The sequence below is a fragment of the Asparagus officinalis genome, chromosome 7 (assembly GCF_001876935.1).
Source record: "Asparagus officinalis chromosome 7, Aspof.V1, whole genome shotgun sequence".
NCBI lineage: Eukaryota > Viridiplantae > Streptophyta > Magnoliopsida > Asparagales > Asparagaceae > Asparagus > Asparagus officinalis.
This window is the reverse complement of record NC_033800.1, coordinates 17,898,536-17,968,396: the sequence shown is the minus strand read 5'-3', so window position 1 is coordinate 17,968,396 and position 69,861 is coordinate 17,898,536. Positions and strand designations below refer to the sequence as shown.

The following is a 69,861-nucleotide window of genomic DNA, read 5'->3' as shown; positions in this document are numbered from 1 at the left end:
GGAACCGCTTCCACGGGCAGCTGGAACGTCGTGATTGTGTTTTCCTTCGTAGGTTGTGATCACCGCCCTCAGATCGTGTGACGCCCTTTCTACGTGTTTTCGCACTGGACAACCCATGGTTGTACATTTGTAATAGCTCCTGAAATTCAAAAATATATTTATTGGTGAATAAATATGCACTATATGATATATAAGTGTAATATGCACATTGAATTTGTCGCTAAGATTTGAATTCAATGCAGGTCGATTTGTGTTGTTTGCTCACCTTGGATTTGGATTTCCCTTCACCACTTTTTGCCCATATTTTCTCCAACGGTATCCATCATCAAGAATATCGATATCACTAGTCGTCTGCACGACAACCCTAGGCTCTCTCACTGTTCGATTTCCTGTCACGGATATCCCCTCATTCTCCCCTTCTTTCTTACTGTAAAATAACCAAAACATCGAAAAATTTAGTTACAATTCAAATTATCACGACATCAAACAAATGTGAGCCAAACAGTTGCAGCAACTGACTTACAATCTCTTAGCATCGGTCTCATCATCATCAACTTCTTCTCCACAATCGTCACCAAACGAAACTGACGAATTATCCGGAGTAGCGACGGACTCAATTGGTGTACCCGATCGTGCGCCAAACGAGTGGTCCGATACTTCTGACTGAGCCTGAGCCTGAGCCTGAGCCTGAGCCTGAGCCTGCACTAATTGAGACCCACTTGAGTTCCTCCTAGTTGACTGAGGCTTTGGGTGATTGTGAGACCCCTTGTACACAATTTCAGTTATTTGCCCATCCAAAGATCTTTCCACTTTTTTCTTTGTTGGACAATTTGGGAAAGTGCACTTGTAGTAACTCCTAGGATTCTCACTTCCTTTTACTTGCTTTTGTCCATACTTCCTCCAGTTATATCCATCATCTGACTTCCTTTGTTCTCTTAGAGTTTGAGTAGGAGCTTGAGATGTTTGTAACTCAGTTGAGCTTGTTCTAAGTATACCCATTTGCTCATTTTCTTTATAGCTCCATGGTTGATGCTGGTGATTGTTATCTTTGAAGGCTTCTTGCTGTGAAATTGATATGAGCGTTAGCAATTGAGCAAGTGAAAGAGCATAAATAAATGGATGTCTTGATGTTGGGTTGAGATAATTACTGAAGAGGGCATGAAGCTTTGAGGCTTGGTGTTGGTGTGGAAAGAGAAATCAGAATAAGCCCTTTGTTCCTCTTTGATATCTTGATGATAATTTGTAGGATTTTGCTTTGAATTGTAGGATCGTGCAGGGATTGTTCCTGTTGTTGGAGATGGCAAGATCTGCTTAAGATAATAGACTAAGTGAGTAAATCTGTACAAGGAGCAGAGGATTAATTCATAATATGGAATGATTTTGCATTGAATAACTTGGGAGCTCAATGAATTCATGATTGGATATGCTTGAACTATTCCATTAAGAAAATTTGGTAAGTTTCTGTGAAAATCATTAATCAGAGGTGTTGACATAGAGAAACAATTTGAGTAAATCTAAGGGATTCATGTTTATCCAATTCTTGTTCAAACGGTTCAGACACCAAACATAAGATAATTAATTAATCATTGAGGGATTAAAAAAAAACATGGACAATTCAATGGTTTGTTGATTGGATATGGTTCTTAAGTTCAACTATTACTGAGAAATAACCTCAAAAATCAATAACTCAATTGCCCCTACAAACATCTCCAATACATACAAGGGAAACATGGGTATTTCAGTGAGATCTTGATTCAATATGCTTCTTTAAATTCAATTATACCCATAGAAACATCTCTAACAGAGAGAGAGAGAAAAAGAAGAAAACTAAGTTAATTTTTTGAGTTAATCATCCAATAAAAAGGCTCAACATTTGAGTTACTTCCATCAACTAGCCAAACAGAGACCTTTCACCAAAAACCCAAATAGCCAAAAAAAAAAAGCCTAATCAAACAAAGAACTCATAAAAATGATCACGCTTGCTAAATTCAAGTAATTAAACCAATCAAATAATTGGTTAATTCACTAGACTCATCATAAATCAACCGAAACCCATCATTTGCTTACATTGTAAGAAGAGAGGAGCACAGGGGAGTCCAGGAGCTCAGCTGGGCTAAGCCCGGCAGGGATGGCAAAATATGAAGAAGGCGATATCGGCGATATCGGCAAAGATGGAGGAGTTATTGACTTAAACTTTGGAACCCCAATCCCCCTGTTACAGCTATGATCATCGTCTCCTCCTCCATTGAGAAGCTCAGAGAATGAAGTAGGAAACGAAGAGGAGAAAGAGAAAGAGCTGGGCCTTGAATTTGCTGAGGTCTCTAAACTCCCTGTTGAAGAAGCCATTAGAGAAGAAAGAGGAGGAGAAAAAAATTTGAAGGGGCTTGGTCAAGAAAACAGAGGGGGGGCTATTGGGTTTTATTTAGTTTGAACGGAGGGTGAAAGTTCTGAGAAATGAGAAGAGGGTTTGTTGGACTGAGGAATAGTCAGAGCTCGTGGGTTTGACTGGGATTGGAGGCGGCTTAGATCTTTTAGGGAGAGGGGAGAGAGATGTGAAGGAGGTTGTGGCCATGACTACTTTAGTTTTGTGCTGTTTTGTCTCTTGTAATATTTGTGATGAAATATGATTACATATATTGACTTCATGTTTTTCTCTTGTAATATTTGTGATGAAATATGATTACATATATTGACTTCATGTTTTTTTTACTAGGGAAAGTACACTGGTGCCCTTGTTTGAATTGGTCTATGGGAGATGATCTGAGGTTTTGGAGAATTTTATTCATGTGTTAGCGTAGTTTAATACTAAAAAGTCTATGACAAATGATGAATCTAAATAGAAAGTTTGATTGTTTTGGGCAATTTAATTTTTAACTTCTATTTAAAGCTTATTAACTGGTGACTGGGATTGATTATTCACGGACGAATAATATAGAAGTTCAAGTTAAACTGAAGTTCAACGTGAAGCTAAAATGTTAAGAGAATGATTAAGATCTGATTAATATACATATGATGGAGATTAATCATCTTTTTTTTTCTCTTTCAAGATTTGTGATGAAATACCGTACCCTCGCTTGATGTATTTTTACCAACGAAAGTGCACATGTCGTCTTGGTTGAATTGGTCTTTGAGGATGCTTTGAGGCGTTAAAGAATTTCATGTACATTAAAAAAAAGTTAAGAGAAAAAATAAAATCTTGTTTAGTTAATTTGAGGATGCTTTGAGATGAAGTTAATTCCTAATAGCTTAATTATTTAGTTAATTTGATTCGGAAAAAAAATCTTGTTTAAGGTTTATAAACTTTTAGTTAAGTATGGTTATTTCCTAACAAATAATATTAAAACTCAAGATGCGATCCGAGCGAAAGTGAGGTTCAATGTCAAAAGGTATTAGAAGAATGACTAAAGTTTAATTAATTAGTGAATATTGGAAGATCCTATGATGATATTAGTTCGTTCTCATAACTTTAATTTGTAATTTTTTTGTCTCTTGTAGAATTTGTAATGAAATGTTTTGTTCATTGACTTGATGTGTTTTCAATAGGGGAGGTACATTTTTGCCCTTGCTGAATTGGTCTTTTGGGGATGATTTTGGGTTTAATATAAAGTTGATGAATGGATGCAAAAAAAAGGAGAAGTACATGATTACATTAGTGATTTTACGGATCTTTGGAGTGCGTGAGCTACAAATCAGACAATAATCTCTTTCACTAAAGCGCGAAAAGTTTTGATGAAAGGTTACAGTTCTATGTTTTAAGTTACAATTCTATGCTAACATTAACATGGGCTAGCCATATATACAGCTCAAAAATACTCAAGATCATGTATCACGTCATGTTTGGAAATTCTATGAATAAGTAGTCTTAATTAAAAAGAAATTTAGTTAATGTCAATAATCATGATTTTTCAAAATATGGTGTAGATGATCTTCATTGTGGAGCTAAATATGCTATACATGGACTTTCGTTAAATGTCACGCTTTCACACCAAGGCAAGTAGAATAGTGATAACAAAACTATTACTGTTAAAACTACTCACACATTATATATATAGAAGAGAAAAGTATGAACTCCTTTTCAATTTTTTTTCTTATATATAGCAGACTGGGAGTAGTTTAGGAGAGAGTACCATAGTTTTATTCGTACAAATATAATTGAACTCGTTACCCATTTGAATATTAAAACTTTAATTTAACATAGGCCCCTAATTTCTGATAAAATACCAACTTTTTATTTGGCTTCACAAGACAATTGTTGGAATCAACGAATCTTGGTCCACAACTATCGTCTCAATCCAACCCCCCTCCGATAATTGTATTTAAACTGTTAAACTCGTGCGGCTAATTAACACGTAATTCTAAATTAATTAGTGGAGCCCATGATGTTTACATGCTTGCTTACCTTCAGCATCCGTCACAGATCAATTTTTTTTCTGGACAACCTTGAAGGGTAGTATCGTCATTCTACGTCGATTCCTTGCATGGCAAGGCTGCGTGGCTAAGGACGACGATGATGAGCTGTATCACACCGTTATCTCTCTGCGTTGCGGAAAAGACCCTTCGCCCTCTTGTCCAAGTATCATAAATTATTTTGGATGTATAAAACAGGTAGGGGTGTCCATTCGAACCGGTCCGGTTTGGAAAACCGGGTCTGACCTGGATAAAACTGGAGCCCGGACCAAGGCCCAATTGCCCCGGACCGGGTCCAGGCCCGGGTCGGCCCGTTCTTTTAAATATGTTTAAAACTCTAATTTTACATAAAAAAATTACACAAAATTTTAATAAAAAACAATAATATTATTAATCACTTGAAATTACAGAAATTACAAATACAAAAAATTATAAAAAAGACAGATGATAAAAATAACTTCTTTATTAATAATCAGTAAATCATTTATAAGTATAAATTTATTTTAGAATTCGTCGCATCACAATATATGAGTACATCCCAACTAGGTTGGCACCTACTTACCTATATTATTATCATTTGTAATTATTTTTAAAATAATTCATTACAAAATTTAACTAAAAAATAAAAATTATAATTTGATGAATATTATTTAATCTTTATATCTATTTGCTAGTCACAATTCTTCAAATTTATCTTCAATTCCAATCAACCGATCAATCCCTTGCATTCTCTTCTCATACCTCCACCAATCTTGTAAGCACATCACCGCCTATACAGTATATGAATCTAACGATGTCATGTGATCGTCGATCAAACGTCCTGCTGTGCTGAAGGCGGATTCCGAAGCAACCATCAAAACCTGCACTGTTAGTAAATCACGAACCATGGTGGAAAGTATATGATATGAAACTGATCCATATACTCTCCACCATTACAAAATATCTAAATTATTATTTTGACATTTAACTAAAGAAGCAGATAAATATTCATCTATTTCAGAAACCTCCAATGATCATCCAAGTCCAAATCCACCAGTTAGTTCAGCTACCATTGCATACCTATCAAAACTTACACTTTTACCTCGACTTGAGCTCGAAGAAGTCGAACCTGTAGACTGCTGTGTAGCTACACCATGTTTAGCTCCATACTCATCATATAAGATTTGAAAATAATTTCTAATAGTATTATGATGAGAAGTAGCAGTAATGATGGATCCATCATCTAAGTCTATAATCTGATTACCATACAAGGATTGTAACAAACTTCGAATGCCAATATCCTTCAATTGCGTCTGGCCTCTGTTGTGTTTATCTAAACGTTGTTTGAGGTGGTTGGTGTCGCTCTTATGATGAGCTTGGAAAATCTTGCTGCACAATGCACATTTAGCCTTCTAGGTGAGGATACTACAATGTTCATCCTTGGTAACGTCTATCTTCTCATAAAAATTCCACACATCGGATCTTAGTCTTTTAAGAGCTCTTGGTGTAGAATCGTCGCCACCGGATCCAATATCGGTAGGATCGGTAGGAGTAGACCCGGTAGGAGGACTCATTTTAAAATCGGGAGATAGGTTTTGCCCTTCATAATCAGATCCGGACGCCATTTGATTGAAGAATTAGAGAGTATAAGATATTATTAGAGAGTATAAGAGAGTATACTAGTGTATAAGAGAGTATAAGAGAGAAGTGACTGAGTTTTGGTGTGAGGAAAATAAATAATCCCCACCCCCCCCGTTTTAAGGGTCAAAACAGTCAAATAAACAAGCCAATTTGAGCTGTTATGGCTGGCATAAACGGTCACAAATGTGACCGTTTTGGCATAAACGGTCACATTTGTGACCGTTTATGCCGGGTTGGACCGGCCTGACCCAGCCACAACGATCACATTTGTGCCGAGCTGGGCCGAGCTAGCCTGACCCGACCCGGCTTTTGCCTGCAACGGTCACCTTAGGTGACCCTTAGGTGATCGTTGCGCCCGGGCCGGGCCCTGTTGGCAGGTCATTTGGACAACCCTAAAATAGGTTCTTGCTCAAGAAGAAGGACATTTTTATTATAAAAAAGGTGAGATTATAAACATACATAAAATTAATGAGACTTGAAGCATATATGCTTGACAAGATAGCAACAAATAATCCCTTTTAATTCGAAAAGAAATAAAAATTATAATCAGAAGAGGCTCTCGTATGACCGATCTTCATATCGCCGGCCCATCTCGCAATAATATACGGAAATTACCAATAGTGATCTTAAATGCTAAGATTATTTTCTCAAAACTAAATCCTCAAAAGTACCAATAATTCAACAAGTTCCAACACAAGTCAATCAAAATATTCAGAGAAGATGATCAACTACGGATTCATATTATCTGCATTCTTGATTGCAGAGAATTCTTATAATTGATTATGTTGACTAGTAGTTTTCAATAGTTCAATAATTAAAATTTTCTTTTTCACGTAATTGATATAAAGAATATCATTCATGGGATCCACGGAGTTATCGAGAAGTTATATATGATTATGGAGTTGTAGAGGTTCCTACGATCACGAGTGACCACTCAGTTGTAGGTCAAATTTTAGCAAAACACTGAGTTAGAAGTCATTTAGTTTTTACAAGCTAAACTTTGGTCATGAAATCAATTCTGGTTCGTATCATCTCTCTCCCTCCCCAGAACCCTAATATGAGGAAAAAAAAAAAAGAGAGGAACTACCCCCAGTTGATTTTGGTTCATATCAATTCTGCTGCGATCTTTCCTCTACAGAGCGTCGACAATTACTCAAAGCTATCACTATGGGTAAAGAAAACATTCATATCAACATTGTGGTCATTGGGTCACGGAGATCCATGGTGGAACTACCCCAGTCGATTCTGACAATTTAGTTTTACCCGAGCGAGACCCTCTAAATGATAGAGGTTGACGAGCTTGGGTAGCTATACAAATTTCGTCATTCATCTGTTTATGACAAGGTTGGTTGGTTGAATGAGATTGATACATTCGCCTTCTCGTTCGGCTATCAACTTGAGGTTCACTCTTCTGACAAGCCTGAGTTTGGTCTGCTTGAACACCCTCTTGAGTTGGTCGAACTCCACATTGAGAACGAGCTTTATTTCCTGATCCTAGTTGGGTGCGGGGATGAAGTTCGTTATTTTGACATACCTTAGCCAATCGACCCTCAACAGACATATTGGCCTCAGTTGGTCTCCTTTTGGTCAATAGTGGAAACCGTCCTATAAGACCAAGGCTTGAGCCTTTCGGCGAGTTTGATTCTTTCGTCGACGTTGTCGTGCACGTCTCAAAAGTGGATCAACAACAGATCCTGCCTCAGTCAAGACTGGGCGAGGTTAAACAATAGTAGTTAGAGTTTGGCTAGGTTGATCAGTAGAGGCCAAAATTCGGCTAGGTTGTTTGACAACCACTTCTTAGCCTGACTGCTAGTTTTCGGAGCCTCCTCTTTGGGAGGTAAAGATTTCTCCTCAAGACTAACTTGAGTTGAATCATCAGAAGCCACATGGACTAAAGTCTCATAAGATACTCTACGACACTTTCGTTCCTTCATGGGACTCGAAGTTCCAGAGGAGAGGAACTCCTCATACTTAGATTGGTCGAACTCGATAACAAGAGTTTCGACCTCGGTTCCCTCTGTGATCTGATCTAATTGCATCACCACCAGCTTGTTAGAAAGAACGGCTTCTCCCAATGTGGTCGCCATCTTCTGTAGGGTCAAAAATTAAAGTTGATTAATGTTTTCGTCAAAAGTCGTTTCCATTGATGATTCCATTAAACTTCAGTCGTTTATAATAAAATACAATGAAAAATAAGAAAATTACAATCTTTGAGAAAATAACACAAAAAATCGTTTATCGACTTTTGCTTTGTGGGACTTTGCCTGTGCCGGGAGTGCTTTGGCTCGTGGGCCACCAATTCACAGATCGTGAGGGGGTTTAGAGGTTCCTTCTTCGTTTATCGAAGTAGGAACTTGAAGTGAATATCTTATCGATGTAAGATTTTTACTCTTCCAAAGATCAAGTCAGAGCTTAGATCTCTAGGAATCACTGAGGGTTATCTATGCAAAATGAAGACTCTTTCTCTCTTGCTCAAAATCACCAAAAGCTCAAGTCTCTATGCTCAAATCTGCCCTCTGTCTTTTGTTTCATGTCTAGAGAGGTATTTATAGGGATAGGAGTGCACAACAGTGGAAATGGAGGCGAAATAACTGATAGAGTGTATGCTCTTTGGGCACGTCAGTCTACGCTGCCGCGGCTATTGGCGCGTCAGTGTAGGCTGGCGCGGCCAAAGAGAAGGTTTCTGCCACGTTCCAACATGTTTAAAACCGTTCTCCCATGTCTTTTAACCATTTTTTTTTGTGGTTTAACTGCTTATCCACGTCAGTACACGTTCTCTTTCTGATATGCTGCCACGTGGACCTCCAAGAGATGTTAAAAATTATCAAGAATTCACCTAAAAGGCTACTGTACTATTTGCGCGTCACCCCTTGCTGTCGCGCCTTTGGCGCATCACCATAGGCTGTCGCGCCTTTGGCGCGTCACTATAGGCTGCCGCGCCTATACGTGTCGCCTGTCAGTGTATTTTGTCGCATGCATGCACATTATTCTCTTCTCAGTCTTGAGTTGTATTTGGACATCTATGAGCATTTTTAACGCCTACAGATACCCCCTCCAAAGTATCTCAGACTCGTTCTTTTATAGAAGAGTCTGGGACACTTTGGATAAGATATGTTTTACTTACAATCCCTTCAGTATTTAGTTGAAGAGGTTGCGTAGAATGGTCTGTGAATGACTTTAATTCCTGACTTCTTCATCTTTTAGTCTATTCAGTGCTTTGTAGAATAGCTAAAATTCTTCCGGTTCTGCAATTCCTGACTTCTTCATCTTTTAGTCTATTCAGTGCTTTGTAGAATAGCTAAAATTCTTCCGGTTCTGCGTTTATCACTTGACCGATCTTTTAGTCTATTCAGTGCTTTGTAGAATAGCTAAAATTCTTCCGGTTCTGCGTTTATCACTTGACCATTGTCGAAGTTTTGAACTAAAGCTGGCGAAGGAATAGTTTATACTCATATACCTTATTGGAGTGTTCGGGAAATAGTTTAACCTCATATACCCGTTGGGAGGTTTAAGGAGATGTAGTTTATACTCATATACTCATCAGAGTTTGTTTGTAGAAAAATTCGATGTAAAAGAAATGAAAGAAAAATTAATTTGTATTCTCTCAAAATCGATTGCAATTTGGATTCCGATTACAAAAGAGAAGAGAATGATCTGGATTCTCCCATTTGTTTAATTCTGGGTTCTTCACGGTGGCGATGGAGTGCCTCCCTCGAATGCTTGCGTCGAGTTTACTCTCCGTTGACGATCTGAACGTCTTGATTCACTAGAACGTGGTCTTCTCCTCACGATTTGACGTTGTGGAGGACTTGCATGGCAAGTTTAAAACTCTGCCCGAGTTTAGAAGAACTTGCAGAGCAAGTTGGAAACTCTGGACAAGTTGATAACTCAGATCGAGTTTAACTCTGAACGAGTTTGAACTCTTAAAAAAGAGTTGATTTGAACCGAAAGTTCGGTTAATCAGCCAAGGGAATGCTCCAAGGACTTTGTTACTGCAGAAAGCTCCAAGATGCCCGATCAAGGATCTCCAAAAAGTCAGCCAAAAAGAGGATCTGAACTCAGTTGAGTTTCCTACTATTTATAGGGGATTTAGGGGTGTAACCGCCCCCTTAAATCTCTTCTTAATGAGGGTTTAATAGGGTGTAACTGCCCCCCATAAATCTCTCCATGATAGGGTAGTGATCCCCTCAAATCGTGGGGAGAAAACGGTTTTGGAATCGTTCAAATCGTGCTTGAACGAGTCAAACGCTGAAAACAGCGTTCTGGGCCCGAACTCTGCGTTTTAGACCTGAAACACAAAGTTGGGCCTGTTTTAGGCTGAAAACGCACAGGTCGCGATGCGTAGAGATGAACTCTGCGTTTTGGACCTGGGACGCAGAGTTGGGTTCTGTATGAACTGTGCGTTTTGGACCTGGGACGCAGAATTGGGCGCTGCATGAACTGTGCGTCTTGGACCTGGGACGCAGAGTTGGGCTCTGCATGAACTGTGCGTTTTTGTCGTTGGACGCAGAATTGAACTTTGTGTTTCAAGTCCACGAAATTTGCGTTTCGAGTTTGGAACGCAGCCATGACCTCTGCGTTTTGAATCTCAAATGTGGTCACGACCTTTGTGTTTTGAGCATGACCTCTGCGTTTTGAGTTTAGAACGCGGGCATGACCTCTGCGTTTTGAGTTTGGAACGCGGGCATGACCTCTGCGTTTTGAATCTTGGATGCAGAACTGAGCCTCTGGCGGGCTCGGTGAACTTCAGCCTAAGTCCAATGTTCAGACGAAGTCCAGTCTTGCAGACGGACTTCAGAACATAACTTGCTGCGAAGAACAAGTCATAACTTTCAAACCGTAAGTCGGAATTGGACGAATTATATATGAAAATCGGCTATCTCGATGAGACGGAGCCGACCAAACCGACCCCATAGGGTTCGGTTTGCTACGTCGGTTTTGCCAAATTCCTTACGGTTTGAGAGATATCTACGTTTTGATTTAAAGAGACCGTCGATTTATAGTCTCTTTTGCTAGAGCGTTGCAAAGATCGTCACCTTGTAACCTTCGTCTTGGCTCCTTAAAAATATGAGAGTCATCAGATTGTAACCCCCGATGTTGATTGTGAAGGCTGTTGAATTAGAGCTTTCATTAGTTGTTGTGAAAGTCTTCAAATTGTAACCTTCTGGAAGTCGTCAGATTATAACTTCTATCATCGGTGTTTGATGGGGATTAGCTATCTGTTGTGATTTTTAGACAGCCTACAGAGTTTTCGGGAAATAGGTTAACCTTGTATACCCGTTGGGAGGTAATCAGGTTATTCTTAAGAATATTCTGGGTGATATTCTCCAGAAACTTCCTGTTGAGGGTAGGAAAACAGTTTAGACTCGTGTACCTATTGGAGTATCATGGTCTCTTTTTTGTTGGTAGAGATGAACCCGATGATGGAGAGGAAGAACTTTATATTCTATCTCCTGGTCTCTTTTTTATTGGTAGAGATGAACCCGAAATCGGAGAGAAAGAATTTTATATTCTATCTCCCGTTGCAAAAGAAACTCAAAGTGGGATCTCCACATTAAGAATCTGAAATGGCGAAACTAAGAGTGGGATCTCCACTCCGAGAATCAAGAGGATTTAGATAATCCTAACTGTTTAAAGGTTTGATTATCCAATCTAAGAGAAGATTTCTCGTTTATCGAGATGGAATTTCAAATTTGGTCTTAATTGTTTAAAGGTTTAACCAAATGGGGATTTGAGACAATCCTAACTGTTTAAAGGTTTGATCGTTCAATTTATAGACCTCTCGTTCATGGAAGGAATCGAGAGGGGATTTTTGGTTTTGGTCCTACCTGTTAAAGGTTTGACCAAATGAGAGTTTAAGACGATCCTAACTGTTTAAAGGTTTGATCGTTCAATTTGTGGATCTCTCGTTCATGGAAGGAATCGAGAGGGGATTTTGGCTTTGGTCCTAACTGTTTAAAGGTTTGACCAAATGAGAGTTTGAGACGATCCTAACTGTTTAAAGGTTTGATCGTTCAATTTGTGGATCTCCCGTTCATGGAAGGAATCGAGAGGGGATTTTGGCTTTGGTCCTAACTGTTTAAAGGTTTGACCAAATGAGAGTTTGAGACGATCCTAACTATTTAAAGGTTTGATCGTTCAATTTGTGGATCTCTCGTTCATGGAAGGAATCGAGAGGGGATTTTGACTTTGATCCTAACTGTTTAAAGGTTTGACCAAAAGGGATTTGAGACGATCCTAACTGTTTAAAAGTTTGATCCTTTATTTGAGTGGACCTCTCGTTCATGGGAGGAATCGAGAGGGGATTTTAGCTTTGGTCCTGACTGTTTAAAGGTTTGACCAAATGGGGATTGCCAACTGTCATGGATTGAAATTTTGGGTGTTGTGTCAGAGCTCAACAGTGGGAGTGTTAAAGGCTCGGACACAGCTAGAGTTTGGGTGGATTTAACCACAAAGCATTTTGGTGGGCCCATTATCAGTTGATTTGATCGGTGATGAATTTTATGGTGGAGGACTGTGAATCATCAAGCACTCCACAACTAGACTGTAGGAGTTTCGTGAGGACAGACTGACCCGATGAGGTCATTGAATCTCATCTCAACGAAAGAATACTTGGAAAGTCACAGTGGGAGGTTCTTAATCATTTTTATCATGATTAAGAGTGGATTATTCAGATGATTGGTTTTCACCTTGAATAATCAATTAGTTTTGAGTTATCCTTAAGAATACCATATATAGTATTCTCCAGGAACTTCCCGTTAAATAGGTTACCCTGAATGTACTAGGGATAGTACTTTTTTAGGAACTTCTCGTTTGTGAGTAATGTTGCTGTTCTTGATACAGAATTAGGTCTTGGTTCTTATCTTCGTATTCAGCCATGATAACCTCGTATCCACCCCCAGCTTTTAGGTGAACCTGAGTCTAATCACATTTAGTTACATTATTGGAGCGTGCAATTTAAGGAAGTAATTTTTAACCTCTTATATTGGTCGGAGGTTCGGGAAACAGTTTATACTCGTATACCCTTTGGAGTGCATGGAGAAGCAGTTTATACTCGTATACTCTTCGGAGTTACATGGAGGAGCAGTTTATACTCATATACTCTTTGGAGTTAGGGAAAACAGTTTATACTCGTGTACCCAATGGAGTATCATGGAGAAGCAGTTTATACTCATGAACTCATTGGAATTAGGGAAAATAGTTTATACTCATGTACCCAATGGAGTATGAGTCGTCTTTATTTGGCTTGTTTCGCCGTTATGACGTCGGAGTCAATTAAGGCTTGGATTTTATTTTTGAGTCCAAAGCAAACCTTAGTAGGATGAAGGACCCTTCTGTGGTATGCACAGTAGTTTGGATCTGTAATCCTCTTAGCTCCCTCCTGATCTTTAATAGGTGATAGCTCAATCTTGTCGTTGGCGAGGAGGTATTTCAAAATGGCTGGAGCTTCATCATCTTTGAAAGAATACTCCTTTTGGAACCTCGGATCAAGAGTCGCGTTCACAGCAATTGCAGATGTCGTCGGTTGGCTTCTCTCAGCTTTCTTTCTTTTAAGAAAGTGTTCAGCTTGTTCACCGCGTATTTTCAAATCTTTCCAAGTTTTGGATGATACGACCCCAGGGCTTCCAGGACATCGATGGAGAGATTATTATGGCATGTTTGTAGGATGAATTCCTCTGTAACAGGATCTCTGTAATTTATTGCCTTGTTACGGAAGCGCTTGACAAAATTATCGACCGACTCTCCGTCTCTTTGCTTCTCATCAAGAAGGGTTCTGATTGACACTTCGGTGTCATCATCGAAGAAATTACTGAGGAACAAACTTTCCATGTCATCCCAGCAGTTGACGCTCCCAGACTTGAGACATCGGTACCAATCGAAGGCGGGCCCACGAAGGGTGCCAACGAATGATCGGACCATTAAAGCCTCGTTTTCAGAGATCATGCCCAAATGAGACTTGAAATAAATTAAGTATTGAGTGGGCTAACATTTCCCATAAAACGGAGTGAAGTTAATCAGATTGAATTTCGGGGGGGTAAGGAGTTGAATCCCACTCCCTTGGATACGGGCACGGAATACTCGTTTTCTTCACTTCTTGAGCCGTCATCAAAGCATTGACTTTGTTTTCAAGCTCCTTCATTTTCTTGTCCTCATCTTCATCTCTCTTTGAGTGATGTTGAGCAGAAATAATTGGGCATCTTCATCTCTCTTTGAGTGATGTTGAGCAGAAATAATTGGGCCACCCCCAGTGTTATTAAGAGGTGTAATTGAACCACCCCTAATATTGTTGTTAGGAGGATCCGTTGAACCACCCCCAGTATTATTGTCATTAGGAGGTGTATCAGCCATAATGACTTCATCTACTTCTGGATCGCTGTCATCTATAACATTCTGAGTGTGGCGGCTGGATTCAGCTTGCTGACTGGACTTAGGAGGTTGAGGCCGTTGAGCTTGTAATTCACTCATTTGTTGGATAGCCAACTCCATCTTCATCTTCATTTCAGCTTTAATTTCTTCACGTTGCTTGGCTAGAGCTTCTTGAAGCATTTGAGCAAATTGATCAAGAGTAATTGTGAACACTTCTCTGGCTTGCCCCGTGCTAGATATTGTATCATCCGAAACAATCACAGAACAAGTGTCCGAAAGTTCATCCTCTGAGGACATTCCTTCATACATTTTCTTGTAATCCCTACGTCTTATAGCTCTTAACTGGAGTCGAGACATCCGTTGAGCAATTCTTGAATTGGCTTTTTCTTCCAGGGAAAAGTCGGGATTTGATTCACTTGAATGCCGCTTAGATTTTTCTTTATCAGCCATGTTGATGGTGACTTCAGGGAATTCGTCATCTTGGACAGCTGATCTTCTCTTATGGAAATGTCTCGACTTGGACTTTGATATTTTGGTGAAAAGTTTCGGGAGCACTGAGGCTCTTTGCGGGATGACTCCTCGTTTGGAGTAGCCACATTCTGATAGTACTGCTCTAATGAGTCACGCACAGGAACAATAAGATCTCATTTCTCGAACAATTCTCTTTTGAAATTTATTCACACCTCCAGCTTGATAGTACGATTCATCGGTATGATTGCCGAAAACAATTCTCTTTTGAAATTTATTCACACCTCCAGCTTGATAGTACGATTCATCGGTATGATTGCCGAAAAATCCTATCGTCTGTTGGTATGACCCCCCAGGTATAACGATGTCTTTTGACGAACACATTTTCTTCTTGGGGTGTAAAGCCTTGTTAGCATTCTTAGGACAATTTATTATTGCCTTCGAGTGATCCAAGGTTATGTCAGAAGTCACACGTTTAAAACCACCCCCTTGCGGGTGCGGAGTCTTAACGGGCTCCTGAGTTTCATTACAAACCCCCAAGCGGGTGGAAATTAAAATTTTCCCAACTTGAAATTGCTTTGGGTTGGTGGGAGGACGTGTACGACCCCCAGCCTGACAAGTCATTTGGATTTTGTTCACCGGACCCAAGCGTTCTTTGACCGGAGCTTTGCCTTGATCTTCGTGCAAAGTACAAAAGCGATCCGCCATTGTGATTTTGAGATTTAATAGGTCAGGATTGACATAAGGCTCCACTGACGGTATAGCAGATGTATTTATAGCAGATAGATGAGAAACAAACATCGATGGAGCCGAAGGGCAGACTTTGGAAGCTTCTCTTTGGGCGCGGCAGGGATGATTGCTGCGGTTGAAGGGTGTGCCGCGGCAATGTTCACTACCGCGGTTAAAAGTTGTGCCGCGACAGTAGATGCTGCCGCGATGCTGCCGCGGTTGAAGGTTGTGCCGCGGCAGTGGACACTGCTGTGGTTAAATGTTGGATCTTGCTGATCCAATTTTTGTACGAGTTGGGATTTGGGGACCCACACTTGGCTGGTTCTTGGTGATTTTTTAGACATCATTTCCTTCTTCTCTTCTCGCCTTTGTTGTAAAAGAGCAAGGGCATGAGCGGTGTTTGCACGACGCTTTTGTATGCGTTCTTTGAGGGTCGAACGAGCCCTTTTGACGAGAGTCCATTCCTCCATCGTGAGTTATGCAGAAACATGATTGGTTTGTCGTTGAGGTAATTAGACCACTCGATGCTTCCTCAACTCTAGGTCCGCGTAGCAGCGAACCCCGTCGGTTTGTTCCAATGCCTTAGCCATTTGACGAGCGAGACGTTGGTGTTGCCTCTGACGAGCCCTCTTCATCAGTGTTGGCGAACTTCGATCGAACGATTCCTTATTTAGGGAGGAATCATTATGAGCAAAGCTTCCGGCTTTGGGGGTCGCCGGGATAATGTTACGAGGGGAGGCCTCGGCAACAATTGGGTGAGAGTCTTCACCTTGGGCCTTCTTTGGCATGTAAGCCTTCTTCAATGGTGAGATCCTCTTGTACTTGCCAGATAATGGAGATCTTGAAGAGGATGATGAGAGATATTCCTCAAACTTGGTTTGGTCGAACTCGTACTGGACCGTTGATTCAATCAATATCTTGATCGGCTGCGACACGACGGTCTCGGTAGCAAGACCGTTGGCTCCTACTTTGGTCGCCAGTTTGTTTTCGTCAAAAGTCATTTTCATTGATGATTCTATTAAACTCCAGTCATTTACAATGAAATACAATGAAAAATAAGAAAATTACAACCTTTGAGAAAATAACACAAAAAATTATTTATCGACTTTTGCTTTGTGAGACTTTGCTTGTGCCGGAAGTGCTTTGGCTCGTGGACCACCAATTCACAGATCGTGAGGGGGTTTAGAGGTTCCTTCTTCGTTTATCGAAGTAGGAACTTGAAGTGAATATCTTATCGATGTAAGATTTTCACTCTTCCAAAGATCAAGTCAAAGCTTAGATCTCTAGGAATCACTGAGGGCTATCTATGCAAAATGAAGACTCTTTCTCTCTTGCTCAAAATCACCAAAAGCTCAAGTCTTTATGCTCCAATCTGCCCTCTGTCTTTTGTTTCGTGTCTAGGGAGGTATTTATAGGGATAGGAGTGCACAACAGTGAAAATGGAGGCGAAATAACTAATAGAGTGTATGCTCTTTGGGCACGTCAGTCTATACTGCCGCGGCTATTGGCGCATCAGTGTAGGCTGGCGCGGCCAAAGAGAAGGTTTCTGCCATGTTCCAACATGTTTAAAACCGTTCTCCCACGACTTTTAACCACTTTTTTCGTGGTTTAACTGCTTATCCACGTCAGTACACGTTTTCTTTCTGATATGTTACCACTTGGACCTCCAAGAGATGTTAAAAACTGTCAACAATTCACCTAAAAGGCTACTGTACTATTTGCGCGTCACCCCTTGCTGCCGCGCCTTTGGCGCGTCACCATAGGCTGCCGCGCCTTTGGCGTGCCACCATATGCTGTTGCGCCTATACGTGTCGCCTATCAGTGTATTTTGTCACATGCATACACATTGTTCTCTTCTCAGTCTTGAGTTGTAATTGGACATCTATGAGCATTTTTGACGCCTACAATTAATTCTTATTTTAAGAATGAGTTCTATCACCTGGTAAGAACCTTTTACAATCACTCACTCTCTCGATTACAGAGGAAGAGAAGATAGATTTGACTTCTCTTTTATTTAAGATGAGTTCTAGGTGGTGAGAGGATGCTTCACTCGATGCTTGAGTCGAGATTGCTTCCCGTTGACGATTAGAAACAGATCACGAACACTCCTATTAGTTGCTAAATGATTTCCAATGTGGGATTTTGCCAAAAAGTCCTAAAAAGTCCCTTCTTTATAGCTGCTTGTGGTGTGTTGGAGATGCACATTACAATCTACAGTTGCTTTGTCGACGATAGAGGCAGAATATATGACGATTACGGAGGCTGTCAAGGAGAGATTTGGCTACGAGGACTTTTGGAGGACCTTGGTCTTTCGTAGCGGTCTGTCACCATTCATTGTGATAACATGAGTACTATCTATTTAGCGAAGAATCAAGTTTTCCATGCAAGGACGAAGCACATTGATGTTCGTTATCACTTCGTTCGAGATGTTCTTGAAGATGAGAATGTAGAGCTCGTGAAGATCCACATAAAAGACAATCGAGCAGGTATGCTCACGAAGGTGGTCCCGAGCAACAAGTTCGATCATTGTAAACGTTTATTGTAGATTTGTACTTGTTAAGACCTTTCGAGGCCATTTGGATGAACTACGAACGGCTTGACCCCTTGGGAGAGGGGGTACGTAGGCAACCATATTGGTGCGGCTGAATTTGGAGAGACGACACATTGAAGCTCGTGTTGGCATCGTCTTAGTTTTGGGAACACTTCGCTAAGGTGGAGAATTGTTAAAAATCTTTTAATTTTTTTAGATGAATAGTAACTCAGTGCTACAGTGTTATCGGTCGACCAATGAATAGTACCGATCGACTGATGAAAACCTCTGAAATTATGAAAAGTTTCTGCTCAGTCAACTGTGAACAATATTAGTCGACTGATAAGTATCAGTCGACCGATAAGGTCATGTGCATATTTCGTGCAAGTTATCAGTCGACCGATGAATAATATCGGTCGACCGATGAACAATATCGGTCGACATGTTTTCTAGGGTTTTTTGAAGAGAGGTGATTAACATAGATTATTTAATTGTTTGAGCACTTTAAGAGGGAGGTTATTGTGAGGGAGTTAGAGATCATTGGTTAGGGTTATTTTGAGTGTTTGTGAGAGTTGTAACCCGTTGTTTTTCTCATCCATGTAATAAAATCTCCCCATCCTCTCCCTGTGGATGTAGCCAATTGCTGAACCACGTAAATCCCTGTGTTTGTGTTTGATTTTGGTCGTTCTCTTTGTGAACGTGCTCGTTGGTATTCTCTTGTCAGTTGCTTACCAACTCGTGTGATTTGTGCACGCTTCCACCGTCACGTAATAGTTGATGGATTAGATACGCATCAGATGTGATACACACTATATTCGTATCTGCTTACTATTTATGGATACAGATATAGATATGATTTATCTTGATAAGTAAAACACATATCCATATCTGCTAAAACCTGTTAGAAACATGATGCAAGCCTGGAGGGGTGAATAGAATTGCTACAAATTTGTTCAGATAAACAAAGAATATGCAACGGAAAATAAGATATGAAAAAGTTAGAGTAACCAACATAGTAACACACGAGATTTTTATAGAGGTTTGGATCTAAATCCTACATACATTCTTCCTTCTCGTAAAAAGCCTTCTTCAGTACAATCGGAATTATCCCTGAATCATAATCCAATTCAATAGGCTTTACAAACATGACCCTGGAATCTACTCGAAACTAGTCGAGATATCCAACTCCTCACAATGACCAGAAGAAACCTAGCCTTAGTTAGATACACTCAATTACCATGGCTTGAGTAGGCCAACCCTCAATTACCTCAGCTGGAGTATGTCGTCAAACTCACAAATTTGAAATACAAAACCAACCCCAAATATTATTAAAGCATAATTAAAAATATCTTATAGCCCTTTAAATAAATCGCTCTAAAAAACATTGATGTTAAAAATCCGTGAAGACGCAATATTGTAGATGAACACAAAGGGTACTCCTCCTCACTGAAACAGTCTCTCGATGTTGAGTGCAATGAGAAAAAGTTAAACGAGGCTTATGGAATGAAATTCTAGCTCTCAATCTCTCACAAATTCTAGAATTTGATCTCTGATCTCTCAAACTTAAGTAAATATCCTCTCTATTTCTTATTGTTAATCTCTTCTCTTATCCCTCCTTAAATAGACCTCGATTACTTTGGAAAGATGTCTTCTAATCAGTGTTGAAATAGGAGGTCAAATATGTGATCACGGCTGACATTGAATCTGAAAATCTGTTAAAATGCGTCCAAACCATTAATGGTTAAACACGATCATCAATAATTAATGCTAATCATTGATGGTTCTCTATAGTCCACCAATTGTTCAAATTTTGATTTCTGAAATTTATAGATTATTGGCTGTAGTCTATCGATTGTTGAATGGATTATCGATGGTTGACTGTAGTCCATCAATAGTTTGATTTATTATTATTGAAAAATACAGATTGTTTATTGTAGTCCATCAATGACCTGTTAGACCCTAGAGGGGGGGGGGTGATTAGGGTCTTATGCTAATCTAATCCGATTTAAATGCCAATTAAAATTAATTAACAAGTTATCCTAGCAAGTATGAAATGCAACAATATATATGAACTAGGATAAGCAATATACAATATGATATATCCTAGCAAAGAGGTATATAGTGAAATATATGCAAGGATATATAAACTAACACAAGGGGTAAACAATCTAAACAAGATAGTGGATGATATAGATAATGAGCTAATGACAATGGCGATATAAGATATGAGCATAAATATGAATGAACGCCAAAGCACACTCAAACAAGCAATATGATCACGGAGTTCGGACCTTCCGTCCTACGTCTCCGCTCCCCACTCCCGGGGAGAAATCCACTAACACAATCCGGTTTGGAAGCCGGAACTTCTTCTACACACTCGGTTTTCTAGCTAACCAAAAACTCTACAACTCACACTCTTGCAATCACACTCTACACCCACTAAGTGTTGGACCTAGCCGTGTCTCCCTCAAGTGCTCGGTTACAACCTCTCCCTAGGCACGTCAACCGACGCCACTCCTCTTTGGACGATCCCCGACTCTCACCACACACTCCTTACTCGGTGTACAAGTGTGTTACAAAGTCAATCTCTCAATAAGCACAATATAACAAATGATTATTCTTAACTATGGATGAGAACTCAATTAAGCACAACTCAAAGTTACAATCTCTCACCACCCAACTATACTATGTATGAAAGATACAATAAGCTCAATGTGGGTGTGTGTAACAATGAGTAAAATAAAATCTAACTCAAATAGCAAACTAGCAATAGTAAGAATATGAAAATCAATAACGAAATTGCTAGAGAAAAGAGTTAGAAAACTTCTCTATAAACACAAAGAAGAGGATGAAGAGGATTGAGAATGAATCCCTCAATCTGCAGTGAAAACTTCCTCCTTTGTAAACAGAAACCCAATCTTTTAAACAAACAGTAAAACCCTAAACCCTTGTTTAAAAACTTTGTTTAAAACTCTTCTTGATTACCTGAAAAGAGATCAGCAATTGGGTATTTATACCCACTCAAGATCTCAACAAAAACACTAAACAAAATGACAAAACAGTCCCAGACAAATCAGCTCAGAAATAGCCGTTAGTGTCTAACGGATCTATTGGCGGTCGACCGACAGAACGTTCGGTCGACGAAATCATTCGGTCGACCGACGGAAATTTTGGTCGACCGCTATCCAGGTCGAAAACAAAAGAAAACAAGCAGAGACTTCGTCGGTAGACCGGTGCGGTCGACCGATGGAGCTTTCGGTCGACCGGACCGGTCGACCGACAGACTCTCTGTCGCCCAGTGACGAAAGAACAACTGAGCGATCGACCGGATCGGTCGACCGAAAACTTATATATATAAAAAATGACAGACTCTCTGTCGCCCAGTGAAGAAAGATCAAATGATCGGTCGACCGGTGCGGTCGACCGAAATCTGACACATGAAAAACCTGTTTTGCTGATTTTAAAACACTGTTTAAAAATATCAAATAAATTCCAAAAAATGTAAAACTTTGGGGAATGATTGTAGACATGATAATAAACATGCTACAACGACTGGTTTCGAAAAAGGACTTCCCAAATGAAAAATATCATCATTTTGCAAAATAGTCCAAAACACGAAAATGTAAACATGTGAATTTTGACATTTTGGCTAAACCAACTTTTGAAACTTTACAAAATGATTTTATAGACTTGAAGAAAGATGTAAACTATTGTTATGAAGTCTATAAATAATGAATGTAGTATTTTATCAAAATACACATATAATGCACTAAAACGTGATTTCATTTAACTAACTAAAATTGATATTGATGAAATCATATATATGCATATGAGTATGAAACAAAAATATGTTTTCTAATTATATTCAATTGTTTCATAGTAAAACTTGAAAACTATCAAACCAAAACATATATGTATATATATAACTATATATATACAAAAACCAAAACGTGTATGTGTGTATATGATTGAGCTTAAAGTACTAACACACATAATATAAATTCCTAAACTAAATTACCCAAGCAATGATCTTGATCTTCAATAAGCTTGACTTGGTAATCTCGCGGATGAAGCTTGAACTTGGATCTTGAACTTTGAATAGCAAGGCTTCACCGACATTCCGCCAACCTCCTTTGGATATGATCGTTGAAGCTCTATTCCATCCATCCTCCAACAACGTTGTTTGTCTACAAAACATAGGAATGCACAAACACTAGACAAACAACATTAGTAGTAAATTGTTTGTAAATCATCATCAAAACAAGAAGGCCAACAATCTCCCCCTTTTTGATGATGACAAACAATTTACAAAAAGGAATATATACATGAAGGAAACGAACATATACAAGATAATATATCATGCATCAGTGTTGAAAATAACGCGTTTCGTAACGCAAAATAACGCATAACGTAACGTAACGCAAGCTTAACGTTACATAACGTTTGAATATAACGCAAGGACAAAATAACGTACGTTATTTTCCTTATAACGTAGGTTATGTAACGTAACACTGTAACGTTTAGTAACTTAGGTTATTTTATCAACGGTTTAGATTGCTTTAAAAAAAAAGAACGGCTGTGATTTGATTTACTTACTTGTTAACAAAACCCTAGAGGGCCTAAACTAACCCGTCGCCTCCATTTCTCTTGAACACCAGCGAATCCCCCTTCTGATCTCCCGTCGCCTCCATTTCAGCACGCGATCGAAGCCTTTCCGCAGGCATTCGAAGCTCTCCCGCAGGCGTTCGAAGCGAAATTGTTTTCATAAAAGTTTAAAATGCATTTTTCAAAACCAAGAAAGAGAAAAATAAAAACACTAAAATTCTTGGTTTAAAAATTATTTTGGCACCCAAGCATTCTTGGTGCCGGATTGTTTAGGGACATGACCCCTATCAATAAAGCTCAAAGCCCTAGGGTTATGAACCCTCTTAGGCGCATGTGGTGCACGAACACGGTCATAGCAAAAATTACTCAAATGACCCTTCCGATTGCAATAAGTACAATGGAAAGGAAGCATTTGCTTATGTTGACCAAACGGTTGTGCACGGGAAACTTTAGAAACATTTGCAAACATGGATGGTCTTTTAAAATTATTTTGCAAATGCGAAACCTTATCAAAACAAAACTTTCCTAAGTGGCCATATCTACCACAAACATCACATTTAAACTTTTGTGGTCTTTTAAAATCATTTGGCAAAAGTGAGGTCTTTTTCAAATCATAGCAAAATTTTGCCAAATGGCCAAAACGTCCACAAAGATCACATTTGAACACATTAGCATGTTTATGATGTGCATGATAAGCATATGCATGTGTATGTGATGAAGAAGCTACATGAGATGCACAATGAGCATTAGCATTGTTATGTTTGTATGCATCATAGCAAAATCTAGCAAGATGGCCTTTACGACCGCAAATTGTGCATTTGTAGACTTTGCTATATATGTGTGCATGATGAGTAGATGATTTTGACTTAGACTTGACACACATATTCACAAGCTTCTTATGGTTGTTAATGCATGTATTAAGAGTTGAATCTAAAGAAGAAATACGGTTTTTAACATTGTTCAACTCATCATTAGGCATATTAGCATTAACTTTAGAAGTAGAACATAAATAATTATTTATAAAAGAAGCAGTATTATTTTTTATGTTCTCTACTTCTAACATGGCATTATCTTTTTCATGAGATAAGCTAGTTATAGATGTGGTTAATTTTTTATTTTCCAAAATTAACATGTCATTGTTTTCTTTAAGCATGGTATTTTCTTTTGCAATGACATCCAATTTTGACACTAGCTCCTCATGATTGGATTCTAAATTATCATGCTTGTTTTTTAAATCAATAAAATCATTATGCAACTTAGTGTAGGCATGCATTAACCTATCATATGCACAAGCAAGTTCATCATTAGATAAATCATTTATAGATTCGAACTCGCAAACCTCACTAGGGCTATCGCCTAGTGAACGTGTGCATGACGCTCCACATGAACTTGAAGCCGGATCCGCCAAAACTTGTTGGATCGCCTCCAAGTCCCCTTGATGTGCTTCAATTAATTTCCATAATGTGTAAGCACTATCAACATTTCGAACTTGCAAACCTCACTAGGGCTATCGCCTAGTGGCCGTGTGCATGTTGCTCCGTATGAACTTGAAGTTAGATTCTCCAAAGCTTGTTGGATCGCCTCCAAGTCCCCTTGATGTGCTTCTATAAATTTCCAAACTTTGTAAGCACTATCAAAATGAACAAACTTGTTAGACATAGATGAATTAAAAGCATTTTGTAAATATTCTAACAAAATATTGTTCATTGTAAACATACGATGATCATTCTTATTCCACTTGGATTTCTCCAAAGTGGGCACAATATAAGCATCATCTATAATTTCCCATAAATCAAAGTGTTTAGATTGAACAAAAAGTTTAAATCTAACATACCATTGGGCATAGGGGAAATTATCTAATCTAGGAGCAATATTGATGGCATAACCTAAACCATGCATATCCATAATATAAAAGGCAAGCAAGATACAAATAAAGCTCAAAATTAGATTAGCACAACAAGCTAACTTGGATCTTTAACTCAAGGCGATTAGACCTTAAATCAAAGAGCACCAAGCTCTGATACCAATTGTTAGACCCTAGAGGGGGGGGGGTGATTAGGGTCTTATGCTAATCTAATCCGATTAAATACCAATTAAAACTAAATAATAAGTTATCCTAGCAAGTATGAAATACAACAAGAATATAAGCTAGGATAAGCAATATACAATATGATATATCCTAGCAAAGAGATCATTCGGTCGAAAACACTTCTTGATTGCTTATCCGATTAAATACCAATTAAAACTAATTAATAAGTTTTTCTTTTGTTTAAAAACTTTGTTTAAAACACTTCTTGATTGCTTGAAAAGAGATCAGCAATTGGGTATTTATACCCTCTCAAAACTCAGCCAAAACTCCCAAAACAAAAGACCAAAAACACCCCAGCAACGGTAACAAAAATAGCCGTTGGAAGCAGTCAGAACGAGCGGCGGTCGACCGATGAAATCATTCGGTCGACCGACGAAATCATTCGGTCGACCGACGGAAATTTCGGTCGACCGCTGTCCAGGTCGAAAACAAAAGAAAACAGGCAGAGACTTCGTCGGTCGATCGGTACGGTCGACCGATGGAGCTTTCGGTCGACCGGACCGGTCGACCGACAGACTCTCTGTCGCCCAGTGAACATATGAACTCAGGTTCGGTCGACCGGTGCGGTCGACCGAAAACAGATATGACAGGTTCTGAAAAACTGTTATCTGATTTTAAAACACTGTTTAAAAATATCAAATAAATTCTAAAAAATGTAAAACTTTGGGGAATGATTGTAGACATGATAATAAACATGCTACAATGACTGGTTTCGAAAAAGGACTTCCCAAATGAAAAATATCATCATTTAGCAAAATAGTCCAAAACACGAAAATGTAAACATGTGAATTTTGACATTTTGGCTAAACCAACTCTTGAAACTTTACAAAATGATATTATAGACTTAGTGAAACATGTATGAACTGATATTGAAGTCTATAAACTAATAAAACAATATTTTCACAAAATTGCATATTCTATGCAATGTTTTTAAAAACACAATAGAAAATATGAAATATATAATTTCATATATATAATCATAAAAACTCAAAACACATGTATGTATATATATAACTATATATATGCATAGAAACCAAAACTTATGTATATATATATTATATATATATATAAGAAGAAACCAATAAAATGTGTGTGTATAGATATTGAGCTTAACGTATTAAACACACATAATATAAATCCTAAATTAAATTACCCAAGCAATCTTGATCTTCAATTAAGCTTGACTTGGTACACTTGCGGATGAAGCTTGAACTTGATCTTTAACTTGAATTGTATGTTGCTTCACTCCACAATTCCGCCAACCTCCATTTGATATCGTCGTTGAAGCGCTATTCCATCCATCCTCCAACTACGTTGTTTGTCTACAATAAATATGAAAACACAAATACTAGACAAACAACATTAGTGGTAAATTGTTTGTTAAACATCATCAAAACAAGAAGGCCAACATGACCTATGGACCATTGATGGTTACCTTGTGACTATCGATGTTTAATGGCTGAAATCAACTATTCGTATTGATTTTTGCATCGTTTTGAGCTGAAACTTTTTCATACCTATTTATTCCTAAAATATGTCATCTCACAAACTTATTAATACCAAATGAGAGCATGTTATTGATCAAACAAGAGATATTGCATGAACATTGTTCTTCCTAAATAAAGTTCTAACAAAACCTGACATGAATAAGGATATAAATGCTGATATATGCAGATATGCATGTAAATACAAAATAGATGAGAGAAAACCAAATAATATTGAAAGATAGAGATCTTTTGATACGAGAGAGTTCATTAATATATTTGTTATATCTCAAAAACTAAGATTATATCTTTTACTCATTAAAATAAGTCACAAATCCATTAATTTAAGAATTAAAACAATTGCAACTGTATACAGTGGTAGATCTGGAAATTTTTTCTTAAAAGGTGTACAACAAGTGTAAATGGGCTTTTACTTTCCAATTCGGGCCTGTTTGTTTCACCAATTTTATGGAATATGAATGGTATTTGGACCTGATAGTGGCGTTTTCATAATTAATAGATTCCAAATGAATCCTAATCCTGAGTTTGGTTCAATTTTTTTTTTATAGAATTGCTAATCTATAAAGTGACTCAAACAATGTATATTTCAGAAAACCCAAATCCGTTCCATTTGAAAGGAATTGGGCGAGATTTCTGACACCTCTCCTTTTTCTTATTCCGATTCTTAATCTACGAAACCCTAGATCTGTTGATCCGTGGTTTCCCCGCTGTTCTTCTCCCGCCACAACGTTCTCTTCTTTGCGCCTCTTCTTCGTGCCTCTTCTCTCGCCGCTCATCATGGCTTGTGCGTGGTCGTGTCTGGAACTCGAAACACTAGCTCTGGTTGAGCCATGATTTTTTATAGATTTATATGTCAAATCGGCTTCTCCCTCTAATCTGATCCCGCCTCTTGTTGAGCCTTGATTTCTTTGATTTGTTTTCCAACTTCTTGTTGGTGGGTTCCTTGGCTTTGGTTGTTGGTGATCCCTTCTCGAACTTGTGTTGGTTCGAGTGGGTTTGTTGGCTACGATGTTGATCCCGGCTTTGGTCGGTTTGTTGCTTGGACGTCAACATTTTTTCCCCTCTACAGCTCAAGGTATACGATTTTCCCCCTCTTTTTTGTTCGCGTTAATTCATTATTTGGGAATTTTAACAAAGAATAGGGTTATATTTACTAAATTTCAGTTAGTTGTGTGAAATAGAATGCAATTGTTCGCATCAATATTGTTCTATTTAGTTAGTTGTGTGATAAATTTCAGTTATGATTACTAAATTTAAGTTAGTTGTGTGGAAATTTCAGTTATATTTACTAAATTTCAGTTAGTTGTGTGATAATTCATTATTTGAGAATTTTAACAAAGAATAGTGTTATGTTTACTAAATTTCAGTTAGTTGTGTAAAATAGAATGCATGATATTTGTGTGAATGTGTTGTTCTTGATAATTGTGTTTATTACAAAAGAATGTGAAGCATGATATTTGTGTGAATGTGTTGTTCTTGATAATTGTGTTTATTACAAAAGAATGTGAATGCATGAAAAAGAATAGGGTTATGTTGTTGTTCTTGATAATTGTGTTTATTACAAAAGAATGTGAATGCATGAAAAAGAATAGGGTTATGTTTACTAAAGAATGGGGTTGAATTCATTACATGAAAGGAACCGGGTAGTAGAATGTGTTGTTATTGATAATTGTGTGAAATCGAATGCAACACAAGTTAAAATAAAATTTAGTATAATTAGATTTCTTGCGATACAATGAATAAATATTTGTATCAATTATCTAATTAATCTTTAACTAAAATAAGTAGGCAAGATAAGTTGTAAATGTATACTAATTTTAAAACGGATGTAGATGGATATGGAAGATGAAGAAGAATTGAAGAGGATGTGTGCTAATACAGCTGTTTCCGCCGTGGTCACTTTGGTAACATGTATTTTGAGAATGTGTGCTAAGCGCAAGACAATATCAACTTGTACGAAGCAAAAAAAGATCAGAAAAATATATTGTAGAGAGGCTCACTTCAGACGTGTATTAGAGGGCTATCAAGATACAAGACACGTTCAAGTTGAAGTAATGAAAGCAAACGGTTGAAGTAATGAAAGCAAACGGTTTATTAAAAGATACAAGACACGTTCAAGTTAAAATATACAAGATCTTATATTAGAATGAGACCGAGGGCCTTTTTTAAACTTGTTGAAGTAATGAAAGCAAACAGTTTATTAAAAGATACAAGACACGTTCAAGTTGAAGAACAGCTTGATATATTCCTAAGTATTGTGGGGCATAAAACTAAAAATAGAATAATAAGAACTTAGTTCATAAGATCAGGGGAAACAGTTAGCAGGTATTTTAATAAAGTCCTGCAAACAATGAATGAATTACGTGATCGGTACATGAAGCAAGCCCCAAAAGTAGTTCCCGTGGAGATTGCAAACAACTCAAATTATTTTCCTTACTTTAAGGTAAATTAAATACATACATCTTAATAAATTTTCAAATAAATTACTTTTTATTGAACTATGTATAATTTATAATTTTTTATAGGACTGCATTGATTTGATAGATGGCACACACGTCAACGCGGTGTTACCTAGTGACCTAGTTGCACGGTTTAGAGGGCGAAAAGGGGTAACCCAAAACAACTTAGCAGCCTGCACCCCTAATAAACTATTTACTTATGTCTTGGCTGGCTGGCAGGGAGCAACAAATGATTATAGGATATTACAAGACGCTCTGTCAAGATCACAGCCTTACGGGCTCCGAGTTTATGATGGTATTCATTCTCACTTATGCACATTTTGAATAATATACTAAATACTTGGCAATAATTGAGATTTTAAAATACTATTCAATTAATGTAGGTAAATATTACCCATGTGACGCTGGATACACCACAATTCCAGGCTTCATATCCATATATCACGATGTACGATATCATTTAAAAGAGCACACCGGTAGGACACCAAAGAATAGGAAAGAGTTGTTTAATTTAAGACATTCATCTTTAAGATCAAAAATTGAATGCATATTTGGTATATTGAAGAATCAGTTTAAAATTCTAACGGCGAAGCCGAATTATCCATTTCCCACTCAAGTGGACATTGTACTAGCGTGTACTGTGTTGCATAATTTTATTACCTTAGAGGATCCGGATGATGATATTTTAAATGAAAATGTTGAAATTGATGAAGATACTGGGGAAGAAACAAATGAAGACGATTCAAATATGGTAGATTATACTCAAAGTAGGACACAAAGAGAGGACCAAGATGTAAGAAATGAATGGAAGGAGATGTGAGATCAAATTGCTTGGGCAATGTGGGTGGATTATTGTGCAAAGTATAATGGTGGTAACACAATGGAGAGTGGTTTAACTTAGTGTGTTATTTGTTCTATGGCTATGTAATAACTTGGTAAATTTTAAAATACTGTTCTCATCGATATTGTTTAATGTTTCTTTGCTTGTACCAAAACATTACTATTTTTATCGGTTGCTCTTTTGTTATGTTGTTTGAGAAATATCGTCGTTTCATATATTCCTTGATAAATGCATGCATATCCCATATTGTTTTATATTTCTTTATTATTAATATGGCTAAGCAGTAGACCTCCTGCTGGCTATGACTTTGGGTTTATTGCTCCAAAGTCACACGTGGTTGCTGTGGGTTATTGGCTGTTATTTGGAGCTTGTGTAGCTCCTTGCTCTTTGGGTTTGTGGTTGTTATTTAGAGCTTGTGTAGCTCCAATTGTTTGGGTTTGTTGCTGTTTTGTTCTGAGCTTGTGTAGCTCCTATGAATTGGGTTTGCTGCTGTTTTGTTTGGAGCTTGTGTAGCTCATTGCTTTTGGGTTTGTTGCTGTTTTGTTTGGAGCTTGTGTAGCTCCTTAATACATCAGGGTTTGTTGCTGTTTTGTTCTGAGCTTGTGTAGCTCATTGCCTTTGGGTTATATGAGGAAACTGTTTTGACCTTGTGTAGCTCTTTGCCTTTGGGTTTGTTGTTGTTTTCACAGGAGCTTGTGTAGCTCATTGACTTTGGATTTGTGGCTGAGTTAAGGAGCTTGTGTAGCACCTTAACTTGGGTTTGTTGCTGTTTTGTTTGGAGCTTGTGTAGCTCATTGCCTTTGGGTTTGTTGCTATTTTCGCTGAAGCTTGTGTGGCTTTGTTGCCTTTGGGTTTGTTGTTGTTTTGTTTTTGAGCTTGTGTAGCTAGCCGCTGCTATGTGGGAGCTATTTTGTTTTTTCTTACCTGTGGGTTTGTTGCTGTTTTGTTTTGAGCTTGTGTAGCTCCTTACAGTTGATATTTGGTAATGATGATGATTAGCGTTTACTGAGAATGCAATCTAACTTACATTGTTTATTATATTCAGATGAGGCAAAAGGTGATGAGATTGTAGCCTACATTGAATTGACAATGTCTAGGTGAGGCAATTCATCCTTATAATGCAATCTGTAATAAATATGTAAGTTATAGGTGGGGTAATCAATTATGACAAGTTGATCTATTACTGAGCCATACAATATCAATTAGAATTTATACTCAATTCCAAAAACAGGTTTCATTATAACCTCAATAGTTTTTGCAAGTACAAGTACATGACATGAAGTTTATAATAATTAAAATAATATAAAAAAATTGCTAATAAAATTGCTGAAATTTTCCAAGCTAGTAGTTGATTTTCAACAAGTCTCAATTCTTTCTTCAGCCTCTTTGATTGCAAAATATATTTATCTCCGTACCTATTTTCTTTGATATATTGGCTTCCTTGGTTGCTTATGTCTCCTCTTTCATCAGCCCATTCGGAAAAATTGTATTTTTTATTTGGGAATTTTGTACACCCCCAATAACACCTTCCCTTATTTTTACCATTCTTGCACACTTTCATCGGTGTTCGGAGATTGCAATCGCAATAAACTTCATAATTTTGGTAGCACTCTTCTGATATCATATTGATGTGTGGGATGCAAATTGCAGACAATGGGAATTTATAAATTGCTGAGAAATGAGAATGCATGAATTAATTTGAGGCACCAAGTTGAATTTATAGCCACTATGACCTTGAACTAGCTGTTGCTACAATGTTATGTCTTTGAATTTTGAAGATGGTGGAAATAGCCATTGCTACAGTGTTTTTTCTTTGAATTCTAAAGTTGATGGAACTAGCCGTTGCTACAGTGATTTTGTGATGATGAGTGAGCTAGCCGTTGCTACAGTGTTGATCCCTTAAAAAATTCATTTTGCACCAAACATGATATTAGGAATTGGAGGGCTTCTATAAAAGTAAGCTTCTTTTTTTTCTTTGGGTGAAACAAACATAAAATGCAATAAAAATAGGATTCCTTAAAACTAAAACTTGTTTATAAATTTTTTATGTATTAGGTTGGAATCCATAAATAAAATAGGATTCCCAATCCTATTCCTAGCCTCTATTGAACCAAACAGGCCCTTAGCTACTTCAAATTATTATTAAATTTGTAGTGTTTTGAGGTAGCATGTGGGCATTGAATGTTTTTTTTAAAATTTATGGGGGCTGGATATAAAAATTACATTACTTAATTTGCATGCAATTTTGTAAATGTTTAGGGGTGCAACTGCATCCTCTAGCTAGGCTTTAGATCTGCCCTTGAGTGTACAATCAACATATATTTGAACATTTTAGATTTTGGTCCAGTTATTTCAGTATATAACCATATCCATAAGTATATCCTACCAGTTATAGATTTTAGGGCTTTTTCTTGGAAACACCGTAAAATAGGGTATTTTACATGAACCACCTTTTATTTTCAATTATACCTAAATCATCTTTAAAGTGAGTTTTTATTCTAATCAACCACCTCAAGGCCAAATTTTTTACTAAAAACAAAAAAAATCTCCTCAGAAACTCACATTCAAGACAAGTGACTTACTTTGTTAATGTTTAAGTCTAGTTAGGATACAAGTCATACACTTTAAACATAAGGTTATTTTTAGTTTTTTAGTGAATGTTTAGTTAGGAGGTCGTTCATTAGAATATAAATTCACTTTGAAGGAGTTTTAAGTATAAATTGAAAATAAGAGCTAATTCCTCTAAAATGACCCCATTTTTTAAAGTGATTTATCCTAAATTTTAGTAACTATATTCAAATTTTAATGGATACAAATATAGATATGTACACGGATAACGATATCTTGTTTGGCACCCTCGGTTGTCAGAGAGAGAGGGGGAGAGGAACACGTTAACGACTTATTTACTGCTTCGGGACCCACTGCGGTGAGCATCCGCCATTATAAACGATTCTAGATTGTCTAACGTAGCGTCTTATCTGGAGACGTGATGGGCCCCCATGGAGGAGACTTTTGGGTCGTATTGCTTGTAGAAGATGAATCTCATAACTGCGTAGTTGAGAACGTCATGTTGGCCTGGCCCACATAAATATCCCGAGGCATCATTTTTCTTAGTGTTATTTCCAGCTACGGTCGCTAGCTAATTAACCACTGCGGTGAGCATCCGCCATTATAAACGATTCTAGATTGTCTAACGTAGCGTCTTATCTGGAGACGTGATGGGCCCCCATGGAGGAGACTTTTGGGTCGTATTGCTTGTAGAAGATGAATCTCATAACTGCGTAGTTGAGAACGTCATGTTGGCCTGGCCCACATAAATATCCCGAGGCATCATTTTTCTTAGTGTTATTTCCAGCTACGGTCGCTAGCTAATTAATAATTTTCTCTTTCTTAAAGAAATTTCAATCTTAGCAAGTAGCAACATATGAATAAGTGAGTAAGGACAAATTCGTTTTACGCTCAAAGTGTGGAGTTATTTCTATATTACACCCAATGGTCAATATTCTAATTAATTATCCATTTATCCGCTACAAAAATTTCCTTCAAATCATATTTTTTGGTTTGAACTTGGTCTTGAATGTTAAGAGAGGGTCATCTTACATCCTAGGTAGTTTATATATATAGGATGATACTTCGTGTTCAAATACTTCAATCTTTATGATGATACTCTTTTGTCTTTCTTTTTTCCCCCCTTCTTTTTCTTGAAGAAGTTAACAACGGAATATGATATATATTTATTGAAAATACTAAAATCATTATTCTTCTTCTTTTTGAGGGAAACTATGGCCGACTATCCCCGTGTTCCATCAATAAGAGCATAAACAAAGCACCTTAAAAAGATTACTAAAATCATTCTTCCTTGTGATTTTTTGGGTGCTGCTACAGGGACCCCAAATAGAGGACCTAAGGTGGGGACATGTGAGGTATCCCCCCTGGTTGCGTGATGCACTGTTCATGAACAGTGCATCACGCAACCAGGGGGGATACCTCACCTGTCTCCACATTCGGTCCCCTATTTAGGGTACCTGAGGCATTAATCCTGATTCTTTGAGTTTGATTAATTTTTGTTCAACTATTTCTGCAGATATGTCTCCGATCACTTATTACCATTTAAGTAGTTAAGACCAGTATTTTTCTTCAAATAATTCCAGAATCAAAACAAAGACGTCAATCGTGCAAGTAACAATTCTTCGTGTGGAAATTATAAATAATTAAAATGAGGGAAAATAAGTCAAATAGATCCCTTCCCTCTGACGTAAGAGATAAATAACTGAGAGTAAAAGGCTTCGGCCCACAATAAGAAAGCACCAGACGATTGGGCCTATTCATAGAATGTAGGGTGAGCCTGAAAAGAGTTTTCGCGATTCAGACGCCCCCCAACCCATATAAATCGAATTTATCCAAAAAAAAACCCAACACACACAACAGGGCACACGTGCTGACACTGTGACACACAACCTTTTCGTGTTTTTATATCTTTTGCAAATAATTTTTGGTGACACACAATTAAGCTTTTCATGTTTTTCATATAGTTTGCAAATAATTTCCGGTCAATTAGAGCTGAAATTCTACCTTAACAATTAATTATATGTTCCTGTAGTCTCCTAGAAAATTTTAAAACATTTTCTAGGGTAAATCTCATAAAACCCCCAGAACTTTTGGGTGTCCAACAAAACCCCATGAACTTTGTTTCTTGCGCAATACTTTCAAAACTTCCTCTATAAACCCCCAATACTCCAAAGGGTCTCCTAAACTTCTACATTCCCCCCCAGTCTCCCAAAAGTAAAGAGGAGGTGAGGAAATGAGACCTAGAGAAAACAAGACAAGAACAAAACCGGGTACATATATAATAAGGTCAGCATGGTGTTCTTGAGGGGAATTCGACTGTTTTGAGGGGTTATTTGAGACAGTCTGGAAAACTTTGGTGCTCGCCTGAAAATTTCCCGGGTCCAGTCAGAAAACAAAGCGGTCCCAAGGTTTTGGGTGGTTTTGCAAAACTTCACCGACAGCGCAACAAACGTAGTACGAAATCATGGATCCCAAACGGATCCAGACTCCCACAAACCTTAGAGCCGTACGCGCATTCTGCCATCCATCTAACCTTGGGATCCGCTCCCCAACTCTGCTGCAATCCCACACCGAAACCCATCAATCAAAACCCGACACGTGTACTCCTCCTCCTGAAGTCAGCGAAGATTCCCCGTCTCTCATTACAAAGGGGGAGAAAGAAAGAAAGAAAGAGAAACAGGAGAAACAAACAAGAGAGAAATTTATAAGCAAATTAATGGGAAACGCTCTCCTCAGATTTTTGTGTGGAAATTGTTCGTCAGACCACTCCCAGGCAGCTTACGGTCATCATGGGGTCACGTCGGCCACCGTCGGCGTCTCGGCGCTCGCTCAAGATCTCCTCACTTTCGACGCCACGGCTCAGGTATACACATGATCCTTGTCTGCAAATTTAGTTAGGCCCAGATCGATCGTTTAATAAAAATCATCACATTAATATCCAGGTACCGGAAGGACTGAGTCAGCACGTTGTATCCTCGAAAAAGGCTCAGGCTAATTGGTACGCTCAAATTTTAATTAGCCGCCGCAACTTTTTTTTTTATTTTTTTTGCGGGGTGTTAAAATTTTAAAAATTAGGTATAAGAAATTATTGGGGGCGTGGAGAGAAGCAAACCCGCCGCCAAGAACAGCCGAAGAAGCTACGGCGCTCGTCGTCCATACATTAAAGAGGCATCACAAGGCAGACGTAGAGGTAGGTACACAGCACGATAAATTTGATTTCATTAACTATGAAGGACCCAAATCGGTTATACTCACCAAGAGAATTTTGCCGCATTCCTCAATAAATAAATAAAGGGTCTGTTGGCTTTCTACGGACTGCCTCGTCCTCACACCGCTGAAGTACAAATCCAAGGGACCGCGCCGTCTAAGCCTCAAGGGGTCAAGTATGAGTTGCATACCCTCCCTGTGAGACACAAACCCCCCTTTTTAACTAGTAAATTTTTTTTTTGTTGTTGTTGTGTTTATCGATGGTTTGTTGTGTTACAGGTCGATCTAAAGGCGATCGCAGATGGAGATACGATCACCGTGTACGTCGACACCGCGGAGCCTAGAGAGTCTTCGGCTTACAGGTTGCGCGTCTTAACTCTGACCATCACGTGATTTCCGTGGGGATGTATGCGCTAATTCTGATTTTCAGGATGCTTGATTTTTTGATGCAGGGTTATAAATGGTCCAAATGGGGAGGGGACGCTTGCTAGAAAATATAGGATAAGATTGAGGTATTGCGACTAAAAGCTAAATAGTTGTGATTTTGCTTTGCATCGCAGCTTTTGTTGCTGCTCTCTAACTTCAGGAAGTAAACAGGGGCATCGACGCACCTGAGAGTGCAATGCCGTACGGAAAAGAGGCTAAGGAGGAGCTAGTGAGGCTCGTTCAAGGGAAAAGGCTCGTGGTTTACGTTTACGGTGATGACCGTTATGGTCGGTGCGTTGGAGATGTCCATTGCGATGGTACTTTTGTTCAGGTGAGAAGTTGCAGAGATTTGGCTAAGCGTTTAAAAACTACGGATGCAAAAAAGATGAAAAGATAGTGAATATATATGTAACCATATTCGATAAGATATGTTATGGTTATTAAATATCCATGTCACAATGGTATATCGTTTGAAGTCTTTGTCGAAGTAGAAAAATATGGAGGTAGACATACATAAAATATCTAGATCTGGATCCGAATGTCTGAAAGCATGTTGACAGGACGGACCACCTTAAATTTTAGTGGATTTCAAATAGATTTCATGACTCAGACCTAATAAATTCATTGCTAAGTGCACGGCGAACTTACTTAGGACCCCTGATAACATATGACATGTATACTTTCGAGTTTCCACAAGTCCTCTAATATTTATATTTTATTTCGGGCGGATATAGATAATTGGTAGGCATGCACTTAGGTTAACAAAACATTTCTGAAGCATATGCACCCCTCGTTGAAACTGTCGGGATTTGCTGATTCTTGATTGTTTTCACAACAGGAGAAGATGTTGAAGAAAGGGTTTGCTTGGCATTACTCAACTTATGACCAGAGGCCTGAGTTCTCGCAATGGGAGAATCAAGCTCGTGCTGCTCGACTGGGCCTTTGGGCTTCGTCGAACCCTGAGAAGCCCTGGGAATGGAGGAAAGATCGCCGCAATGGAGCTTAAGAAGCTGAGATCCTGTAGAATACTCACATGAAGCCCCGCTTTAAAAAAAAACCAGGGACTTCGGCCAAAGATGTTGCCGACCTGGGAGAGAGTGTTGTATTTAAATCGTTGTAATGAAACCACTTAACCAGTATTTATCAAAAACTCAGATGAACTTCTATCAACGCTTTAATAATGTAGCCACCTGAGCAACGTTTGTACCACATACTTCTATTCAAAATGGAAGCTACATGGGTTTCTTAGCATAAAGAACATAGAAGCATTGAAATGACATAAACCAATCTGTATATTTCTTATACTTGGAAATTAGAGCAGCATTTTCCATTACAGCTTTGAAAACAAGAACAAAAGCTTTATTCCGAATTCTTGGGTTTGGCTCTCTGTATTAAACTTTGACAGTTCCAAAGATAAATTTGTCACTCAGCAAAATCTGGACAAGCCATATACAGTTCCAGCGACAAAACACAAATGACGATATTCAAGTGGCAATTCAGTGTACAAGAAGATACATATGCTGGATCTGATGAACGAAAAAGAGAAAAAAAGGAAAGATGATGCTGCAATTTTACATCAACAAGAGGATTTCATTGACATGCCACCAATCCAAGCAGGGCCTATAAAAAAACAACCAAGTCAGCGATTTCAATGTAAACTACAAAAATAATTTACATGTCTAAACAAAATCATTACTAATAACACCGGGCGACTATAATAACAGTAACAGGGACGTTCGCACATGACTACCAGTAAAAATAGTTTTGTAAGCATGCAAAAAGATGATTTTTTTGGGAATCCAAAGACTAACGTTCTTAACTAATAGCAAGAATCACAGAGGGAAGACAACTTCTAAAGCTTGAAGTTAGGAGTTCGGAGAAAGGATAAAAGTATCACAGGATGAAGAAACACGAATAAGTAGCAAGCATCACAAGATCACCAGGAAAAGGATAAAGACATGACTAAACTAATAGCAAGAATCAGAGAGGGAAGACAGAAACTTCTAAAGCTTGAAGTTAGGAGTTTGGAGTAAGGATAAAAGCATCACAGGATGAAGAAACACGAAAAAGTAGCAAGCATCACAAGATCAACAGGAAAAGGATAAAGACATAACTAATAGCAAGGATAACAGAGGGAAGACAACAACTTCTAAAGCTTGAAGTTAGGAATTTGGAGAAAGGATAAAAGCATCACAGGATGAAGAAACACGAATAAACAAGATCACCAGGAAAAGGATAAAAACATGACTTCTAAAGCTTGAAGTTTGGAGTTTGGTCTCCCATAATGTGCAAAATATAGATAGGTAACAACTAGAGTAGATACTCATTATCAGGATGAGGACAAAGTTGCACTCAGCTCAGCAGATATCCATCCATGATGGTGTTAGTATTACAAATAGTGAACTGAATTATGTCTAGTTAAAATTGTAAGGTATTTGCATAACAAGATCAACAAGGCAACCATTTTCTTCTTTGCTCAGAGAAAGTTGAGAGAATGCTGACGGTTTTGATCCTCTTCATGATTCCAATACCAGAGGGATTTTTTAACTTGGGAGAATGCTGATGCCACTTCCCCGCCTCACTCCATTCATTTGCTCCAACAAGAAGTTTGAAGTAAAATTATGATATTGATAGACAGGATATTAATTGATCATCCATAATCAAAATGTGAGAAAAATGATAAAGTGACAAATGAAATCAGAAATGTCACATGTTTCAAAAAATATAATATAATTAATAATAAATAAATACGTGAACAAATAAATAAATAAATAAATAATCAAGCACAGAGCAATTCATTAATATCTAGTGCATGATTTATCTATCCATAACCATAATAGAAGGGCTAGAATATAACGGAAAACCGAGAAGCAATGAGATATAAGAAATGATCAAACACAATCACAGTGCAACATAAAAATTGATGAAAATACTCATTTCCTCATTGTTGGGGCGGTAACTCTTAAGTAGAGTGCTCCTTTAACTTCACATTCTCTGATACTACTATGGTTTTTCCCCCTGGAAACCACCTTAAAATAGGGTCACTTAACAAAAACCACCTTTCATTTTCAATTTATACGTAAACTATCTTTAAAGTGGGTTTTTGTTCTAATCAACCATCTCCCAATCAAAGTTTTCACTTAAATCCAAAAATACCCTTAAAACTCACATTCAAGACACATGACTCACTTAGTTAATGTTTAGGTCTACTTAGGATACATGTGACATATTTTAAGCATGTATTTTTAATGTTATTTCTAGTTTTTAGTTAAGTTTTGGCTAGGAGGTGGTTGATTGAAACAAAAATCCACTTTGAAGGTGGTTTACATATAATTATAAACTGAAAATGGAAGTTGGTTTTTTGTGAAATGAACCTATTTTAAGGTGGTTTCCAGGAATTACTATTAAAAAACCTAACAATCTTATTTTCCAACAGAACGACTACAAAATTTTCTGTTGCCTTGACTAATAACCAATAGAAATTGATCAAATGAACACCAACAAGGTAACTAGTTAAATAAGCCGTTTCAGTACATACTTAACAACAGCTCACACAAATAAATAATTGAACTCATAAATTTGGTAGCAATGTATTAAAACATTTAATAGTACCAAAATGTTGCATATTATTCATCCACGTATAAGAGAAAGCATAATAGCCCAAACACACCCTACTGTCCTTTATACACTGCAGTGAAATGAATATCATACTGCTTGCAGTTACGATGCTAAATATATGTAAAAAGTAATATAACAGGAAAAAACATAGACCAAACTTACCCTATAGTTCTTTGTAAACTCCAGTAAAATTGAACCATCAATTCTTGTCATCCTTCACTTCATCAGAGTCTGAGTCGCTTGCATTATAGCCTGAAGAGAACAAGTAAATTAGCCACCAGTAATCAGAGGTACCTTGTTCTGTTCTATTTACTAGTAACAAATTTGTGATTCAACTAAGGAGGAGAGAGGGTGGATGGAGGCAGAAATCTAACCTGGACGCTTTTCACTGACTTTCCATGCTGAGGGTCTATATTTTGATGCTTTGCTAATCCAAGCCTTCGCCTGAATGTCAAAAATAAACTCCTTAGCTCAAAATAACCAAAAATTAATTGGAGGAAATTGCAGCCACTAAAGAGCAAAAGAAGAAACCATAGTAAAAGGAGGGGAAAAACCATAACAGATACGTCATAAAGACAATTTAAAGTGTTTTAATACCATATATATAAGAGATTCTTTTGATATAGATACTATTAGAGATACATCTCAATCAATCTCAGATTCACAAGAATCTCCCAAAATTTATGGCAATCAAATTATTAAGGAAAGATTGAACAACAAGAAAAAACCTAGTGATAATAGATTGGAGAGCAGGAAACAACCTATTGAGCAAAAAACAACATATTTATATACATTGCAATGAATCAATTACAAAATCTATATAAAGTAACTATCTTTTCTTGTTGTACAATCTAGTTTCTTACACTCCAATATTTCATCAATAGGTTGTTTCTTACTCTCCACTCTTTTCTCACTAGGCTGTTTCTTGTTGTCCAATCTTTCCTCAATAATTTGATTGTGATAATTTTTGGTAGATACTTATGAATCAAAGATTGACTGAAATGTATCTCTAATACGCCCCCTCAAGCTCAATGCCGGTTAGACAACATTAAACTTGCTACGCAACTCTATGGAATGTTTTCGAGGTAAGGCTTTGGTAAGTGCGTCAGCACGCTGATCACGGGTGGAAATATAGGAGACAACATGTTGCTTGGAAGCCACACACTCACGAACAAAATGAAAGTTAATCTCAGTGTGTTTTGTGAGATGAAACACTGGATTGGCAGCGAAATGACGCAATAAGTCTGACCTTTTGACATTTTGTTGCTTCAAAGACATATAGAACGTTACTTTAATAGAAAAATTCAAATGTTTCACTCGGATTGGGTGTGTTATCAGCCTCTTCATCGCCATCTTGATTTTGAAGGAATTCTTCATCGTGTCTCATGTCCATACACTCCGGAACAAAACGGAGCAATAGAAAGAAAACATCATCACATTGTTAAAACAATCCTTGCTCTTCTCACACATACGTCTGTACCATCACATTATTGGGATGAGGCGGCTCTAATAGTCATCTTCTTAATAAATCATCTTCCAACACTACCACTGAAAAATGATACCCCACTTCATAAATTATTCAATCTTACACCTGATTACACCTTTATAAGTGTCTTTGAAGGTGCATGCTATCTATGGTTGCATCCCTACTCTTAACATAAACTTGATTCATGTTCTGAACGCTTTGTGCTCAAAGTTACAGTACTAGTTACAACGGTTACTGTTGTCTACATGTGCCATTCGGACGTATGCATGTCTCTCGCTATGTTATTTTTGATGATTTGTTTTGCATTTGCAACTTCGGGGTTTGCACCTACAGCTATTCTCTAGTGCACCTCTTCCAGACATCGGGATACTTGTTCCTGAACCAAGCTTATCTACTGCACCTGGTGACAACGGTCTATCACCTGTGGGTCTCTTCCATTCAATCAGCTGCTGTACTAATAAGAACTACCTCACTAGCTTCCCCAATGTCCTCTACAACAAATTCTACATTCCCAAGTTCGTCGCTGTCGTTATCTCACATTCTTACTACACCTACTAGTGACAGCACTTCGGCAACCCCGGCTACACCTTCAGGCCCTAGTAACACGGCATCGGACTCAGCCTCGAATGCTACTTCTCCGGCCTCCTCTCCATTAATCCACGCTCGGTTACTGACTGATACCTATGCAATTGTTGAGTCAATACTTGAGCTCTCTCAATAGTGTACTAGCACTCACTGCTTGCCTACAACTCTTCTTGTGACAGTTCTCCATGAGCCCACATGCTTCAAACAAGCACCTAAGGATCCGACTTGGCGTGCTGTCATAGCACTCGAGTTTGATGCTTATCTATGCAATAGTACTTGGTCATTAGTTCCTTGACAGCCTCATCTGAACATAGTGGGTTGTAAATGGATTTTCAAGTCAAAGCATCGGGCAAATATTTCGACAGTCTAAGTACATCGCGAACATCCTTCATTATCCAAGATGACCAAAACACGTCCGCAACGATGACAACTACTACATTTGACGAAACTAATTCCTCCTCACCTCTTGCTTCTCTAACTCTATATCAAAGTATTATTGGTGCCCTACAATACGTAATGATCACTCAGCCATATATCTTCTTTTGCTATAAGTTGTGTGCCAGCATATGCACTCCAATAGAGCATCATTGGTTCTTTGTCAAACATGCATCCTACATTATCTTCAAGGACACCTATCCAAGGTCTACAATTGTATCGCGACTCACCGAGGAATCTTCATGCCTTTAGTGACACTGACCGGGCTACAAGTAGCCAAGATTGTTGCTCTACTAGTGGGTTTGCGATCTTTCACGCGCAGTCTCATCTCTTAAGAGTTTTATGAAGCAAGCCACTATTGCATGCTCTAGTAGTGAGGCAGAGTACGAGGTTGTTGCTAATGCTACCACAGAGCTTATTTGGCTTTAGGCTCTACTAAATGAACATCTCTACTAAAAGAAGTGGGTATTCCCTCAACAACAACGGTGTTATAGTGTGACAATATTAGCGTGACATATTTCACTGCCAATCAAGTGTTTCATGCTCGCACAGAACACATTAAGCTCGACTTTCATTTTGTTTGTAAGCGTGCGGCGTCCAAGCAACTTATTGTTTTCTATATTTTCAATATTTCCACTCGTTATTAGCGTGCTGACGCACTTTACCAAACCTTCACCTCAACAACGTTTCACAGAGTTGTGTGACAAGCGCAACATCATCCAACCAACATTGAGATAGAGGGAGCGTATAAGAGATACATCTCAATCAATTTTAGATTCACAAGAATCTCCTAAAGATTATGACAATCAAATTATTGAGAAAAGATCTAACAACAAGAAACAACCTAGTGACTAGTGAGGAAAAATTGGAGAGCAAAAAAACCTATTAATGAAAAATTAAAGAGCAAGAAACTATACTACAAAACAAGAAAATGTAGTTACCTTGTATAGATTTGTAATTGATTGTCATTGATTCATTTGAAATGTATATAAATATGTACTATATGTTTGGGAGAGTGTGACTGTGTGAGATTCACCAAATTATCTCTCTTCTCTACTATCCTATCTAACTTATTAGACACAACCGCAACAGCAACAAAGCTTTTGAAGTCAGTTACATGAATCCTACACTTTTGGAGTTGGCTACATGAATCCTAATCTTTTATTCATTTTTGTAACTCTCCATTAAGTTATATATTATGATATCATTCGTAACTGTTTCTAACTGTTTCTAACTAGAGTTATTTAGGTCTATCTATAGTCCTTAACCCATTAGCTAGAATCTTATCGCTTCTCCTAACAGTTGCTTCTAGCGGCCTACATTGTACTCAACCAAATCATCTGAATTGATTCATTTTATACGTGACAAAAGTTACCTCTATTCTCCTATGAATAAACCAATTACTTATCTTACTTTTAGTGTCTATCCACAAGATCATTGTAATATTCTCATTTCTACTACACTCATTTTTTACACATATTGTTTTTTTTTGTCTAACATTCTGATTCATAAAATATCACTAATTTTATAATAATTTTATAGAATTTTCCATGTGATCGCAGGTATTCTACAGTGACATAAAACTCCAGAAGCACTCCGCCATAGGATTACCTTGATTCGTTCAACGAACCACATTATCCTCAATCTCACTATCTTGACAACAAATGATACTAAAATATTCTTTCACAATCCCTCTATGTTTTAAAGAAGGATAATAATTTGAAGGGAGAAAAAATAAAGCTTAAGCTTGGATAACCATGCTCCCCCACAATCCTCATATTTCTTTACAAAAAACTATTTAAGAAGTACATGGTTACATGCCATAGAGAGAAACAATATGTCATCCCTCTCTATGCATGAATAAAATATTTGGGATCTATAATTTGTAAATGAAAAGAATGTTTCCAGTTGTTCCTTCCACATTCCCCTCCTCTTCTTAGAAACCACCATAAACGACGAAAGAAAGAAAAGGAAAGAAGAAAATTGACTGCATTTTCATTCTCTTACATTTTAATCTTCTATGTTTGTTTCCGATAGAGCACAGGATACAAAACCTTGACACATTCAAACATCCAAAATTTCCTTGGAACAATCCTTTTGCTTAAAATTTTCAATTCATTATCTTAGATTCTTACACCGAAATATGTTTGAAGTGTATGCATAGTGTAGCCTGAGATAGGTCAGAGGATCAAAGACTCACCATGAGCTATTTCAAGGTTTTTTGTCCAGTAAAGCCTGACCATGCTGCTCTTTTTTGTCATGGAATCACCTGTTCCTATCTAGCTCAATCACATAGTCACACCACTAACTATTATAGCATTCAATATGGATTCTGGTTTGCAATTAATGCAGTGTGGAACATTCTCTTCATGTTAGACGTACTTGAAATAATTCGTAGGTTATTAATTTACTATGATGCATAAGTCTACTCTGTAGGTATTAGACAGATGTCTATTGTGGGTTAGTTAATTAAGCGGTCCCATATGAATTAATCCCAAGAATTGAATTTTGATTTTTGGAGTTTTAAACGAGTCAAAGAATAACTAAATTCGACATGGAATATCGAGATCTTGTTTTGTCTCTATCAAATAATACTAATATCTTATATGAAAGTTAATAAAATGGAAAATCAATTAAAAAAATGAATGATGAAGAATGGGCCTTATATACCTTATATTGTGTTGAACAAAAAGGGTCTTATATACTTCTTACTGTTATCCTCTCTATCTCTTTTTTCCTTTTTTTCATCTTTAAGCAAACTCAGAGAGCAACCCATCATTTTTCTTTACAACCTACATTCCTCCACTTAACTTGCTCCAATTCCTTATCCTTGTGTGCTTCTAACTTCATCGGCAACTTGGACTAATAAACAGGTAAATTTATCTAGGTGCACGCCAATTAAAGGGTCCTATCTAAACTTCAAGTCTTTTTGCCATAAATCGATGCACAATAATCTAAAAAATATAACACCACCACCATCATCATAAACTATGACAGCAACAAAGCCTTTATCGGGTTGGCTACGTTAATTCTTTTCTTTCACTCAGTTCCACATGAGCCATTTTCTCCACTAACTATAATCATATCTTCAGGTCAAGTTCTATTAGGCGTACCTCTAATCATCTTTGTCCAATTAACTATAACCTTTATCACTTCTCCTAATTTGTGCAATTTTTGGCCTCCCCTGTACACTAGCGAACCAGCTCAATCGATTCTCTCTAGTTTATTTGTTATCCTACGTATATCCACGAGACTGCCATAACAAATATAGCAACATCACTAATAGCATCAATCACTAACCCTAATCAGCATGAACCTTGCAAGACCCACCATACTATCAATCTACTCTCGTACCATCACATAAAGTTCTCACCTTTCAAGAATTAAACTTCGCAATTCTCAAATTAATCATAAACCCATAATAAAAGATGTCACCTTTTGCTCATTTTTGGCAACGCCATACCCACTCTGATACATCTGGCCCACCAAAACCTGCATCGACTGATCGCCATTCCTCGCCTCCTTCAACGTATCCTGGAACCACCTCCTCACGCACTCAGACACCACATCGCCGAGCGGCACGCGCGCATCTCGACGCTCGTCGTCTTCCATCGATCTAGCCGGCGGTTTTGGGATCGAACTCGACCTCTGCTTGGTTCGATCGATTTCTAGGGTTTTAGATTGGGGTTTGGGGAGCTTTGAAGGTTTGATTCGTTCAGAGGCGAGGCGGGCGTAGGCTTCGATCTTGGCAGTGGAGGGCAGGCGTTTGCCCATAAAAGGGAAGGGGAGAGGTGCGGAGAGAGCAATTTTTGGGACTTTTGAGGGGGTTACTTGAAACTTTTGATTATTGAATTAGAATTTGAGTCTTTTTTTTTTTGGAAGGAAGAACGTAATAGAGGCGGCTTTGTTAGACCCGAAGGAGAAGAGGAGGCCGAGTTCTTGATAAGTATTAATAATTTGATTAACACTAAAAATTAAAAGATGGCATTTCTTATGTAAATTTACATCAAAACTAGCAAGCAGTACGTGCGTTGCACGTGATGCATACTAGGAAACCCAATGAAATAAAACATTTGAAAGACAACTAATATTGCATACGTCAATCTTGTTATTTTTTTATGAGAAACACACTTCACACGGTGCAGAGGCTAACTACACAGCATTAGTACAAACAGCTTATTAATTTACACAAGAATACCAAAGATCAACATGACTTTCACCATAATCTTCACTAAAAACAAAAAAAGCTAACAAACTCAACAAATAATGCAACTTGAACAAAAAGATAAAAACTCAACAACCCAATCTCTTAACTGAACAATTGAAGTTTGTAAGCTACTTAAAATTTTGCTTTTTTCCCCTTCTTTTTTACAGTTTTTGCTGGCAAAGGAAATGTAACTAAATATCTTAGACATATTGATACTTTAAATAATTTTTCACTCCTCATATTTTATCTTAATCTTTTTATCTTTCATCTCCTTATTTTCTTTTATTCATAGCCTTTTTAGGCTTGTCATACTCTTCACTTTAGTGCTATGTATCTCGTTGTAATCATCATCTTCATCACATTTTATTGGTTTGAAATTTTCTTACGAGAATTAGACCTAGGATTAACTCAGGTTAATAATAGGATATTAATAGTATTATATCCGCACCATGTTGCTAGAATCTTCTCCTTTCATATTTTTTGATAATAAAAATAAACTCTTTTATTACAGACTATAGATGAAAGCACTCAAACATGATTAAACAAGTATACAATAAAATGAACAATTAAATAACTATATACAAATGTGATTCATATACTTATTCGATTGTCGTCGTATCAATACGAAACTACTGTTACATCCTTGGGCTGCGAATGGGTTTCTTGTTTGAGTTGTACAATCCATACAAAGAAGGACAAAAAAATTAGTTCAAGATTGATCTCAAAACAATATTATTTGAGAATACATTTGCAAAGCTAGGAAAAAGTTTTTTAAATTTGTTATGGGGTACAACTGTTTCCAAATATATGATCTGATGAGTCGCCATCTCCATCCAGCCAGACAAGCCGACACCCTAGTGTCGACACGAGAAGCGGTGCTAATCGGCACGAGACATCCTGACCTCCCAAACGAGTCGACATCTCGACCGACGGGAGAGATAGCTAGAGATCAGCTAGCAGTTCGACTCAGCCGATCAGACGACTTGACATTCATCAATGTCCACGCGAAAGACGGTTTCAGTCGGCCCTCTCACAGCAGGCAACTTGTCAAGAGCCTAGTCGACCCAGTCGAGTCGATACTCCTCTATGTCGACTCTAAAGGCGGGACGAGTCGTCACCCGACTCTATTCAGCCAGCAATCCTTGAGTCGTCACTCCTCTCAATAAGTCGACTCTCCTCGCGAGTCCCATCATGAGGGACATTGCTTCTCAGCAAAACTAGAAGATAACTTTGCCAAAGCTTATCCATCCTAACAACAAGTCACGTCATGTCTATTCAAAGACCACGCGTCATCACGCCACTTATCAGCCCACGTCTCATCGATTGCTCCTCAAATCGAGGCCGAAGTGATCTTCCTCCTGTCTCCAACCGACACATGTAGAGCAAAGGATGATTTACCTTCCAGCTCACACTTTGTCACCACCATTTGTATGGCCGAAGTGACCAATCTGCCATTGTCATCCTCTTTATATACAAATGCTATTCGCCATAGCCAAGGGTTCATAATCTAAACTTTTCTCTGTAGGCGTCTAAAAATGCCTATAGGTATCCACACACAGCTCGAGACAGAGAGAAGGTGATGAACGCCATTATCTAAGTCTAAGAGGATTATCCGACTGGCCCGTGCACTCGTCGGCAAGCTCCAAGTGGCCCGCGTACTCACCGGCCACCACCAAGTGGCCTGCACGCTCATCGGCCACCAAATCGGTGAACTAAGTGGCCTGCACGCCCGTCGGCCACCGTCAAGATGTCCATGCATTCACAAAATGAATCGGGGAAGCGTACAAGTCAACGAAATGACGAAATACGCGTAACGACGGAACAAGTCAAAACCCGAAAAACAGATAAAGCCCCTGGCGGCTGAGTCGCACCAAAGCGACCCGGCCAGACCAGTGGCTCAGCCACCAGGTGACTGTTTGGCCAAAATTCGGTTTTTTCGGTTCTTTGACGGATTCTTTCGGGATTTGAGTGTTCCTGAGCGTTCCAACTGATCTGATATTGTGGTTGTACAGTTGTTGACTGAAGATACAGAGAAATCCATCAGTCTCATCCAAATAACCGCATCCGAGGCCTATAAATATGAGCCAAAGGCCTCCATTTTAGAGGAGGACATCAAGAGGGCGAAGTGCTGTCGAATTGGAGAGTGGAGCCACAAATTTCAGAGGTTAGCAGATCTTGGCGAACTACTATGCATAAAGAGTAGAGTTCGAGAGATTTGAGACTCGTCCCCTATTCCTCCGGATTTAAGCTTGGTCTTAAATCCCAAGAAGAGCCGTGATCTCGCTTGGTTGAGATCATCGCTGTAGCGATTACTTCCTTCGTGAAGTAAGAGCTTTGATTCTATAATCTGTCAACCGGATCTGATCCGCGGCAGTCCACGGATATTAACGTCCCCGGCACAGGCAAAGATCCCACGTAAGAAGCGGGTGATAAACGTCTGTTGCGCTGTTTGATAAGAGTTGTAATCTTTATTTTCATTGTATAAATGAGATCTTATAAAAAGATCGACTTTCTTTCTTTTTTGAACTTATTGTAATGGCTGAAATTGTAATGAGTTTCGACTTTCTTTCTTTTTTGAACTTATTGTAATGGCTGAAATTGTAATGAGTTCGTCACCAATGAAAATCTCAACTTTTGAACTTATTGTAATGGCTGAAATTGTAATGAGTTCGTCACCAATGAAAATCTCAACTTTTGACCCAAACAAGCTGGCGACCACAGTGAGAGCCAACAGCTTCGCTGTTGGAGCTGTCATGCCGTAACCAAGGATCAGATCCCGGTTGAAGAAGTGGTCGAGTACGAATTCGACCAACTAAAGTTCGAGGAGTATCCGTCGTCATCCTCCTCCAGATCCTCTGACCTTCGCAAGCGCAGGAAGATCAAGGCCCGCGTTGCCGTTAAAATCTCGCCTTGCAAAGCCCCTCCGACCTCCAACGAGTCCAAATCTACAGATCTGGACCCTACCTCCATCAAGGAGTCTATTGCAGAAGGCACGCTAACCTTATCAAAGAGGGCACGCCAAAGACAGCGCCAACGACTTGCACGCCGACTTGCTAAGGCTTTGGAGCCTGTTGATGGGATTTGCTATGAGGCGGGTCTGAAATGCAAAAAAGAACCAAGTTCCCCAGCGACAAACAGATGCCCTCTCCTCCAAACCAACAGCGAATGAATGGATCCAAGTTAAACGGACCCGCTCAACCCTCGAGGAACGCATTCAGAAGCGCCGTGCCTTGATTGCGCGCGCACGGATCCTCATGCACGAAGCGCAAAAGTTAAAGCAGGAAGAGGTGACCAAGAAGCCACCAAAACTATGCCAAGTATGGAAACCAAAGTCCGAAACGGCGTCGCAAAAAAATCGAACACCGCCCGAAACTCGCGAACCAGCCTTTGCTGGCTTGGCCAAAACCGAGCCACCAAATGGTGGCTCAGCCAGAACCGAGCCACCAAATGGCGACTCGGCTGCGTACGGTTCACCTCTCGCGAACTGTTTTGAGTTTCCGACGGCCCCTATTCCTGTCCCGACGGATCCCGCACTTCCGGTGAAGCCTCACGACCACGGAGACTTGTCCCGTTTCAAGATGGGGATGACGGATCGTCTGGGTCCTTTGCATGAGGATCGAGGCAAAGTTCCGATCAAAGAACGCTTGGGTCCGGTGACTGAACCCCGAGCAACCACTCGAGCTGGGGGTCGTACACACCCTCGCGACAAGCCAGAGCCTTCCTATAATGGGAAAACCCCTGCACTTGACCGCCTCGGATGATGAATTGAAGTCTAAGAGCCCGTCAAGAGTTCGCGCTCCCAAAAGCACAGCTCTAAACGCGTGACTCTTGAGGACGCCAACAAGGTATCGAGTCCTAGGAAGGAAACGTATTCGTCAGACGATGATGTTATACCTGATGAGTCATGCCAACACACGATAGGTTACTCCGGTCTTCAGACCGACGAGTTGTACTATCGGGCTGGGGGTACGAACAGATCTCGAAAGAGAAGTACCCGAGAAACGGACTCTCATTGTCCGTGCACAAATATTATCAGGGTAGTATTATCAACGTGTAGCTGCCCCAAGACCGCTCCGTAGAGGGTCTCGGTATTCGAGAGGATCTCTAATGGAATGGCCAAGTCCAGACCAAAGCGTCTCCGTAAAAAGCGATCGGCTGTTCAAGGTGACGAACTCCTGGAAGCCACAATAAATATGACTGATAAGGGAAAGTCGATTCGACCTTATAGCTCTGACCCGCTTATATCTCATCGTCTAACCCGGTTGCGATTAGGAACTATTAGACAAAGAGATTATCAGAGAATGTAGAGGGGATTATCCTTGGATGATGAAGCATCGGATGCTAACTCGGCAATCGCTTCTGATAATATGGTATCCAGTCCGGGACAATCCCACGAGGCATTCATGATCAACACCGAGCAAATCATCAAAATTCTCGAGGATGCTCTAACCAAGCAGAAAGAAGCATTCAAGATTGAAATAGAAATGACTATGCTACGGATGAAGGAAGAGCATGACCAACAAATTCGGGCTCTGTCCAATCAGTTCGGTGAATCCAGTCGTTGCAACCGTACTGATCAAGCAGGCAGCGATTCAGATGTGGATGAACGTCTCAATGCTGAGAACCCTCCCGTTGACCAGAACACTGGGGGTGTTCCCGCTGAAAATAATAACAACGGGGGTGGTTCCGTCAATGATGACAACACTGGGGGTGGCCCCGTTGTTCCTCTCACAAATCGTCTGAAGCATGATACAGACGAGGACGAAAAAATGAAAGATCTCGAGAGCAAAATCAACGCTCTAATGTCTGATCAAGAGGTAAAAAGGACCAGCATTCCATGTCCCTACCCAAGAGAGTGAGATTCAATAGCATACCCGGCGAAATTCAACCTGATTAACTTCACGCCGTTTGACGGGAAAGGTTCGCCCATACAATATCTGATTTACTTTAAGTCCCACTTTGGTATAATCTCTGGCAATGAAGCCTTGATGGTTTGGTCATTCGTTGGCACCCTTCGCGGGCCCGCCTTCGATTGGTACCGTCGTTTTAAGTCCGAAAGTATTAATAACTGGGAAGACCTGGAGAGCCTATTCCTCGCTCATTTCTTTGATGATGACGTTGAGGTGTCAATCAGGACACTCTTTGATGAGAAGCAAGAAGATGACGAGACGGTCGACGACTTCGTCAAGCGTTTCCGGAATAAAGCAATAAACTGTCGAGATCCGATCACGGAAGACTTCATCCTCCAGACATGTCATAACAACTTATCTATTGAGATATTGGAAGTTATGGGAGTCGCACTGTCCAACACTTAGAAAGACTTGAAGGTGCGCGGTGAACAAGCCGAATGCTTCCTCCGAAGGAAGAAGGCCGAGAGGAGCCAACCGACGGCTAATCCTCCGAACTCGAACTTCGTCTCCCGTGATAAGGGTAAGGCACCTGCAGCTACTATTGGTGCTAATCAAACGTCACAACATCAATCCCGAAGGCAGCAAAAGACTTCGGACCCGAGACTCCAAAAAGAGTATTCCTTCAAGGACGAAGGCGTTCCAGCCATCTTCGAATCCCTCCTTAAAAACAACAAGATCAAGCTACCACCTATCGCAAATCAGGAGGAAGCTGACAATACTGCGGATCCAAAGTACTGTACATATCACAGGAGGGTCCTTCATCCCACCAAGGATTGCTTTGCTATCAAGAATAGCATACAAACATTGGTTGAAGCCGGCGTTATATCGCTCAATTAAGTCGAATGAATACTCCGAAGAGTATACGAGTATAAACTGCTGCTCAATACTCCAATAAGTATACGAGTCTAAACTATTTCCCACTCTTGACGGGAAGTTCCTGGAAAATTTTTATACGTATTATTCTTAAGGATAACCCGGTCATGTAACTGAATATAATGTCAGACCCAGTTCCACAGAGGAAGCTGGGGGTGGATGATTTGTAACGGGAAGTTCCCGAAAGAATGCTACATGTAATTTTCTTAGGGATAACCCGATCATTACGAACAAAAAGTTCCCGAAAGAATGCTACATGTAATTTTCTTAGGGATAACCCGATCATTACGAACAAAGTGATAAACACTAAACCCCCACTGTGATTTCCGAACACTCTTTTGCTGAGATGAGATTCGACCACTTCGTTGGATCAATCTTCCCTCATAAAACTCCTATTGGTGTTTGACGACACACAATCTTCCACCATAAAATCCCTCATGGATCAAATTAATTGACAGTGGGTCCACTAAAATTCTTTCCAGTTTAATCTATTCAAACTTCCGCTATGTTCGTGCACTCAACACTCCCATTGTTAGAGTCCAGACATAGTACTCAGAATTTTAATCTCCTGATCATTGATAATTGTCAAACCCCTCCGTGTTAAGTATTTGTCACTTAACACTAGGAATCCCCTGTGAGTGATTTGTACGAATCAACACTCCCACTGTAATTTGTACTCCCGCTCTCACTGTTCACTTGGTCAAACCTTCCTACAGTTAGGACAACAGTCAAAATCCTCTCTCGATTCCTTCAATGAACGAGAGGTCCACAAATCGAGTGATCAAACCTATAAAAGTTAGGGTCATCTCACACTCCCACTCTTACTTGGTCAAACCTTCTTACAGTTAGGACCACAGTCAAAATCCTCTCTCGATTCATTCAATGAACTAGAGGTCCACAAATCGAGTGATCAAACCTATAAAAGTTAGGGTCATCTCACACTCCCACTCTTACTTGGTCAAACCTTCTTACAGTTAGGACCACAGTCAAAATCCTCTCTCGATTCATTCAATGAACTAGAGGTCCACAAATCGAGTGATCAAACCTATAAAAGTTAGGGTCATCTCACACTCCCACTCTTGCTTGGTCAAACCTTCCTACAGTTAGGACCAAAGTCAAAATTCACTCTCGATTCCTTTAATGAACGACAGGTCCACTTTCAAATTGAGTGATCAAACATTCCTACAGTTAGGATCATCTTAAACTCCCGCTTGGTCAAACCTTCCCACAGTAAGGACCAAAACCACAATCTACTCTCGATAAATGAGAAATCCATCTTTAGTTTGGTAAACCTTCCGACAGTTAGGGTTATCCGAATCTTTTTGATTCTCGGAGTGAAGATCCCACTCCTAGTTTTACCTTCCCGGATTCTTAAAGTGGAGATCCCACTTTGAGTTTCCTTTTGCAACTGGAGATAGAATATAAAATTCTTCCTCTTCAGCTTTGGGAGATAAAATATAAAATTCTTCCTCTCCCGTATCGGGTTCGTCTTTGCCCCAAGAGAAGACGCCACTTTTTCAAACTTCTAAAATCCGTGCCTCATACGCACGGGGAATTTTATCCCGAATCCTAAGTAGGGATAAGTCAAAGCCTAACACGCGTTGTCGGTCAGTCTTTTACCGTAAAAAGGACAAAAGCCCACATATTCGATATTATAGCAGGTTGTGTTCACGGGAAAAATCGTAGCTTTCATTGACGTCATTGTGCTCTTTGGCAATTGTTTATCGATTACACAAAGATCCGGTCTTTTTATAAGATCCGGTTACAACGAGATCAAAAGAAAATAAAAATTACAACTTTTTCCTTGTATGTCGAATGAATCACGAGCTCCTGTTTTACGATCACTCGCTTTTGTGGGTTCTTTGCCTACGCCGGGGTTTATCCGTGGACCACCGCGCGATCTAGATCCGGTCGGATCTACACGGTATAGTGGGCGTTATCTCACCAAGGAAATAACAGCCGTGGGGATTATTTCGCCAAGGAAATAATAGCCCAAGTTATCGAAATCGACCAAGCGAAATCGAGACTCTTCTCGGGATCAAAGGCCAAGCTTTGATCCAGAGGGAAACCGTGTAGATCTCAGATCTGATCTCTCGAACTCCTGCCTAATATAGCGAGGATGATCGCCAAGAACCAGATCTGAGAGTCCGAGTCTTCTAAGTTGCAAATCCGAGGTTGAGTTCTCACTTCAGCAGAGTTTCGGCTCTAAAATTCCAACCTCTACAAATGAGCCACCTCTAGCCTATTTATAGGCACTCTTTGTTGAATATCATTTCTCCATGATAATGTTTTGATGATAACAATTTATATTGTGTGTGCACTAACTTTCATATGCAGATTTCAATATCAGAATATGTACAAGTGCAAGTGGATATCAAGGCATTTTGAAGTGAAGAAAATGAAGAACAAAAGATAATGTATTTGAAATTTTGTTTACTTAGAATATTTGTACAAGCCTTGATCACACACACGCACACACACACAATTTTAGAACACACTAAAACAGGCTTAGTGTGTTGGTTAACTATAGAAATCCCTATGTTAACCATTAGAATAGTAGTTAAAACTTAATTATAAAAACTCATTATTTCTGAATATTTGATCTTAATAGTCGACTAATTAGGATAGTAGTCGACTACTCATGTATATAACTCAAATACAAGTTTCTGTCTGTTTACAGTATAGTCGACTAATTAACATTATAGTCGACTACTGAAGAAAATGTCAGTTTTCAAGTTTCTGTCAAATTACAGTATAGTCGACTAATGATCATTATAGTCGACTACTGAGAACATTTTCCGAAAAACACAGAGTCTGTCTTGTAGGCGTCAAAAAATGCTGAAAGATATCCAAACATAGGGAGAACCACTCAAAATTGACAGATATGAACTGTCTCGCCAGCGAGACAGACTTTGCTGTCTCGCAGCGAGACAGTGTTTGCTGTCTCGCCAGCGAGACAGTGTTTGCTGTCTCGCGAGACAGTGTTTGCTGTCTCGCCAGCGAGACAGTGTTTGCTGTCTCGCCAGCGAGACAGACTTTACTATCTCGCCAGCGAGACAGCTTTGAGATGGTCAAAAAACCACCTTTGTAACTGCCATACACGTGGCCACTAACTGTTCAAGAACGTGGGAAGAGTCATGGGCGAGAATCACGTGGATAACTGCCAAAATAACGGAGTTTGAAACGTGGGAAGGCAGTTAAAACAAAAACTGCCTGCGGTTACTGTTTCCGAGACAGTATTTACTGTCTCGCGGGTCGAGACAGCAAACACTGTCTCGCCCAGCGAGACAGCAAACACTGTCTCGCCCAGCGAGACAGCAAACACTGTCTCGCGAACCTGTTTTCTACCAACTGTTCTTGGAGGTTATAAATACCCTCCTAAGGCCATTTTTCCAAGAGGCTGATCATTTTTGAGCACTTCAGAGCAATCCAGAGCAGAGGGAGAGCAGAGTTCTTGGATATAATGAATTCGACAACAAATTCGACTTTTGGCGAAAACAAACTGGCGACCACAGTGGGAGCCAACGGTCTCGCTGCCGAGACCGTCGTGTCGCAGCCGATCAAGATTCCAGTTGAATCCATGGTCGAATACGAATTCGACCAAACCAAGTTTGAGGAATATCTCTCATCATCTTCTTCAGGATCTTCATTATCTCGCAAGTACAAGAGGATCTCACAATTGAGGAAGAGTTACATGCCAAAGAAGACACAAAATGAAGACTCTCGCTTGATTGTTGCTGAGAATTTCATTCGCAACACCTCTGCTCACAATGGCTCTTATCTAGTTAAAGAGTCATCAAATCAAAGCCCGCCGGCATTGATGAAAAGAGCTCGTCAGAGACAACGCCAACGCCGCGCTCGCCAAATGGCTAAGGCCTTGGAACAAACCGATGGGGTTCGTTACCACGCGGACCTAGAGTCGAGGAGACATCGAGTGGTTCAGTTGTCTCAACAACCAATCACTCGTATCTCTGCTAAAACAACGACGGAGGAATGGACTATTGTCAAAAAGACTCGTTCGACCCTCAAAGAACGCATACAAAAGCGTCGTGCAAACGCAGCTCATGCCCGTGCTCTCTTACAACAAAGACGAGAAAGGAAAAAGGAGACGATGGCCAAAGAACCATCGAAACTCTGCCAAGTTTGGATTCCAAAGACTGGAGTTGTGCAAAACCAGTATTCGGAGCCCGTTAAGACCCCATACCCGCAAATGGGTGGTTTTAGACGTGCGACTCCCAACATAACCTTGGATCGCTCAAAGACAAAAATAAATTGTCCTGAGAATGCCAACAAGGTTTTATACCCCCAGAAGAAGACGCATTCACCAAATGATATCGTCATACCTGGGAGATCATGCCAACAGACGATACGATTTTTTGGCAATCATACCGATGAATCGTATTATCAAGTTGGGGTTGTGAATAATTTTCGAAAGAGAGTTATTCGAGAGATAAACTCTCGTTGTTCCTGTGCGCGACTCGTTAAAACAGCATTATCAGAATGTGACTGTTTCAAACGAGAAGTTCTCCCACGAAAAGTCTCTGTATTATCGAAGCCTAAGCCGAGACATTTCCGCAAAAGAAAATCAGCTGCCCAAGATGATGAATTCCATGAAGTCACCATCAACGTGGCTGATAAAAAAAGTCTAAGCGGCATTCAAATGACTCAAATCCTGACTTTTCTCCCAAAGGAAAAGTCAATCCAAGAATTGCTCAAAGGATGTCTCGACTACAATTAGGAGCCATCAGACGCAAAGATTACAAAAGAATGCAAGAAGGAATGTCCTTGGAGGATGAATTCTCGGACACTTGTTCTGCAATTGCTTCTGATGATACAATGTCTAGCACAGGACAAACCAAAGAAGTGTTCACAATCACTTCTGATCAATTTGCTCAAATGCTTCAAGAAGCTCTAGAAGTACTCACGATCACCTCTGATCAATTTGCTCAAATACTTCAGGAAGCTCTAGCGAAGCAACGTGAAGAAATTAGAGCTGAAGTGAAGACAGAGATGAAGTTAGCTATTCAACAAATGAGAGAATTGCTAACTCAACAACCTCAACCTCCTGAGTCCAGTCGGCGAGCTGAATCCAACCGTCACACTCAGAATGGTGTAGATGACATTGATCCAGAAGTGGATGAAGTCATTATGGCTAAAACACCTTCCCACACTCAGAATGGTGTAGATGACATTGATCCAGAAGTGGATGAAGTCATTATGGCTAAAACACCTTCCAATGACAATAACATTGGGGGTGGTTCAACAGATCCTCCCAATAACAACATTGGGGGTGGTTCAATTGCACCACTTAGTAATACTGGGGGTGGTCCAATTATCTTTACTCGACATCATTCAGAAAGAAATGAAGACGATGACGGGAAAATGCAAAAACTTGAAGACAAAATCAATGCTTTGATGACGGCTCAAGAAGTTAAGAAGACGGGTATTCCATGTCCCTATCCGAGGGAATAGGATTTAATACCATACACGACCAAATTCAATCTGATTAACTTCACACCGTTTGAGGGGAAGAGTTCGTCGATTCAGCACTTGATTTATTTCAAGTCTCATTTGGGCATGATCTCTAGAAACGAGGCTTTAATGGTCCGGTCATTCGTTGGCACCCTTCGCGGACCCGTCTTCGATTGGTACCGACGGCTCAAGCCAAAGAGCGTCAATTGCTGGGATGACATGGAAAGTTTGTTCCTCAGTAACTTCTTCGACGATGACACCGAAGTGTCAATCGGAACCCTTTTGGATGAGAAGCAAAAAGACGGAGAGTCAGTCGACGATTTTGTCAAGCGCTTCCGTGGCAAAGCAATGAATTGCAGAGATCCTATTACAGAGGAGTTCATCCTGCAAACATGCCACAATAACCTCTCCATCGATGTCCTGGAAGCTCTGGGGGTCGTACCATCCACAACTTGGAAGGAGTTAAAATCTCGGGGTGAACAAGCTGAACACTTTCTTAAAAGAAAGAAAGCTGAGAGAGGCCAACCAATGACATCTGCAATCATTGAGAATGCGACTCTCGATCCGAGGGTTCAAAAGGAATATTCTTTCGAAGATGATGAAGCTCCAGCCATATTGGAATACCTCCTCGCTAATGACAAAATCGAGCTACCACCTATTAAAGATCAGGATGGTGCTAAGATGATTACAGATCCAAACTACTGTGCGTACTACAGAAGGGTTCTTCATCCCACCGAGATTTGCTTTGGACTCAAAAACAAGATCCAAGCCCTAATTGACTCCGGCGTCATAACGACGGAAGAAGTCGATTAAAAGACGATCATACAACTCCAGCGGGGGTACGAGTATAAACTGTTTCCCCAAACTTCGAAGAGTATACGAGTATAAACTGCTCCTCGACACTCCAAAGAGTATATGAGTATAAACTGTTTCTCGATCATCCAACTGAGTACAATGTTAAGCCCGGTTTCGCAAAGGAAGCTGGGGGTGGTTGAGTTATGTAACGGGAAGTTCCTGGAGAATCTTATATTCTTAAGGATAACCCGAACATGCAACTGAGGATAACGTACTCCTCGTTACACCCAGTTTTGCAAAAAAAAAAAAAGCTGGGGGTGGATAATTCATGTAACGGGAAGTACCCGGAAGAATGTTAAATATAATATTCTTAGGGATAACCCCGATCATTATGAACAAAGTGATAAACACTAAACTCCTACTATGACTTCTGAATACTCTTTTGCTGAGATGAGATTCGATCATCTCTTTAGATCAATCTTCCCTCACAAAATTCCCTCTTGGTCAAACCTTTAAACAGTTAGGATCAAAGCCAAAATCCCCTCTTGATTCCTTCCATGAACAAGAGGTCCATCTTCGATTTGCGCAATCAAACCTATAAAAGTTAGGATTGCTTCCAATCTCAATTGATCAAACCTTATTCAGATTCTCTGAATAGAAATCCCACTTCAAATTTCCTTTGTACCAGGAGATAGAATATAAAATTCTTCCTCTCCAATTCTGGGTTCATCTCTACCAACAAAAAAGAGACCAGGAGATAGAATATAAAATTCTTCCTCTCTGATTCTGGGTTCATCTCTACCAACAAAAAAGAGACCAGGAGATAGAATATAAAATTCTTCCTCTCCGATTCTGGGTTCATCTCTACCAACAAAAAAGAAACCATGAGATAGAATATAAAATTCTTTCTCTCCGATTCTGGGTTCATCTCTACCAACAAAAAAAGAGACCAGGAGATAGAATATAAAATTATTCCTCTCCGATTCTGGGTCCATCTCTACCAACAAAAAAAGAGACCATATTACTCCAAGAGGTACACGAGTCTAAACTGTTTCCATATCATCAACAGGAAGTTTCTAGAGAATATTACTCAGAATATTCTTAAGAATAACCTGATTGCCTCCCAACGGGTATATGAGGTTAAACTATTTCCCGAATACTCCAATAAGGTATATGAGTATAAACTATTCCTCCACCAGCTCTAAGTCAAGACTTCGACAACGGTCAAGCGATAAACGTAGCACCGGAAAAATTTTGTCTATTCTACAAAGCACTGGATAGACCAAAAGATGAAGAGGTCAAGATTTGAAGCCATGTACGGGTCCTTCCGTACGATCTACTCAATCAAGTATGGAAGAGATTGCAAATAAAGCCTGTCTTATCCAAAGTGCCCCAGACTCCTCTATAAAATAATACGTCTGGAACACTTTGGAGGGGGTATCTGTAGGCGTCAAAAAATACTGAAAGATATCCAAACACAGATCAACAGGAAGTTTCTGGAGGATATTACTCAGAATATTCTTAAGAATAACCTGATTACCTCCCAACGGCAGTTCTAATTCAAGACTTCGACGACGATCACACGACAAATGCAGCATCGGAGGAATTTTAGCTATTCTACAAAGTACTGAATAGACTAAAAGATGACGAAGTCAAGAGTTGAAGCCATTTATGAGTCCTTCCCTATGATCTCCTCAATCAAGCTTTGAAGGATTTACAGATAAGGTCTATCTTATCCAAAGTATCCCAGACTCTTCTATAAAAGAATGAGTTTGGAATACTTTGGAGGGGGTATCTGTAGGCGTCAAAAAAATGCTGAAAGATATCCAAACACAGCTCAAAAGGAAGTCATCCAAAAAATCAAATTGTTAGTTATGAACCCCAGAGGCTATAAATACCCCCCTAGGATCATTTCTGACAGGGGGCTGATCATTTTGAGCACTTCAGAGCAATCCAGAGCAGAGAGAGCAGAGTTCTTGAGCTTCTGGTAACTCCTTGATATTCAGGCTTTGACTTGATTTCAAGAAGAACGACTATCTTACCTTGATAAGATATCGTTTCAAGTTCTCACTTCGATAAACGAAGTCAGAATCATAAACCCCTCACGATTCGATCAGAATCTGTGATTTGGTGGTCCACGGGCTAACGCACCCCCGGCACAGGCAAAGATCCCACGCAAGCAGCGATCCAAACAACGATCCTGCGTTTGTTTCTCAAGAGTTGTAATTTTCATTTTGTTGTGTAAAAGAAGTCTTATAAAAAGGCTATTTCTTTTGAATTTATTGTAATCGACTGAAGATATAATGAATTCCACAGCAAAACCAACTTTTGACTCAAACAAGCTGGCGACCACAGTGGGAGCCAACGGTCTCGCTGCCGAGACCGTCGTGTCGCAGCCAATCAAGATTCCAGTTGAATCCATGATCGAGTATGAAAACCAACTTTTGACGCAAACATATACCATCAAAAAATTAGCATATTGTCTGCAAATAAATTATGAAGAAACAATGCTACAGAAATTAAACACATACAAGTTAATTGCCCAATGTCCTGCCACAGTTGGAGCTTATAATCACATATAAAAATAAACGCAATCAGCAATAAAAACAATGTATGCTATGTTCATGAATATGGATGATGATAGAATCAAACTCCAATCATGAAAAAACCTAGAGGAAGAATCATTATTTATATGATATGAACATTAACATTCTTTTAAAAGAACCTCAAAAATTTTTGTGCTGGGTAATATGAATGACTGCATGAGAGACGTCAGAAAGCTCTAAAGCACAGCAAAATTTGAAAGGGAAATCTACAACATATAGTCCCTGTCTCCAGTTTCTATATTTCAACCTTAAAAAACAAGTCACAGTTCTCTAAAACTATTCCTTACCTTGCTACTTTGATGAAAAACGTTAAATAGCCTACGGCCTTCAAAATCTACAGGCTAGACAGAAGCATCCTATGAGAGAAACTGGCATCAATATCTGCACTATATGTACTTCTGGGTTTGCTCCAACATGTTCCCAAAGAAACGGTGGTCAAAGAACCACCAAAACTATGCAAAGTTTGGATTCCAAAATATGGAGTTGTGCAAAATCAGCATTCGGAGCCCGTTAAGACTCCATAGCCACAAGGGGGTGGTTTTAGACGTGCGACTCCCAACATAACCTTGGATCGCTCAAAGACAAAAATAAATTGTCCTGAGAATGCCAACAAGGTTTTACACCCCCAGAAGAAGACGCATTCACCAAATGATATCGTCATACCTGGGAGGTCATGCCAACAGACGATACGATTTTTTGGCAATCATACCGATGAATCGTATTATCAAGTTAGGGTTGTGAATAGTTTTCGAAAGAGAGTTATTCGAGAAATAAACTCTCGTTGTTCCTGTACGCTCAGAATGTGACTGTTTCAAACGAGAAATCATCCCACGAAAAGTCTCTGCATTATCAAAGCCTAAGCTGAGACATTTCCGCAAAAGAAAATCAGCTGCCCAAGATGATGAATTCCCTGAAGTCACCATCAACGTGGCTGATAAAAGAAAGTCTAAGCGGCATTCAAGTGACTCAAATCCCGACTTTTCCCCGAAAGGAAAAGTCAATCCAAGAATTGCTCAAAGGATGTCTCGACTCCAATTAGGAGCCATCAGACGCAGAGATTACAAAAGAATGCAAGAAGGAATATCCTCGGAGGATGAATTCTCAGACACTTGTTCAGCCATTGCTTCTGATGATACAATGTCTAGCAAGGGACGAACCAGAGAAGTACTCACGATCACCTCTGATCAATTTGCTCAAATACTTCAAGAAGCTCTAGCCAAACAACGTGAAGAAATTAGAGCTGAAGTGAAGACAGAAATGGAGTTAGCTATCCAAGCCAAACAACGTGAAGAAATTAGAGCTGAAGTGAAGACAGAAATGAAGTTGGCTATCCAACAAATGAGAGAACTGTTAACTCAACAGCCTCAACCTCCTGAGTCCAATCAGCGATTTGAATCCAGCCACCACACTCGGAATGTTGTAGATGACAGTGATCCAGAGGTGGATGAAGTCATTATGGCTGATACACCTCCCAATGACAATAACGCTGGGGGTGGTTTAACGGATCCTCCCAATAACGATATTGGGGGTGGTTCAATAGCACCTCTCACTGGGGGTGGTCCAATTATCTTTACTCGACATCATTCAGAAAGAAATGAAGACGATGACGGGAAAATGCAAAAACTTGAAGACAAAATCAATGCTTTGATGACGGCTCAAGAAGTTAAGAAGACGGGTATTCCATGTCCCTATCCAAGGGAATGGGATTCAATACCGTACCCGGCGAAGTTCAATCTGATTAACTTCACACCGTTTGAGGGGAAGAGTTCGCCGATTCAGCATTTGATTTATTTCAAGTCTCATTTGGGCATGATCTCTGGAAACGAGGCTTTAATGGTCCGGTCATTTGTTGGCACCCTTCGTGGGCCCGCCTTCGATTGGTACCGACGGCTCAAGCCAGGGAGCGTCAATTGCTGGGATGACATGGAAAGTTTGTTCCTCAGCAATTTCTTCGATGATGACACCGAAGTGTCAATCGGAACCCTTTTGGATGAGAAGCAAAAAGACGGAGAGTCGGTCGACAATTTTGTCAAACGCTTCCGTGACAAGGCAATCAGTTGCAAGGATCCTATTACAGAGGAGTTCATCTTGCAAACATGCCACAATAGCCTCTCCATCGATGTCCTGGAAGCTCTGGGGGTCGTACCATCCAAAACTTGGAAAGATTTGAAAATGCGCGGTGAACAAGCTGAACACTTTCTTAAAAGAAAGAAAGTTGAGAGAGGTCAACCAACGACATCCACAATTCCTGTGAACGCAACTCTCGATCCGAGGTTCCAAAAGGAGTATTCTTTCGAAGATGATGAAGCTCCAGCCATCTTGGAATACCTCCTCGCCAATGACAAAATCGAGCTACCGCCTATTAAAGATCAGGAGGGTGCTAAGATGATTACAGATCCAAACTACTGTGCATACCACAGAAGGATTCTTCATCCCACCAATATTTGCTTTGGACTCAAAAATAAGATCCAAGCCCTAATTGACTCCGGCGTCATAACGACGGAAGAAGTCGATTAAAAGACGATCATACAACTCCAGCGGGGGTACGAGTATAAACTGTTTCCCCAAACTTCGAAGAGTATACGAGTATAAACTGCTCCTCGACACTCCAAAGAGTATATGAGTATAAACTGTTTCTCGATCATCCAACTGAGTACAATGTTAAGCCCGGTTTCGCAAAGGAAGCTGGGGGTGGTTGAGTTATGTAACGGGAAGTTCCTGGAGAATCTTATATTCTTAAGGATAACCCGAACATGCGACTGAGGATAACGTACTCCTCGTTACACCTAGTTTTGCAAAGAAAGCTGGGGGTGGATAATTCATTTAACGGGAAGTACCCGGAAGAATGTTAAATATAATATTCTTAGGGATAACCCCGATCATTATGAACAAAGTGATAAACACTAAACTCCTACTATGACTTCTGAATACTCTTTTGCTGAGATGAGATTCGATCATCTCTTTAGATCAATCTTCCCTCACAAAATTCCCTCTTTGGTCAAACCTTTAAACAGTTAGGACCAAAGCCAAAATCCCCTCTCGATTCGTTCCATGAACGAGAGGTCCACAAATTGACTTCAAATTTCCTTTGTACCAGGAGATAGAATATAAAATTCTTCCTCTCCAATTCTGGGTTCATCTTTACCAACAAAAAAGAGACCAGGAGATAGAATATAAAATTCTTCCTCTCCGATTCTGGGTTCATCTCTACCAACAAAAAAGAGACCAGGAGATAGAATATAAAATTCCTCCTCTCTGATTCTGGGTTCATCTCTACCAACAAAAAAGAGACCAGGAGATAGAATATAAAATTCTTCCTCTCCGATTCTGGGTTCATCTCTACCAAAAAAAAAGAGACCAGGAGATAGAATATAAAATTCTTCCTCTCCGATTCTGGGTTCATCTCTACCAACAAAAAAGAGACCAGGAGATAGAATATAAAATTCTTCCTCTCCGATTCTGGGTTCATCTCTACCAACAAAAAAGAGACCAGGAGATAGAATATAAAATTCTTCCTCTCCGATTCTGGGTTCATCTCTACCAACAAAAAAGAGACCAGGAGATATTACTCAGAATATTCTTAAGAATAACCTGATTGCCTCCCAACGGGTATATGGGGTTAAACTATTTCCCGAATACTCCAAGAGGTACACGAGTCTAAACTGTTTCCATACCATCAACAGGAAGTTTCTAGAGAATATTACTCAGAATATTCTTAAGAATAACCTGATTGCCTCCCAAGAGAATATTACTCAGAATATTCTTAAGAATAACCTGATTGCCTCCCAACGGGTATATGGGGTTAAACTATTTCCCGAATACTCCAAGAGGTACACGAGTCTAAACTGTTTCCATACCATCAACAGGAAGTTTCTAGAGAATATTACTCAGAATATGCTTAAGAATAACCTGATTGCCTCCCAACGGGTATATGAGGTTAAACTATTTCCCGAATACTCCAAGAGGTACACGAGTCTAAACTGTTTCCATACCATCAACAGGAAGTTTCTAGAGAATATTACTCAGAATATTCTTAAGAATCCTCTCCGATTCTGGGTCCATCTCTACCAACAAAAAAAGAGACCATAATACTCCAAGAGGTACACGAGTCTAAACTGTTTCCATACCATCAACAGGAAGTTTCTAGAGAATATTACTCAGAATATTCTTAAGAATAACCTGATTGCCTCCCAACGGGTATATGGGGTTAAACTATTTCCCGAATACTCCAAGAGGTACACGAGTCTAAACTGTTTCCATACCATCAACAGGAAGTTTCTGGAGGATATTACTCAGAATATTCTTAAGAATAACCTGATTACCTCCCAACGGCAGTTCTAATTCAAGACTTCGACGACGATCACACGACAAATGCAGCATCGGAGGAATTTTAGCTATTCTACAAAGTACTGAATAGACTAAAAGATGACGAAGTCAAGAGTTGAAGCCATTTATGAGTCCTTCCCTATGATCTCCTCAATCAAGCTTTGAAGGATTTACAGATAAGGTCTATCTTATCCAAAGTATCCCAGACTCTTCTATAAAAGAATGAGTTTGGAATACTTTGGAGGGGGTATCTCTTATCCAAAGTATCCCAGACTCTTCTATAAAAGAATGAGTTTGGAATACTTTGGAGGGGGTATCTGTAGGCGTCAAAAAATACTGAAAGATATCCAAACATAGGGAGAACCACTCAAAATTGTCAGATATGAACTGTCTCGCCAGCGAGACAGACTTTGCTGTCTCGCCAGCGAGATAGTCTTTGCTGTCTCGCAGCGAGACAGTCTTTGCTGTCTCGCCAGCGAGACAGTCTTTGCCTGTCTCGCTCGGCGAGACAGTCTTTGCTGTCTCGCCAGCGAGACAGTGTTTGCTGTCTCGCCAGCGAGACAAACTTTACTGTCTCGCCAGCGAGACAGCTTTGAGATGGTCAAAAAACCACCTTTGTAACTGCCCTACACGTGGCCACTAACTGTTCAAGAACGTGGGAAGAGTCATGGGCGAGAATCACGTGGATAACTACCAAAATAACGGAGTTTGAAACGTGGGAATGCAGTTAAAACGAAAACTGCCTGCGGTTACTGTTTCCGAGATAGTATTTACTGTCTCGCGGGTCGAGACAGCAAACACTGTCTCGCCCAGCGAGACAGCAAACACTGTCTCGCCCGCCGAGACAGCAAATGCTGTCTCGCGAGCCTGTTTTCTGCCAACTGTTCTTAGGGGCTATAAATACCCCCCGAAGGCCATTTTTTAGAGGGGGCTGATCATTTTGAGCACTTCAGAGCAATCCAGAGCAGAGGGAGAGCAGAGGTCTTGAGCCTTCGGCAAATCCTTGAAATTGAGCTTTGACTTGATTTCAAGAAGAACGACTATCTTACTTCGATAAGATATCGTTTCAATTTCTCACTTCGATAAACGAAGTCAGAATCATAAGCCCCTCACGATTCAATCAGAATCTGTGATTTGGTGGTCCACGAGTCAAAGCGCTCCCGGCACAGGCAAAGATCCCACGCAAGCAGCGATCCAAACAACGATCCTGCGTTTGTTTCTAAAAAGTTATAATTTTCATTTTGTTGTGTAAAAGAGGTCTTATAAAAAGACTATTTCTTTTGAATTTATTGTAATCGACCGAAGATATAATGAATTCCACAGCAAAACCAACTTTTGACGAAAACATGTCTGAACTCAGTGTAGTCGACTAATGACCACAGTAGTCGACTACAAGAGACAGTTTTTCAGTTTTCAGAATTTGAATATCTGACAGTTTTTGGCCGTTTTTTTCAGTTTTCAGAATTTGAATATCTGACAGTTTTTGGCCGTTTTTAAACATTTTTAAACTTTAAAAAGTTGTCTTTTCAAGGGCTATATATATGTTACTTGTTCAGAAAAATAAAATACAGATACATACCCATAAGCTTTGATTTTTGTGTAATTTTCCAAGTGAAAAACATTCTGATTTTCTGAAAAAGAAGAGTTTCTGAAATTGCCTATATACTTTCATCAAAAACAAATCAATTAGGCAATTTTACAGAGATTAAAAGAATCCTAAGCCACTGCTGCACTTCATTACACATTCAAGGCTTATAGGATCATTGTGTTCTTCTTCAACAAGTTTTCTCTCGGTTGTGAGAGGGTTAATCTCTTGGCTTAGAGATTGGTGTTCAAATTGGCAAGGAGTTTGTCAATTGGTGTTGCAATTTGCAGGAACTTGCAAATTGGTCAGGTTTGCATTTGATTTTGTAAGTTTATTCAAAATCATAGTGAAAACTCTCAAGCGGGATTTGCTTGGGGACTGGATGTACACCGGTTTGGTGGAACCAGTATAAAATCCTTGTGTTTGTGTTTGCAAATTTCTGAGATTGCCATTTTTTCTTTGCAATTTATTATCTACTTTGCAATAATTTTAAAAGAACACTATTCACCCCCCCCCCTCTAGTGTTCTAGTGTATCTATTTCAGATCCTACATTTGGTATCAGAGCAAGGTGAAAGATGACATCGTCAAATACATCACAATTCAAGGAAGGTCACTCTACAAATCGTCCTCCAATGTTCGATGACACGAACTACAACTATTGGAAGTGTAGGATGAAGATCTACCTCCAATCTCTTGGCTACAAACTTTGGAACGTCGTGGAAACAAAATATGAGAAGCCAACAACTCCTTTCGCAGAATGGACTACATCTCAAAGGAACAATGCGAATTTGGATTCTAAAGCAATGAATGCCTTATTTTGTGCACTTGACAAGAATGAGTTCAATAGGGTGTCAACGGCCACATCCGCATATGATATTTGGCACACACTCGAGGTAACTCATGAAGGTACTACTAAAGTTAAAGAGTCTAAAATTTCTATTCGTGTGCACAGATTTGAATTATTCAAGATGAAGGAAAATGAGACTATTGGAGAAATGTTCACAAGATTCACCGACATCACAAATTCTCTTATTGGTCTTGGAAAAACATATACTCAAGTGGAGATGGTAAGAAAGATACTTCGTTCACTTACTCCACAATGGGAAAAGAAAGTTACCGCTATTGAAGAAGCCAATGATTTGTCAACTCTTACGGTTGAAAATCTTATTGGTAATCTTATGGTATATGAAGTATAACTTGAAGATAGGAAGAATGATGAAGAATCTAAGAACAAGAAAGTTCTTGCATTCAATACTACTTCCGATAAAGAAGATTCAGATGATGATGAAGAAGAAATGGGCATGTTTGCACGAAAATTTCGAAAATTCATAAAAAGAGGTAATTTTAAATTTAAGAATTCAAATTCAACCAACCCTCTGTGTTTTAAGTGTAATAAACCAGGGCATATGAAGAAAGATTGTCCAATGTTGAAGAATAAATGGCATGGTCACTACGTATAGAGATAATAGAAGTTGATTTTAGATTTGAATTTTCTTGCAAATATAGAAATCATTAAAAGCATCATTTTTATGTTTAAAGAATAAATTACGCGCATGTTGAATCTAGAAAAATTCATCAACAAGAACAAATGCATATCTATTCCATTAAAAGATGCTACTGCTAGATTGGACGCAACAAGATTCTATATATTAATTCTAATGTCTATTTGTAGATATTGAATTTTTAGATTAAAAGAAGAAATTTGTGGCATTTTTTCCTTGTTGACATGCATCAACAAAAATTATTTTTAAATGAATATCTTAGGCAAACCATTTACTGATGCATTTTTAGAATATCTTAGAGCTATGTTTAAAGTTAACATGTCGCAAAACGTTTATGCCATAAAAATAAGAATCATTAGATGATGCAATAAGACAATGTCATTTGAAATTATTATTCATAGATAACACATTATATGTTTATTTTTTGCTAATAACCTTTAAAAATAATGGTTATTAAATCAATATAAATAAATTAAGCATGATTTTTTCCAAAAACAATTTATAACTTTATGCACAAGTTGACTAATAGCTTAGTAAATTAATGTTTAAGACCATTACCTAATAAAACCTTATCAATGATAGTTTGTTTGGATACCGAGCGGAATCCAACAACGATGACTTTTCCTTTTGTTGTTATCTCCAAAAGTAAGCGGTACTCCATCGCTTGTTTGAAAAGATGACAACAATTGAATATTTCGCAGTCATCATGTTTGGAGCAACCACTATCTAAAATCGCGCCTATCCTTTCTGGGTAGCCTGAAAAATAAACTTTACATTTTGGTACACACTAATGTTGGGTCTTTAAATTAGCCTTTAGGAAACCAAACCCATGAAGAGTTTGATTTGCTTAAATAGTTAGATTGACTAAACAAATATTTTTAATAAAATCATCAATATAAAAATTCTTATAAAAAAAGAAAGAAGATAATTCTTTTTGGAAACGCCAAATAGAAAAGAATTTTGATTTCTTTTTACACAATTTTCAGATTTATAATCATGCCAAATCACACAGAAGGTTTTACAAATATTGTACTTCTTTGATTTGTTTTTATTAATTTTGAAAACGCTAATCCTTTTGTCTTTTGTGATTCTCTTTGAAAAGAAAGAATATTATAAGATTTTCTTTTCCTTTATTAAATTTGGTCTTACTTTAAATATAGATCTTCATAATCTTGATTTAAAAGAAGAATATCTTTATCTAAACTATTAATTTGAATATTTAACTTATTACATTTCTGATTTTTATAATATTTTTTTGCATCTAGATAAATTTCATTTTCTTTGAGTAAGAAAAATTTTGCTTCTTTTATTCAATAATTGAGAATTAGTAAAAGTAGAGGAATTTAAATACGGAAATTTTTCAGTAACCTTTTTTATTTCTCACCTTTAAGAAATTATGTGAAATTTTTTAATCTTACAAAGTTTCATATATTCATATAAAGCATCTAAAAGTTCTTCCATTTTCACTTACATACATCTTGTCGTATGAAACACATGTGAGGCACTTTCCTTTTCTTCAAGGTTGTCTTCATGACTGAGGATGATCATCACTATCATGCCAAGTGACCGGCCATTGCTTTCCTTTTCTGTTATTTTGATATTGTTGAAGTTGTCGAAATAAGCTTGATTTTTGTTTTAT

General features: G+C 39.0%; 2 protein-coding genes and 1 pseudogene across 2 annotated transcripts in view; 1 reads left to right on the top strand and 2 right to left on the bottom strand.

Annotated features, from left to right (window-relative positions):
- The window catches only part of LOC109846772 (WRKY transcription factor WRKY24), a 3,727-nt gene extending 1,182 nt beyond the window's left edge, over positions 1-2,545 (bottom strand). The window contains exons 1-5 of the mRNA XM_020416018.1: positions 2,068-2,545; positions 1,149-1,307; positions 524-1,062; positions 266-427; positions 6-139 (exon numbers count right to left, since the gene is read on the bottom strand). Coding sequence (XP_020271607.1) covers positions 6-139; positions 266-427; positions 524-1,062; positions 1,149-1,307; positions 2,068-2,346 — 1,273 coding nt within the window. The 5' untranslated portion in view covers positions 2,347-2,545. The remainder of the gene's footprint in view (positions 1-5; positions 140-265; positions 428-523; positions 1,063-1,148; positions 1,308-2,067) is intronic.
- On the top strand, positions 34,638-37,030 carry LOC109848230 (annotated as a pseudogene).
- On the bottom strand, positions 37,165-45,873 carry LOC109848231. Its single transcript, XM_020417646.1, has 4 exons — positions 45,381-45,873; positions 39,814-39,883; positions 39,602-39,691; positions 37,165-37,441 (listed from the first exon to the last, which is right to left on the bottom strand). The coding sequence occupies exons 1-3, from the start codon at positions 45,717-45,719 to the stop codon at positions 39,639-39,641; spliced, it is 462 nt and encodes a 153-aa protein (XP_020273235.1). The 5' UTR covers positions 45,720-45,873; the 3' UTR covers positions 37,165-37,441; positions 39,602-39,638.

Coding starts and splice junctions, on each gene's coding strand:
- LOC109848231 (XM_020417646.1), bottom strand. CDS start 45,719: ATGGGCAAACGCCTGCCCTCCACTGCCAAGATCGAAGCCTACGCCCGC. Junction 39,884..45,380: donor TTGCCAAAAATGAGCAAAAG/GTGACATCTTTT, acceptor TTTGACATTCAG/GCGAAGGCTTGGATTAGCAA. Junction 39,692..39,813: donor AGTCAGTGAAAAGCGTCCAG/GTTAGATTTCTG, acceptor TGTTCTCTTCAG/GCTATAATGCAAGCGACTCA.